This window comes from Impatiens glandulifera, chromosome 1 (assembly GCF_907164915.1).
Source record: "Impatiens glandulifera chromosome 1, dImpGla2.1, whole genome shotgun sequence".
Classification (NCBI taxonomy): domain Eukaryota; kingdom Viridiplantae; phylum Streptophyta; class Magnoliopsida; order Ericales; family Balsaminaceae; genus Impatiens; species Impatiens glandulifera.
This window is the reverse complement of record NC_061862.1, coordinates 160,251,928-160,324,016: the sequence shown is the minus strand read 5'-3', so window position 1 is coordinate 160,324,016 and position 72,089 is coordinate 160,251,928. Positions and strand designations below refer to the sequence as shown.

General features: G+C 25.0%; 7 protein-coding genes across 7 annotated transcripts; 5 read left to right on the top strand and 2 right to left on the bottom strand.

Annotated features, from left to right (window-relative positions):
- The first annotated feature begins 29,608 nt into the window (after nt 1-29,608).
- On the top strand, nt 29,609-33,020 carry LOC124920485 (phospholipase D alpha 1). The gene is made up of 4 exons (XM_047460981.1): nt 29,609-29,739; nt 30,009-30,115; nt 30,400-32,305; nt 32,388-33,020. The coding sequence occupies exons 2-4, from the start codon at nt 30,017-30,019 to the stop codon at nt 32,819-32,821; spliced, it is 2,439 nt and encodes an 812-aa protein (XP_047316937.1). The 5' UTR covers nt 29,609-29,739; nt 30,009-30,016; the 3' UTR covers nt 32,822-33,020.
- Nucleotides 33,021-34,086: 1,066 nt separating this feature from the next.
- Nucleotides 34,087-34,485, top strand: LOC124913654. Its single transcript, XM_047454067.1, has one exon. The coding sequence runs from the start codon at nt 34,087-34,089 to the stop codon at nt 34,483-34,485; it is 399 nt and encodes a 132-aa protein (XP_047310023.1).
- An 8,666-nt stretch (nt 34,486-43,151) lies between these two features.
- LOC124918696 (cucumber peeling cupredoxin-like) lies at nt 43,152-43,950 on the top strand. Its single transcript, XM_047458734.1, has 2 exons — nt 43,152-43,396; nt 43,480-43,950. Exons 1-2 carry the CDS (start codon nt 43,222-43,224, stop codon nt 43,872-43,874), a joined length of 570 nt encoding a protein of 189 aa, XP_047314690.1. The 5' UTR covers nt 43,152-43,221; the 3' UTR covers nt 43,875-43,950.
- Nucleotides 43,951-48,176: 4,226 nt separating this feature from the next.
- On the top strand, nt 48,177-48,892 carry LOC124918695 (cucumber peeling cupredoxin-like). The gene is made up of 2 exons (XM_047458733.1): nt 48,177-48,412; nt 48,495-48,892. Exons 1-2 carry the CDS (start codon nt 48,238-48,240, stop codon nt 48,884-48,886), a joined length of 567 nt encoding a protein of 188 aa, XP_047314689.1. The 5' UTR covers nt 48,177-48,237; the 3' UTR covers nt 48,887-48,892.
- Nucleotides 48,893-55,639: 6,747 nt separating this feature from the next.
- LOC124913645 (pollen-specific leucine-rich repeat extensin-like protein 3) lies at nt 55,640-56,161 on the bottom strand. The gene has a single exon (XM_047454055.1). The coding sequence runs from the start codon at nt 56,159-56,161 to the stop codon at nt 55,640-55,642; it is 522 nt and encodes a 173-aa protein (XP_047310011.1).
- A 6,623-nt stretch (nt 56,162-62,784) lies between these two features.
- On the top strand, nt 62,785-63,542 carry LOC124918694 (cucumber peeling cupredoxin-like). Its single transcript, XM_047458732.1, has 2 exons — nt 62,785-62,987; nt 63,071-63,542. Exons 1-2 carry the CDS (start codon nt 62,813-62,815, stop codon nt 63,460-63,462), a joined length of 567 nt encoding a protein of 188 aa, XP_047314688.1. The 5' UTR covers nt 62,785-62,812; the 3' UTR covers nt 63,463-63,542.
- Nucleotides 63,543-70,421: 6,879 nt separating this feature from the next.
- Nucleotides 70,422-71,258, bottom strand: LOC124913635 (early nodulin-75-like). The gene has a single exon (XM_047454045.1). It carries the CDS (start codon nt 71,256-71,258, stop codon nt 70,422-70,424), a length of 837 nt encoding a protein of 278 aa, XP_047310001.1.
- Nucleotides 71,259-72,089: the final 831 nt, after the last annotated feature.

The window sequence follows — 72,089 nt, the reverse complement described above, 5'->3', positions numbered from 1 at the left end:
TTAAAGGCGGGTCAACCCACAATCCGACCAAAGTATCCAAATTAACCACAACTCTCGCCCCGGTAATCCGGACACTTTAAAAATTAAGCATCATTATATATATAGATGTGCTACCTATTTTTGATAAAGGAATATGAGGACTTGATTAATGATTATATATTATGTTTTTAGATCTCATTAATTAATTTTATTTTCTTAACCTATATATTATATTTTAATTAATTTGTTTCATATAATGAATAAAAACATGATAATTGGTGAACTATTTTGTGTTGTTTTTCTTTAAATATTTTTCTTTCAATTTTTGTAATGTTTTTGTCGTTAAGTTTAAACTACTCTTATTTATATCATTTTGCATGTGAACCATTTTAAAAAAATATAAAGAATAAAAACAAAACAAATAAGAAAACAAATAATTTTTGGAAGAAATTTGGAAGAAATAATAGTGTGGCACAATTTTATTGTCTCACAATTTTATTGTCTGAAAGATTAATAAAATTTCTATTTTTATTCTCTCTTATATTTTTTTTTTCATTTTTCTAGTCAATAACGTGAAAGGAAAGTAAATATTTGTTACTCCAATATAAAAATGACGACTAGGGTTGTTGTTTCCATTATTATATAATTTCAACGAGTCATTTATGGATATTATCAGGAAGGTCGTACATATCTAGTTTAACCTCATTTTTGCTCCACAAGGATCAAGATCAAACAAACAACGGTCCTGCACAATGTTAGAATTCTAGCTCTTCTAGAGTGGTATTTCACTAATTGTCAAATATAATTTCATTTTTAACCCTGAATAGGGTTTGTGTAGAGTATATATATACATGAACATTCTATAACCTAATGGGTCGTATCTCCGGCCCATTTAATCATATATAATAATAGAATATCAACTAATATAACATAGTCTAACACCCCTCCTCAAGTTGGAGCATGCAAATCATAGATGCCCAACTTGGATCTAAAATGGTCGAATAATTGTTTTCCAAGAGGCTTAGTGAGAATATCAGCCAATTGAGAAGTCGTAGGAGTATGGGAAGCAACAATAGTCATATCTTGGATATGATTCCGTAAGAAATATAAATCCACTTCAATGTGCTTGCTACGCTCATGAAACACTGGATTCTAAGCCATATGAAGAGCTGATTGATTGTCTGAGTACACATGCATACCCGATTGAGATACTCCAAGGAACACCATGACCCCTTGTAGCCACTTCAACTCACAAATCAAAGCTGCTAAAGATCGATACTCAGCCTCAGCGGAAGATAAGGCCACCGTTGGCTATTTCTTGGACTTCCAAGACATGAGAGAAGAGCCAAGAAACACTAACCACCTAGTAACCGATCTGCGAGACTTGGGACATGATGCCCAATCCGAATCGCATCATCCAGATAACCAAAGATCACAATCACTCCTCAAGAGTATACCCTGTCCTGGGGAATTCTTCAGATATCTCACAACCCGTAATGTTGTCTGATAGTGATCCTGTAATGGGTTATGCATAAACTAAGATAATATATGTACAGAGTAAGCTATATCAGGTCTTGTGAAAGACAAATATATCAATCTCCCCACCAACCGTCGATAGCTCTCCGGATCCTCCATCTGTACACTCACTAACTCCCCCAACTTATGATTCTGCTCCATAGGAAAACCAGCATGCTTAGCACCCAGAAAATAACACTCGGAAATAATATCTAGAACGTATTTCCGTTGACACAAAGAAATTCCCTCAACACTCCTAGCAACCTCAACCTCTAGAAAGTACTTCAGATCCCTCAAGTCCTTCATATGAAATCATGATGATAAATATTGCTTGAAGGGCTCTAGTGTCCCCAAATCACTCCCTGATACTATCATGTCATCCACATATATCAAGACATGTAAGACAACATAACTGCTCACAAAGGAAAATAAAGAATGATCCGAATGAGACTGAATAAAACCATAAGAAAGTAATGCAGTTGTCAGTTTGGCAAACCAACAACGAGACGCATGTTTCAGTCCATAGAGAGACTTACGCAGGCGACACACTTTGTTAGTATGCCGAACTCAAAACCTGGTGGTAGGCGCATGTATACTTCCTTTGTCAGATCACCATGGAGAAAGGCATTATGCACATCCATCTGGTGCAAGTGCCAACCCCGAACAACAACAACTGCAAGAAAAACCCAAACAGTACTCATTTTGACAACTAGAGCAAAAGTCTTAGAGTAGTCATTCCCCTCAAGCTGATGGTTGCCAAAGACAACCAGACGTGCCTTCAAGCGCTCAATTAACCCATCAGAATTGTGCTTGATCTTGTAGTCCTAGCGACTGCCCAATGCCTTCTTCCCTTGAGGTAAATCCTCCAAACTCCACGTTCCATTGTCCTTCAAGGCACGTATCTCACTCTGCATGGTTGCGCGCCATCCAGAATCACGAGAGGCCTGTCTGTAAGATTTAGGCTCAACGCCTATAGAAATGGCAGCCAAAAAATTCCAATGTCTCACAGAGAATAAATCATAACTCAAATGATGTGCAAGAAGATATCGAGTACCTGAGGAAGGGTAGGAGCCAGATGAATGATGTCGAAGGGGGGTAATATAATAAGTCAACCAGGAAGAAGGAGTCCGAGTCCTCATACATCTGCCCAACTGTGGCTGCTTGACGCTCGAATGCAGTTGTTCAACACAAGACTCGCTCACTTGCTGCACAACTGGCAAACCAGGCTCCTCAGTAGAGCCATGCGCATTAGTTTCCTTCACCGAATCCTGCGCACCAGCCTCTTCGCCCAAAGCCCTCTCTGGTTCATCAGACACCATGAACTCTCCTATCGAAACCTGGTCTGGTGTCTCCTCCACAACACTAATGGGAGGAACATAGATATGACAATCCACAGGGGAAAAAAGAAACTCATTTTCATAGAAAACAACATCACGAGACACAAAAACCTCCTTAGTTTTCCAATCCAATAACCTCCACCCCTTCTTATGAAGGGGATAACCCAAAAACACACACTTACGACTAGCAAACTTGTCACGACGAGAGTGTAAATCAAAGACATAAAAGAGACCCCCTTCGTTCACACGATGTTAATTAGATTATGTAATATTTTGAATGAAATTCTTCTTCTTTTTTATTTTTTTAATTGATCCAGTATTTTGAATGAAATTCTATATTTATTTAATCACAATAGTTAATTTGTTATACATCCTTTTTACTCTTGGAATACAATTTCCTATTTAACTTATTTCCATTTTAATTCCATTCAAAAGCATAACTAATCCTAAGGCATACTTTATTTTTTGTGATAAGAAGAGAAATTTAGATAAATACAATTCATGAAATATACAGTCATTAGTTAAAAAATATACAGTCATTAGTAAGGGAATTTGGTGAGGGAATGACTTGACATAATCTTATTCGCTTAAAAAAATCAAATAATTTCTCTATTTTCTCTCTTTCCTCTCACCTTTACATTTTCCAACAAATGGAGGTGATGCCAAGTCATTCACTCACCAAATTCCTTCACCAAATTACATCTCTCTATCACTCCTCTTTGTAAATATACACTCATCTGAAATAAAGAAAATAAATATTTAATCATGCACTTATTAGTAGCAGATGAATAGATTTATTATTATCATATATTTTTTAATTAAAGAAGAATTAACATGACACTCCATAATTATGGTCCCTACTTAAATATAAAGTGATTTTAGATGAAATTAAACCCGTGACATTTTGATTTTTAATTCAGTTCTTATCATTGAACTACTTTGATCGGATAACTTATCATATTTTTTTATAATTTAAAATTTAACGCATATTCATACAGTAATTTTAAAATTTTATAAGTTATAATTGATATATGTATAATGAAAACTTTAACTATTGGGTTTTTATTTGGTTCGGTTTAAATTATTTAATAATTTAAACTAATTAAATATTAATTTTCTTCCATTTTATCTATTAAATAATTTAATTTATTAATTAAATTATTAAAATATCATATACTTTAAATTATTATTTTTATTTTATTATTATATATTAATATCATTTAATTATTTTTCTCAAAAACAATTCCACATTTTTTAAATTATCATAAATAATTACAATTTTTCTCTCTTCAAGTTTTAAATAAACCCAAATCCAAACCAGGCCTTACAATTTTAAAAGTTTGGTCCCAACTCCCAACTACTATTAGAATGATATTTTCAATGAAAGCTGACTAATCAGAAATCTAGGCAAGAGTTAGGCCCAATGAGACTTTTGGGAAATTTCAGGAGATAATAATTGTTCAGCTCACTAGGCCTAGATTAATGTATTTCGACCTGGACTTTGCACTGGTCCACTCAAAAATTGTTTTCCTTAATCTGTGAGAAAAACAATTTTTTATTTATTCTTTCTCAAAATTAAAAATATAAATAAATTCAAATAACCATATGGATAATTAATTTCAGTCTGAAGAATCTTTAATTTCCTTTTCACCCCAAAGCTTTTATATTATTAGATGATTTGTTTGATATTTTTGTATGATGAATTTGTATAACTTATTTTAAATTTTGTCATGACCTAAATTTAATTAATTATTATATTTTTCAGATTTTACTACTATAAAGAAATAGATCAATAAAAAATATTTATCCTCTAAGAAAGAATATTTTTCAACTCCAAATATTGAGATATGAGATTAGAAAAGACTTATGTAAACTGTATACATGTAATAAAACATTTATATTAATAACATTGATTATTTCTTATTTTAATAATAATAAGTTGTAAATACTTGTATTTATAGACAAATTAAAGAATTCGAGATGAGTGGGTTAAATTTTTTTTTGAGGGTGAACTTAAAATAATAACGAGAAAATTATAGATAAAATAAGAGTGAATAAAGATAAATTTTATATTTTTTTAAATTAGATAAATAAAATAGTGTATTAAATTAACAAATTAAAAAAATTATAAAGTAATATCACATTTTTACCCTAAAAAAAAATCAAATAGCCCCTACATAGATTTGTCTCTGTCCCGTAATTATGTTTGGAACACCAATAACTTCAAATTTAAGTTTAAACATATTATTATATTTGTTAATATATATACAATTAAAATATTTTCAAACATTATTTTACATTTAGTCCTAGTATCTGTTCATATTGAAAAGTAAATAAACAGTTGACATTATTATTAGTTGAGAATGGGTATATCGGCAAGAGAATAATTAATTTCACATTTGTCCGGGGTCGAGACGGGATACCATTATTTAATATAATATTTAAATTTTAAATAATTTAAATAAATAAATAATTATATTAAAAAATAAAATTAATATATTTTACTAATAAATATTAATTAATTTATAAATATATCTCATCTAAATTAAATATTTTAAAGGAATTTATTCAATTATTTTTTTATATAAATTAACTCTAAATTTTCTTTCTAAATAAATATACTAATCAATTTGAATTAATATTTTTTTATTAGTTTAATAAAATAAAATAAAATAAAATAAAATAAAAATATTATAATATAATTTTAAAAAATAAACATTATAATCACTATCAATATATAAATAAAATATATTAATTTGGAAAGTTGAACATCAAATCAAGTTAGTTTAGGACCATCCATATATAAATATATTTGTTATCAAATTAGAGGGATACCGTGCGCAAACTCATTTAACTATTTAACTAGCGGAAGAAAATAATTATTATAAAATCCAACATGTAAAATTATATTAATATACTGTTGTATCTATTGTACCATTTATACATAATTTATATAACTTAAATATTTTATCAAACAAATACGTATATAATTATTATTTTAATTTTAATTTTTTTTTTCTGAACTAGGTCTTGAGAGCAATAAGCATATGTTTCATTTTCATTAACGAAAATTAGGATAGCTTATAAAATGGAAAGCATACCCAAATTAGTTTTTTACCTCATTTGGTCATACAAGAGTTATTTAAAAAAAACACAGATAAACCCAATAACCCTTTCATCAAACAACAGATAAACCCAATAACCCTTTCATCAAACAAGCAAATAATTTGTAAAAGAAATTTGGATGAAGAAATAATAAAATTTCCCTTTTTACTTTTTCTCTTTTACTTTTTTTCTTTCTCTAGTCAATAATGTGATGACTTTTTTTTTTTTTTTTTTTTTTCAATTCATGAATAGAAAAAAAAGAAAAGTAAATATTTGTTAGTCCATATATAAAAATGGGACGAGGGCTGATGTTTCCATTATTATATAATTTTAACTGAGTTATTTATGGATATTATCATAAAGAAAGGTCGATCTAACTTATCCCTATTTTTGTTTCACAAGGATCATGATCAAACAAACACCGGTCCTGCACAATGTTAAATTCTAACTCTTCTAGAGTGGTATCTCACTAATGGATCGGCCCCGGAAGGGTTTATTCCCTTTCTTATCTCCTCCCCAAATCCAAACATTGAACTATTGTTACGATGAGATCCACAACTAATAAACAGAAGATCACCAAAAGAATAAAATTCATCTTATCTAGCAAACCTGGTGAATCAATTCCTGACGATGAAAAATAAACCCACTATTTTATAGACTTAGACCTTGTATACCACTTTAAAATTGTTAATATATATTGTTTGTTTTGTTATATTGTTATAATGATATTGTTTATTGCCACAAGTCATGATGATTTGATCTATTGTTCAGATATCACTCAATCATTATGTTCAAATTTAATGCTCAATCATTATGTTCAAATTTAACGAGATAAAAATACCACTTCAAACTCTCTAGCACAAAAGTTTGCAATTAGATGATCATTTAGTTGATAGGATCCATTCATGTTTTACCCATATTTTCTATTCATCTCCCAAAGTTTTCACTTTTTCATTCACTTTCTCAATCTATTAATATTTCTTTCTCTTCACTAAAATAAAATGCATTAAAAAATAAATCAGACTTATTATAAAGTTTATTAAAATAAATATATTTTATCATAACAATACATTATATACATTTAAATAAAATATATTATATAAACATTAAAATTGTCAAATTTATTACCAAATTTATTAAAATAAAATACATATTTTATTAAAATAATGCATTATATACATATTAAAATTAAGATAAGTTAACTTAGTCAAAATTATTAAAATAAAATATATTTTTTTATTTGATTGTTTTTGTTTAATAAGTTTTTTAATAACGTTTGAATTCTATTTTAATATTTTATTTATTTTATTATATTGTTTATGTAATATATTTTATTTTAATATTTATATACTGTAATTTATTTTAATATATAATATTTAAATTAATTTTTTATTTTAATTGTTTAGTGAGAAAAAATGGATAGATTGAGAATGTGAAAAAAAAAAGTGTGTAATTCGAAAACACAATGGAAAATATGATTTCATCCTAGTTTTTAGAAGTTCTATTTTGAATATTACAAAAGTTTGAGCATTGAGAAAATACACTAGCTAAGGAATTTATTTTTACAGGTTATATTTAGGCATTTAGTTCCCTTGGTCCATTCTTTAACATTGTTTGATAGTACTACTTAGGATGACAATGGGTATTCGAGAGTCAGATTCAGATATTTTAAACCGGATTCGGGTGGGTAGGAGAAGAAGATACACAATTGGGTACGGGGTGGGTAGGAGAAGAAGATACACAATTGGGTACGGGGTCAGTGATGGGGATTGTATACTAAAAATATATATTTTTATTAAAACTTAATGTGTTCAAATTATTCGTCATTACAAATAAATCATTTAAGTTAGTCTTTCCACACTCTACTCCAAATTTTATCATAAATACAATCCACTCTATTCTTAAAAAAATTATATTACAAAACAAAATATTTTTTTCATATATATTTTAATATTAAAATATGACATCCTTTCATATTTAATCTTTTAACTTATTATTAACTTTTATTTTATTTTATTTTTCACTTTAGTTTATCTTCTCAATATCTACCAAATAAACATGTAGGTAATGTTTTTATTTATATTTTTAATATTTAGATATTACTAATTTTAAAATATTTATATTTTTTTCCTTCAAACTATATAATCTCATAATTAGATTTTAATCGGGTAATAGGTACCCGTCGGGGATCGGGCACCTGACGAATCGGGAATGAGATAGAAGTAAAAGATACCTGTCGGGTTCAGGGTTGGGATCAGATAGTAAAATCTAAATCGAATTCAGGGATTAGTACGTCATGTCATGTAGGGTATAAGTTGTCATCTCTACTTTATTAATGTTTTTTCCTATTAACTTTTTTTATTTATTTATTAAGAAGTCAGAATTCATAACTTTGTTTTATATTGGGTTAAGCTAAGAATAAATTTCAATAAGATAAATAACCAAAATTGCAGTGCCATAAATTTAACTTAATAGTCCATTCAAAAACAATTGTGTCTATATATATATATATTATAAAAAAAAAGTCATAATTAAAAGTTATCAACGCACGTGGAATACGGTACTAATTATATATATTATTTGGGTTAGATTTATTATTGTATGGTTAGTAGTATAAAAAAAAAATAGTATGACGAGTAAATAATTATTTTATTCTTATATATATAAATTATATTTTTAATATTTATTTTATTATTTATATTAAAATTATATGGTTTACATTATTTTATATATAACTTCTTATGATTTAACTTATATAATTATATAAATAAAACTTATTTATATATTAATTAATATTTAATATTTATTTTTAAATTTGAGGTATTATTAAAAATATTTGTATAATTGAAAAATATTAATTATTTATTTAAAATAAAATATTAATAATATTAATAATTTTATAAAAAATAATATTTGTAATTAAATAGTATAATTATAAATTAGTTTCAAAAATAATTTATATAGATATAAGTTGTATTAATAATAATAATATCACTAATTTATGTAATTAATTCTAAATATCATTTATTAATAATGTAATTAAAATTTTATTTTATAAATTAATTGTATATATGATTATTATTTTTTAATTAACATTATTAGTTTTTTAAAATAATTATTACATTTTATTAGATATAAAATTATTACATTTAATTTTTTGTAATATAATTTTTGTTTACAAAGATAAAAATTTAAAAATCATATAAAATAAGTAATTAAATATTAATTATTATTATTTAAATTATAAAATTAAACCTAGTTAAATATAAATAATATTATAATTTTTTATTATTATATTTTAAAATATAATAAAGAAATTATAATTTTAATAATTATATAAAGTTAGAGGGTTAAAGAGGAATTAAATTTTATAAATGTTTATATACTTTTGTAACAAGTTGAAATAGGTACAAGATTATATCTCATTCAATGTATAAATTATACTTAAATATTAAATATTAATATATATATAAAAACCAACCAACCAAACAACCAATTTAATTTATTATATATACAATTATACAATATCTACAGTTTTATCCCTCATGCCAAACATAGCTTAGAAACAATTTTTTAATAAACCAAAATCTCAAATATATAAATGAATAGTAGTAAGGACCTTAAAAAATGTAATAAATTATTTGAGGAAGCAATAAAAGGAACCACATGATATATGTAATAAAAAAATTAGGATATTATGGATTTTTTATATTTATTTTATAAATTATTTCTTTATCATGTACTTGCTTAGTTAAAATTAATAAGTTATTGTTAAATTAATTATTATTAATATTTTAAAATATAATTTAATCTTTGAGTAAGTTAACTATTACGATCATATCTTAGTATTTCAATCATATTTAATTTCGGAAGTTTATTTAAACATGTTAATTGTTAGTGCTTGTATACTTATTTTTCTTAGAGAGGTAATATATGTTAGGTCAATGGTAAGAATAGGGTTGAATCTTGTTCTTTAATTTAATGATGTGAAGGTGTACTTCCTCAACCATAGCACAAGGGAATATGAACGGATTCAAAAATACGAGTTTTGTGGGTTTGAATAAAAAAAATTAGGTGAGCTTAAAAAATAATAAAAAAATTATTGATAAAACGAGAAAATAAAAGTAAGTTTTGTAGATAAAAAAAGAATAATGTATTAAATTTTAAAAAATAAGAAATTAAGGGGTGATATCACATTTATACGAAGGTTCATAAATTTTGACACGGTTGTACCTTACAAGAGACCAAAAGACAAAGTTTTGGATTTGAGGCGTGATGTTGAATCATATATTGAATGGAGGTGAGATCCTCTGCTATCAAAAATTCTTTGTTCCCCCTCTGTGAGAAGGGCATGATGATAATTAAATTTCATTAATAAAGTTTAATTACCATCATGTCCCTACCTATGAGAGGGAAAAGGGGAACAAAGAACTTTTGGTAACAGAGAATCTCACCTCATATTGGATGTGGATCATTAACCAATAATTATAAGGAGTTATAATTAATAAATGTTACTTACCTTAAACCCAAAAGACTTAAAAGCACTTGCAAACGTACTTAGGATTTATTTGTATTAAGGATCTTAAGATTATTTTTATTCATAATGAACAATAAATAGAATAAAATGTGCATTTACTTATTTATAAATTCTTTAATTATAAATATTTTCCAATTTTTTAAACATAAACTATTTACATGTTATTTAAATTTTGTAAAATATTGTTTTAAATTAAATTTTCTTTAAGTTCAATTGGTGAGAAAATTACGTTCTGAAAACTTATAAATATTGAGAGTAATATTATAGAATAAAAGAAAATGGGATTATGAGTACCACTTCAAATATTTATGTTATTAAGATTATAATTATTAATGTGAGAAATGGACATACTCACATTATTTTCTATGTGCATTGACTAAGAGATAAAATAACAAGTGAATAAATGGAAGATAAATTTGGAGCGTTGAAAATGGAGTCAGAGTCGTTGTATTTACAGTAGAAAATTTAAGTTTATCTTTACCTCTATTTTAGTATAGAATAAAATAATTGTTATTTTCTGTGCAAATGATTCAAAGAGTAGTTGACTCTTTGGGTTGGATCTCAAAATAATTTTTTTTTCGCTTTCTAAATAATTAATTTAGAGTTCGAAAGTGTATAACATTGATTTCAATTTATTTATTTATTTAAATACCTTAATTAATTTGAGATAAAATGAATTTATCTCAAATTATTTATTTTGGTCTTAACTTAATTTACTTTAATTGAGATTAATTATCATAATAATTATTTAAATTAGTTATTTTGATTTGAAATTAATTTTAATTAGCTAGTTTGAATTTATATATTTAATATTGTTAATTAATGTTTATAAATTAATGAGGTGTAATTTTTGTGCTTATAATCTAGTTATATATTTTTTATTAACTGTTTTATATAAATTATGTTGAAATTTTATGAAGTTATTAATTTTTTGTTAATATAAAATATGTAAATTGTTTGTTTTAAATAATAATGTAATAACATTTATTTATAAATTATTATTTTTATATAGTTTATTAATTTAAAAAAATTAACTTCAGTGTTTTATAAAAATAATTATTTTATTTTATCAATTTATTTTTTTATAAAATTTGTTTTAATAAGATTATAATATATTAATTTATAAACTTTAATTATATAATATTAATATTACTTTTTATTTATTTTATATTTATATAAAATATTCTTATAATATTATGTTTTTTTTTTAAAAATTTTATCAACTTTTTATTATATATTTTGTTTTTATTTTTTTTAAATATTGTTTTTTGTTATAATTGTTTTCAAACCTAATAATATATTATTATTTTATTTTTTCCACAATTATAAAATTTACTAAATTATAATTAATTTTTATATGAAATTAAAATAAAAAGTTAAATTTTATAAAAATAAAATAAAATAATTTTTACTCTTTTTTAAAATAAAAATGATTATTTAAAATTAAAATTTAAAAATCAATATTTTTTTATTAATTTATAAATTATTCAAATTTTTATTTGTATAAATAATTTTAATTAAGTTAAATAACGAGATTTAAATAATAAGTAAATAATTTTAATTTATGATATAATTTTTATATTAAATTTTAATTATTTACTAAATTATATTATAATTATTATTTATTTTTATTATTTTATTTTATTTTTTATTAATTTTATTTTTTATTAATTTTATTATATAAATATATATATATTAAGTTTTATATTACAAATAGTTTTTAAATATATATTTAATATATTATATAAATATAAATAATTAAAATAAAGTTAGTTTATTCTAAAAACAACAAAGGTAAAATGAAATCATGAATAAGAAATAATAGAAAATAAATGTAAATTTATTTATTATATATATATATATATAATACAAAATTACTTATTTTATTAATAAATATAAAATTACAAATTAATTTTATTTCCTTTAAATAATATATTTTATTCATATTAACACAATAAATAAATTTTTAAATGTTGCCTAATATATTTAAAATTTGTTTACAATTTATACATAATAAATATAATTTTTTATTTTATTTTAATAAAATTGTTTTTTTATTTTTTTATTTTTTTAAAAAATTATATATTTTTTTATTATGAATTTATAAATTATTTAAACTTTTATTTGTGTATGTATTTTTTATTTAGTTAAGTAAGTAGATTTAAATAATTAATAAATCATTTTAATTTAGGATATTATTTTTATATTGAAATTTAATTTAGTTAATAAATTAAATTATTTATTTATTTTATTTTATTATATATATATATATTAATAATATATATATATATATTATAGTTTTATATTAAAATTTAAGAATTATTTTAAAAAAATTATATATTTTTATATATTATAAAAATCTAAATAATTAATTTAAAGTTAATATTTCAATCATATTTTTATTTTCATAAAAATAAAATATATTATATTGCAAAATTAAATATATTTTAATTGTACAATATAATATATTAAATATAAAAAATAGTAGGTTTATATTTAATTGTACAATATAATATATTCTATTTATATAAAAATTAAAAAATTAAGAAATAAAAAATACATTAATAATTTGTTTTTAAAATAAATAAATATAATCTTATTTAACAAAAATTTATCTATTTCATAAATAAATATAAAATTACATATCTAAGATTAATTTTTATTATATAATATATTTTATTTATTTTAACACAAAAAATAAACAAAATTTTAAATTTACCAACATATTTAAAGATTGTTTATACTTTATATTAAATATAAATTTTGATTTTTTTATATGAAAACTCATAACTCATGTACCTATATTTCAGTTACTTTTATAATGAAAAGTTTTATACTCAATCAAATAGTAATTTTAGACCCGTATTATTTTACTTACTAACTTTGATTAAATAAAAAATATAATTCTTTTATACAGAAAAGTGATTTAAATTATAAAGTGACTGGAAACATATATATTAATCTATTGGTACATTACTCATTCTTTAAGTCAGTTAGTGCATTGTACAATTTCCTTAAGTTACTAAGAGCCGTTTTATTTTTGGTTATTTAAGATTTATTAAAAAAATATTTGTATATTATTTTAATTATTATAATATTTTTAGTTTTAAATTTTAAAATTTTAAATAAAATTATTGTTTTATTTTGATTAATAAATTTTGTGATTAAATAACTGAAAAAATAAGATATAATTCAAGAATTTTTAGTACAAAAAAATCAACATCAAACCAAAGCTCCATGTCTTACATTGATCCATGTTGTTATTGTGATTTATTAGTTAAACATATCTTACATTGAAAGGTGTTGGGATCATATTATTATGACTTGTTTGAATTTGGTAATGTTTTTAACAAAAAGTTAAAAATAAAAATTGTATGCAAATTACTCAAAAGTTGGTTTATTATAAGGTTACTAAAGCTCAAAAACACATACAAACCCTTATAACAAAAAAAATCCACGCTTACTTTCCAAATTCAACATGGAGTTGTCCATGGATTTGATCAACCTAAATTGCTTATTATGTATTTTAATCAATTGATAATAAAAAACTATTTTCAATTTGAGTGGTAACACAAAAAGTTGTATACATCAATAATATTATCCGTGTGTATGATAAAAGTAATTCATTCGTCGACTCGTCGTTAAAATTTAAACGGGCATAAAAACTAAAGAGAGAGTTGAGAGTAGTGGCTAGCTAGACTTGATTAAATGAGTACAAAAATTTTGATAAAAAAATCATTTTGATGAAAAATATATGTATCCTACTAGTGGGAATCAATTGATGTCACAATAAATAACAAAGTTCATTAATAAAAGTCATTTTCCATAGTTACTTTTCACAACTACCAAATAACATATACACATCAATCCTATGTAGATAATTTTGTGGTCGATTCATATATTTACTTTATTATTTTTAAAAATAATGTGGCTACTTTTTTATTATTATAAAGGAATGTGGGCACTTGATTAATGATTATATATATATATATTTATATAATATATCTTCATATGTTTTTAGATCAATCATTAATTAATTTTATTTTCTTAACCTACATTATATTTTAATTAATGATAATGTTTGAGTGAACTAAAAGATTTCTTACAAGTTTTTGTTTCATAAGAAAATAAAGAATAAAGACAAAACCAATAATACAAAAAATCACAACATTGAACCATTGTTATAACATAGTCCCACACATAATAAGTCCAGACTGATGTATTAAAAACAATTATATATATATAAATATTATAGTTAAAATTTGACAGTATTCTCTAATTTTAATTTTTTTTAATACAATTCATTATTTTATTATCTAATTATTAAAAAAACAAGAAAATTTATCTTTATTTACTCATTTTATCTAAAATTTTCTCGTTATTTATTTAAGTTCACCCTAAATTTTTTTAAGTCCACCCCATCACCAAATTCTGGGACCAAATTCTGGGTCCGTCTCTGATAAGTCGAAGTTAATGAAAATCATTCAGCTAGGTAGTAAACTGGATCAATCAATTAACGATGATGTCAAAACCAAAATAAAAAATGAAAAGGACAAGACAAAAACCAAACTCTAAAAAAAACGTTGTCAATTTCACATTGAGAAATTAAAAGCTATGGAGATTTCAAAAGAAAATTTCCCGGCAAAATTTTCTAACGAAAAAAATCTTGAAATTCTTCTCCGAGAACGTGCACATCATTTTACTCAACAATACTAACAAATCAGAAATTCAATCGCATCACCGGAAAAGTAAGAAAAGTCATTCGTTGATTGAAACACCATCGACACGGTCGATATAGCACAATCGACAACACAATCGGCACGAGCGACACTATCGACAACGCCACAGAATCCTCGATCGGATCATTCACAAGCGCTGCTAGGGTTTCAATCGTACTGATCGTGCATCGCTGTAAGCGCTGTTGTTTTCCAATTCTCTCAAAGCGTCTGCTAGCGATTGCCGCTTATTGTAGCCACGCCTAGAAACATATAGTCATTTTTGGTTGTCACTGCAATTGTCGTAAGTCCCTTTTGGTTGCTCTCGGTCGCTCCCTTCGTCACTTAGAGCGATCTTTCTCGGTCGATCTCAAAAACTGTGGTCGCAATCTCGGTCATTCATAGCCAACTATGGTCGCACTCTCGATGGACTAGCTATCTTAGTCGACATCTTGGTCGACATTAGGAAACATTCTTGATTTTCTGTAGTGTAGAAATTCACTATTCTACAGATATTACCTATACTACTGATTTCTTGTCTATTGCTTCGCTAATTAGGAATCTATCTACTTTTGTCACTTTGAATCAACATCAGGAAACATGAAGGCTTCTACAGTAAGGAATCTCTCTTTTTTGTCATCCATTGGCTCAAGCCTGGCCAATTCTCTCAAAAAGGCACCTAAGGTATCGAATTTCTACTCCACTCACCCAAAGAAAGTCCAGGATGCAGATAACCAAAAGGAAGGAAATAGGGCGCATACCCCATTATCACTCATACAAACAAAGAAATACTGGCTAAAGAAGGAAATGGTGGCAGCCCTGAATTCGTGAGCAAGAGCAACAATGTCAACTCTGGAAAAACTTCATGTATGCCTTCTTCCACTATGTCTTCGATAATTCTATTAAGATAAATGTCAATGGAGAAGAGCAAAAATGAATTTGTTGCTGATTATTTTGGGAATCAAAATCAATTCAAGAAAACGGGTAAGTCACGGGGAAACAAGGAGAGCAAAATAAAACAGAGGGGAGCAACAAGGAGAAGGAAAGCACATAGAAACAAAAGGAAAATAATGTTGGTCTGGATGAAATCTGGGTTGGAAACAAAGATCCGAATAATGCAGGAAACAAGAAAGTAGAGGAAATAGGGGAAACCCAAAAGAAAGTAAAAGGAAAATGGAGGGTGAGTTTTAATGAGATGGCAAACCTCAAAGGGTAGAGAAGCCATATTACAAGGATTTTGATGCAAGCTAAGAATGAGGAAATGATTCTCAACAAAGAAATGGCTCATCAAATCATTGTTCAGTTAAACATGCACTACCTTCAAGATTGTAACCTACTAAAGAAATAGGAGTATGTCATTATTTTTAGTTGGTCAGTCAACACAATGAAAGAGTTGACAAAATATACCAAGACAAATGTTTATACTTTGAAGAATAACCCAAATTGGCAGGATGATCAAATTTGGAAGAAGAATCCAGAGACAAAGTAGGGCCAAAACATAGCAAAGGAAAGTGAAAGCAAAATCCCCAAAAATGGAAAAAATGTCCTAGGTGCGTTCAAAGCAAAGGTGGAAAAACTGAAAAATCCCTTTGAGTTCAAGCTACCATCTAACGTGGAAGAAAAATGTGTTCGATCATTGGAACATGTGATAGTGGGTAACTATATCGGAAAAGTACTTGTCACTTTTGAAGACAATAAGGAAGAACTCATGAAGCGATGGGGAAAAGTAGGTCTAATGAAGGTCAACTCTAATAGTCACGACATATATTTCCTAAAATTCAATCAAGAGGCCAATCTTAAGAAATTCTAGAGCCGGGACATACGCGTGTGGGGAAAGAATGCATTAAGCTCGGAAAATGGAAGGAGGGTACGAGCTATGACAATATTCCAAAAGAATTAGTTGAAATCTGGTTCAAACTATGAAATATTCCTCCCCACATGTACAACGCGGAAGATTAAGCCATTTCGCTAGCCTTCTCGGAAACCCGTTATACATGGACAAAATCACTAAGGAAAGAAAAAATCTCACATGCGCTAGGATGAGCGTTTATACACTATGAATGACGACAGTACAAATGCATGAACTACAATACCTTTAAACATTCTATAGTGAGATGCCCTAAATCAATGACCAACCAAAAAGAAAACCAGGAACAACAAAAGCATAATGGAGAAGTCAAGCAACAAAAAGTTACTAGTGCAAATAAAATAATGGTAGAAAAAATAGTAGCAAAAGAAAGCGATGCTAAAGAAAAAACAGTTCAAAACACAAATGAAGGAACAAAAGGAAATCAAACACATAAAGAGGAAAGAAATAAAGGAAAGGAAAATGTGGAAGGAAAGCCGAAGCACAAAAGGAAACAAAAAATGCAGACAGTTGCTATGAATGACCGAGAGTGTTAGAATTCATTGTTCTGCAGATATTACCTATACTAATTTCTTTTCTGTTACTTTGTTAATTAGGAATCCGTCTACTTTTGTCACTTAATAAGGATGTTGATGCAAACTAAGAATGGGGAAATGATTCTCAACAAAGAATGGGCTCAGCAAATCATTGTTCAGCTAAACCTGCACTACCTCCAAGATTGGAATCTACTAAAGAAATAAGAGTTTATTGTTTGTTGGTCGGTCAACATAATGAAAGAGTTGACAAAATTTATCAAGACAAAAGTTATACTCTGAAAAATAACCCAAATTGGCAGGTTGACCAATTTTGGAAAAAGAATCTAGAGACAAAGTAGGGACAAAACATAGCAAAGGAAAGTGAAAGCAAAATGCCAAAAAAGAGACAGATTTTCCTAGGTGCGTTAAAAGTAAAGGTGGAAAAACTAGAAAATCCCTTTGAGTTCAAGCTACCATCTGATGTGGAAGAAAAATGTTTTCGATCATGGGAATATGTGATAGTGGGTAACTATATCGGGAAAGTACCTATCACTTTTGAAGTCACCAAGGAAGAACTCATGAAGTAATGAGGAAAAACAGGTCTGTTGGAGGTCACCTTCAATAGTCACGGCATGTATTTCCTGAAATTTCAAGAGTTAGAATGAGAATAAATTGTCTCTTGTACTCAGTCAGAGATATTCAAGAAAGAAAATGCATATCTATTTTGAGGAGTATTCTAGAAGGAGTCAGAATTCTGAATCTGATCAATAATATATATTTTTAATGAACACTGATACAAATAGTTGGGATATTGTTATGAATGGAAAGTTCGTGGCAGGAAAAGCATGGGAGATCATTAGAAAAATGAGGTGGTGGTCAATTGACATAAAATAGTCTGGTCTTCAAAGGTTATACCTCGACGCCAATTCATCATTTGACTGACATTCAGGAAAAGATTGACGACAATAGACAGAATTAAGAGTATATGAATATTCTATATGTCAATTGCTCAATCTGTACAGTAAAAGAGGAAAGTATTGACCACCTATTTGGGAAGTGCGCGTTTGTATCCAAGTTATTGATCAATTTTTCTCAGAACATGAATATAAGTAACTTTCCATGTACATGGAACGATATCATAGAGCTTGTAAAAGAAAAGAAATAAGCACAATAACTTCTACGCGGATTTTTCAAATGCTTCTTTGGAGCCCTAGTCTACTATACACGGAGAGAAAGAAATATAATAATTCATAGCACAAATAAGAGAATATAAGAAAAAGTTTAGGATGATAACGTTCTCATACATACATGGAAGGAAATTTTGATTTATGAAGACAATTGGAAGCTCAGTCAAAGGTGGAATATCTCCTATAAAATCATTACAAGGAAAGGAATGTTCAAATAGTTCTTGTTTGATGCTAATTTAATTGTTTGTTGTTTTGTAATTCAGTTATTCGAAACTCAATTGTTGTTTTCAAAAAATTATAGTCTGTCTAAATTTGTTTTTTAAACTCATTTCCCTCTTTTGAGAGTTTTTTTAATAAGATAGTATTAAGTCGTTTTCAAAAAAACAAAACAAAACTCTCATATTGAACATGCTCATGGAGACTTTCTCACGATTAACTACCACAAGTTATTGGAATAAATCGGCCAAAAACTAATGTAACAATAACCATAATTCGCAACAAACCGATTGTTGAAAACATATTTCAAAGGTAAAAAAATAGGCAACCAAATGAAACCTCACACCTGTATAACTTTCTCCTCGTCTCGCTTCAAGTGCGCACACACAAGTTAATTAGATTATGTGATATTTTAAAGGGAAATTCACTTGGGCGACCTTCTAATTATTTTGATCGCTCACTTTTAGCCCTCAAATTAATTTTTGAAACAAATCGGCCCTTCAACTTTTAAAAATGTCACCAATGACCCTTCCGTTAACTTTTTAGTTAAACGTAACGAGTTAAACTTAAAATATTATTTTTTTTATATATTATATTTAATCATTATTTTTATATTTATATATATATATATATATATATATATATATCTTTTATCATTAATTTTTATATTTATATAATTATTAAATCTCTTTTATATATACATAATATATATATATATATTATTTATTTTTATCCATACATATCTATTATATCATTTCTTTGGGGAAGAGGAAGAAGAAAACCACAATTTTGGCCGTGGTTACGGAGTGAGTTATGATTGAGATGAGATTTCATTGTTACGCGTTGTAGAACACAGAATTGAGGATAGATAAAAATAAATAATATATATATATATTATCGGTATATAAAAGAGATTTAATATTTATATAAATATAAAAGATAATAATAAAGTATATATATAATATTATATATATAAGTTATTTAATAATTATATATATATATATAAAATAATGATTAAAGATAATATATATATAAAAAATTATTTTAAGCTTAACCCGTTATGTTTAACTAAAAAGTTAACGGAAGAGTCATTGGTGACCTTTTAAAAGCTGAAGAGCCGATTTGTTTCAAAAATTAATTTGAGGGCTAAAAGTGAGCGATCAGAATAATTAGAAGATCGCCCAAGTAGTTTGCCCTATTTTAGAGGGAAATTTGATGAAATGGTCCTAATAAGAGGCCTAATTCCAAAAAAGGCCCACGTTTGATAAAGTTGGCAAAAAGGGCATTTTTGCCCTGTGAAATGACCGCAATACCCCCGATAACCCATTTATTGTTGAAGTGCGAGAATTACATATGCAAAAATTATGTAATTCTCACACATCAACATGCGAGCATTGCATAATTCTCGTATATGTGATTCTCGTACATCAACTACACGATTCTCGCACTTCGTGTAATGCTCGCACATCTGAGTATATATTGAGATTCAGACATTTGTAAAATATATGAAAACGGATAGGGTTTCATATCGATCTACAATAGACTACGAAAGAACAATCTCCAATGGAGGATGCGATCGCGATGCATTCATCTCTGGATATCTTCGCATCGCAACAGAGAGATTTGTCAATTACTCTACGGCTCTTCTAGAGGCAGAGGACGCGATTCCTAAGATGCCTCCATGCGATTACTCACTGCCTCCCTATAATGGTCCATCCACCGCTCAAATCTTATCGAAACGCCGCCAGTTCCTCAACCCTTTCGTCTTTCATATGTATAAGGATCATGTAAGAGTTTACATATTTCGATTTCATTCATTATATATGTATTTCGGTGATGGTTATTCAATGTAGCATCTGAATGAACGATGTTTCTCTCATTAAATGTCCTGTTAAGAGGTGATATTAATTCAGTTTTAATTTACTGAAGAATTTGGGATGAAACAAGGTTGATATTCAATCTTCTTCGCCTCTAGATGTCTCTGTTTGTAATTGATTTTGTGATTTCCTGTAGATAAATTTGGTAGATGGAAAGATGCAGTACTTGTTTGATGAGGATGGACGTTGATATCTAGATGCGTTTGGGGGAATTGCAACGGTTAGCTGTGGCCATTGTCATCCAGATGTGCTTGATGTTGTTGTTAGCCAAATGAAGTGGTTGCAACATTCTACTGTACTCTATTTGCATCTTGCTATCACCGATTTTGCTGAGGCTTTGGTATCAAAGCTACCTGGTGATCTTAAGGTTAGCTTTTCATTGATTTAGATAATCAGTTCTGTGATGATAGTTCTTTGATGATGATTTATAGGATTCTGTTTTAACTTTGATTTGTTTTTCTAGGTTGCTTTCTTCACTAATTCTGGTACAGAGGCCCATGAACTGACTTTGATGATGGCCCGGCTATTCTCAGGCTGCAATGACATTATCTCTATTAGAAATGGTTATCATGGAAATACAGCTGCGACGATGGGAGCAACTGCACAGTCATGTTATAAATTCAATGTTGTCCAGGTAAGTTTATTTGTTGTGCCTACTGCTTCTTTGAATTTGAACTAAAGAGTTTTGAATTTGATCTAGAGGAGTTTTCAATTGACGATCAGTTACAAGTTCAACTCCAATTGGGTCTCCCATCTCATGATTGATTATCTTCAAATTAAACCATATTTTTAAAGATTTAATGTCATTTTCAATGTTAGAAACTAGAAATTAGGATGGTTTATTTGACTTGATAGGTTAGCTAGTTAGTTGTTTTTATTTAATCAGGTGGATGAATGATTAATAATCATGAATTTATTTAATTTGGTTTTGATTTAAGGATGGGATGAAGTTAACTTTTTTTAAGGTTAATTGTTGTGGTTTCGGTTTTTTTTATGTTTAGTGAAATATGGATTAAACATATTGAGTATGGACTAATAATATATATGTTATTTTTACAGGATATTTAGAAAGGAGATAGGGCAGGTTTATCACATCATCTAGTGACAAATTATGATATATTTTTTTATATACCATAGAAAACAATTATTAATACCATTGTTTATTTTGATTCATTGATTATAATAAATAAATATATTTACAATTATCAATAGAGGTTGAAAAGACCAGTCATTATCGGTAACGGTTTTAGAAAACCGTTACAGATATCATATCCTATTTGTAACGGTTATTTAGAAAACCGTTACAGATACGAGTAGAGAAGATGAGAAGACGTTTCATTATCTGTAACGGTTTTCTAGATAACCGTTACAAATAGGATATTAGTAACGGTTCTAAAAATATTCTACACTAAAACGTTTATATGAGACTGTATTTGTAAAGGTTATATAGAAAACCGTTACAGATACGCATAGAGAAGATGAAAAGACGGCTTATTATCTTTAACGGTTTTTAGAAACCGTTACTGATATTATATTAGTAACGGTTTTCTTTGAAAGTCGTTACTGATATCCTTTAATAAAACGTTAAGGGAGGCCTTATCTGTAACGGTTTATAATGTATTCATAATAGTAACGGTTTATTAAAACCGTTACTGATAAAAAATATTAATAAGGGCGTTCGAACGCCATTACTAGAATTCGTTACAAAAGACTTTTTTTTTAGTGCAAGTTATTTTTGTTTAGTATGTTTTTGTTAGTTTGATCAAAGTTGAATTAGTTAACAATTTATATATTTTAATAACATGATGAAATAAAACTTTAAATTCATAATAATAATAATCAGTAATTATAAGTTGTGCAATTTAAAAGAATTCCAAAATTTCAATTCGTCCACAATAAGAAGCTCAAATGGACAATTCGATCATATCAACTTCATTTCTAATAAATCAATAATAATAATAATTTAAAATTATTTTGTCGGTCAAAATTATATCAGCCAAATATATTAGGCTGAATATATAATTATTCTAATAAATTTTATAGATATAGATGTTTTCTCTTTTATTGTTTTAAAAAAAATATAAGGTGTTCTTGATATTATTAATACTAGAACTCATGAGCTAAAATTTGTGATAGGCTTGAATGTTTGGTTGTGATACTCCATGAGACACATATGTCAAAATGCAGATGAGTTGAAAACATACGTCGGAAATTATGGTCACCAAAATTTGGTTTATTCACTTTCTACAAAATGCGAGAAATATACAAAATGCGATAAATATATCAAATGCGAGAAATACATCAAATGCGAGAAATATATCAAATGCGAGAAATATATCAAATGCGAGAAATATATCAAATGCGAGAAATATATCAAATGCGAGAAATATATCATTCACGCATTTTCATCTAAAACGCGTTAATTAACTCACGCTTTTTAGATGAAAATACGTGAATGCCATTTCTCGTAATTGAGCGATAAAACAGACGCGCGACGGGTATTACAGACTTTTCGCAGTGCAAAAAAAGGTTCATTTTGCAAACATTATTAGACACGAGTCTTTTTTAGAATTAAAACTATTAGTAGGGCCATTTCATCAAATTTCTCATTTTAAATGATTTTTTTTATCGATCCATTATTTTGAATGAAATTCTATATTTATTTAATCTAAGTTTAATTTGTTATATATCCATTTTACTCTTGGAATACAATTACCTATTTAACTAGTTTCCAATTTAATTCCATTAATAATAATAACTAATGCTAAGGCATTTTAGATAAGAAGACAAAACTAGATAAATACAAGTCATGAAATATATAGTCATTAATTCAACTAGCATTTAACCCGTGCATTTGCACGAGTAATAATATAAAAAATCGTAAAAAAAATTACGAATAACATTTTTAATTATATTTTTGACCGTTTTAAGTTTATGGGTAGGTCAACCCACAATGACCCAAATATTCATTACTCAACATCATTATATATTAGTTATTTAAAAAGTTGAACTTATATTAATATTAAAACGTCCCGCGTTTATCAAATTTGGTGTTGAATTTAAAATATAAAGTCTTTGTAGCCTAGTTGGTTAAAGAGTTGTACTTATTTTGTTAGGTTGCAAGTTCGAAACATACCTTTAGCATTTTTTATTTTATTTTTAACCGTTTTAAATTTAAAAACGGGTCAACCCACAATCCGACCCTAAGTATCCAAATTAACCACAACTCTCGACCCCGCAATCCGGACACTTTAAAAATTAAGCATCATTATATATATATATAGATAAATAACTTGTTTCCATAACTTGTTTTTTCTTTATTTTTGTGTTTGCTTTGGCTTACCATATTTTTTTAATTTAAAATTTTAATAAGAATTCATATAGTAATTTTCAGTTTAGAGGGTTGATGACCCAAATATTTATCAGTTATAAATGATAGATGTATAATGAAAAATATAACTCTTTTTTTTTAATTAAAACTCGTTATCAAATATTAATTTTCATATCTTTCATATATTACATCATTCAATTTATTCATCAAATTATTAAAATACCGTATACTTTAAATTATTATTTATTTTATTCTATTATTATATATAAATATTATTTTAAGTATTTGTACCAAAAAAATTCATATCCTTAAAATCATCACAAATAATTACAAATTTTCTCTCTTCAAGTTTAAAAAAAAAAACAAATACAAATAAAACCTTGTGATTTTAAAAACGTTCGATCTCAAGTAAGGATATTAAAATCTCGAGTTAACTCTTAAAATCTTACGATTTTACGATTTCACATAAGGTTAACGAGTCTGATTTTAAGTAAACTCTTACGCTTTTAAATTTAAGATAATAAGATTTTACGATTTTACAAGTTTATAAAATTTCGATTTTAAGATTTTATACGATTTTACATTTAGAAAAACATATTATATTTAAAAAATAAAAATAAAATTATTATTGATTCGAAATAAATAAATTAATATAATTAATTTTATAAGTATATTTTTTTAATTAATTTTATATTTAAATATATAAAAAGTTTTAATTGGTAAGTATAAAATACTTTATTATGTATATAAATAATAATAATAATAATATATAACTATTATTTTTTCAAATTAAACTCTTACGATTTAATCTAAATTCTAGATTTTACGAGTTTACAACCGAGTAATGATTTTCTGTAAACTATCCATTCTGATTGTGTTAGTCTCAAGTGTCAATTATTATTGGAATGAATTTTTCAATGAAAACTAACTAATCGGTATTTAGGAAAGAGTTAGGCCCAATGAGAATTTTGAGAAATTTCATATAATAATTTTTTGCAAATTGTTTTTCCACCCCTCCCATATTTTCATCTCCGTCCCACTCCTTAATTAACTTAAAAATTACTTATTTATCCCTTTCATTTTTATATATTTATCTTTCTTATCTTATTTATTTTACCTATTTTATTTTATTTAATTATTAAGTTTTTTATCATTAAATATAATTAATTAATTTTTAATATTTTTTTCTATTTTATTTATTTAATTAAAAATACAAAATATTATTATTTTTATATTATAATTGTTTAAAATATACAAAATATTAAAATGTGTCTTGATTTAATAAAATATAAATATTTAATATTTTATTATATTAATTATATATATATATATTAAAATACTTATAAAAATAATAGTTGAATGATTCAATTTTTTTTATAAATAAAATTATCTATTAAATAATAATTTAATATTAAATATATTTTAAATAATTATAATATAAAAATAATAATATTTTGTATTTTTAATTAAATAAAAAAAGTAAAAAAAAACATATTAAAAATTAATTTATTATATTTAATAAAAAAATATTTAATAATTAAATAAAATAAAATAAGTAAAATAAATAAAATAAAAAAGATAAATATATAAAAGTGAAAGGGATAAATAAATAATTTTGAAGTGACTGTAAGTAGGAATATGGGAGAGGCACCTCCCTACTTGTTTTGCCCACTAGTCCTAAAATAATGTATTTCGACTGGACTCTACACTGGCCCAGTCATAAATTGTTTTCCTTAATCTGTGAGAAAAATAAATTTCTCAAATATTATTATTTATTCTTTCTCAAAATTTGTAAAAAAAATAATTTTCAAATAACCATATTATAGGATAATTAATTTCACTCTAAAGAATCTTTAATTTCCTTTTCACCCCAAACTTTGATGTTCTCGGTTGGTTGGAGAGAGTGAGAGTGCTTCTTGGGTTAATGTATTGATATCTAGATGATTTATTTTATAATTTTTAAGATGTATTTGTATATCTTATTATAATTTTTTTCATTACTTAAATTTAATTAAAAAAAAAAATCAGTTTTTTACTACTATAAAGAAATAGGTCAATAAAAAAATATTTATAATATTTTTCAACATGAAGGATTGAGATCTGAGATGAGAAAAGGAATATTTATTTTAATAACATTAATTCTTTCTTATTAAATAATAATAAGTTGGAATCTCTTCCACAACTCAAGTTGGGTTTAGTTTGAAAAAATAATTTGGATGTACTTACAAAACTAATCAAAATTATGAATAAAAACAAAAGTAAAATTTATCTTTTTTTTAAATTTGATAAAATATAGTGTATTAAAATAAAATCTAAGAAATTAGAGAATATTTTCACATTTTTACCTTAAAAAAGAAATAAAAAAAAATCGATACTACAGTGAAATTGAGTTTGAACGAATAAATATTATTAAATTTATTATTATATATTTAAATAAAAATTATGAGTAGTGATAGGTAGAGAATTTGAGAGAAGCAATGAAGGAACTACATCATTATTGACTAACTAAAAAATGATAAAGGGCAAAGAGAGAAAAAAAAATTATTAATTTTTCAGCCAACATAATTCCTTCACCCAAATTTCTTTTCACAATTATTTCTCTAAAAATATTTTTAAAAACATTATTTCATTTTAAATGAAAATCTCATAAAATATTTGAAAATTAAAAATTAAATTAATTAATTTTTTTAATCCAAATCTCATATAATAATCATAAGTTCGAGTATTTCCTTCTGATTATTTAAAAATAAATAAAATAAAAATTGTAAGATAAAAATATTTTAATTAATTAATAAGTAGACCAATTACATTTAATCCTAATATATGTTCACATTCAAATGTACAATAAACAGTTGACATTAATACTAGTTGAGAATTGGTATGTCGGCAAAGACTTATTAATTTCACGTTTGTCTCTCTCCGTCATTATTTTAACCATCCGTGATTGTAGTATTGGCTATAAATACAGGATGACCGTTAACTATTTAACGGTGTCTTTTTATTCATTATTAAGATAAATAAATATGGATAAAGTTATGGGGATCTGCGCTTCTATTCTAATGTTTAATTCTTCTTAAGACCGAAATTAGTCCTTCATCTTTTCTCTCTTTTTTGTGATAGTCCTCAGAATTCCATAACTTATAATTTAAACCTTAATCTCTTATTTCTTTCATGTATTCTCTTCCTCACATTTTATAGATTAACATAATAATAATAATAATATGTGATAGATTGGGAGAATTAAAATATAATTCTAAAGTCAAAATTATGACTATCTTTTTTTTTTCTTTTTTTTTAGATCTTAGAAGATTTTATAAATATTTAAATTTCCATTTGAAATGGTTATTGTTGTCAGAAATTATGTTAATTTTTATTTCTTAATAATTCATATATTAAAAAATAAATTGATCAACCATTGAAGTTATTTAATAAGTTTCATTAACTTTTGTAATAGAATTCGATTTTCTTAGTGCACCTTAGTTAACATCTTTAAGGATAATGCTTTCAAGAAATTCGATAAACATTTAGAATTTTAAAATTATTAGAGTTACACTTTAAAGATGTAATTTATCACAAAACCATATTAATATGAAGTTGTCATCTCTATACGACTATATATGTATTTTTTAAGTGAGAATCGAACTCATAATTTTTAGTCTTTTATGAATCACTCTTGTCATTATTTGAGATAACTAGATAACTTATTGATTAATCATAATTTATTTTCTCATCCAAATATCATTAATAAATATTCTCCAATTAATAACACTTCACCCCAAAAACACAAGTTTGGATGAACTCTTAACCAAATGTTTAGTCTAAAGAAAATATTTTTATCAGATTACCTATAATCGTTGTCTCGCTAATTTTTTATTATTACAATGTGATTTTTTCGTTGATCCTCAATTCACTCACGATGTCAACAAGTCTAAAAGTGAAACTCAACTTTGGAGACTTATATTAGTAATAATGTTTGATTCATAGGCCTCTTTTCAAATAGCAAAAAAATAATAAGTTTGTAAAATAATGTTCTTAACTTTTCGGTCCAATTGAGTTTTCTTTTTAATCACAAATAAAATTGATCTAAATGTTTTAAAAGTCTCAAAATATTTCTCAAAATGTTGCAATGAAATAATTTGGTCATTTAATTAACCTGCCATTCAAACCATCATACTTAATTATGATCAAAGAAATCCAACTTCCTTCAATTGTAAAACTATTTAGATAACAAAAATCTAGCTTCCTTCACTCTGTACACTACTTAGATAACAAAACAGTAGACATTTATTTTTTTAAGAATTTTATAAATATTTAGATACAAATCCCAAGTTTATTTATTAATTATTTTTTTTTTAAAAAGTCCATATATACTAAAAATAAAATAAAAATCATTTAAACACAACAATAAACACATGAAATGATACCAAAAAAAATAAGGAAAACGGCACTCAATAAGCTATCGAGCTTGTAAATCCCTGAAAAAAATGATTAACTCCCCCGATAGACTCTACTGGTTTATTTGAATAAATTTCAAAAAATGTCATAATAATTGTATTATGAATATACGCATCAGACGACTACGATTATTGAAAGTTCGATGATTTCTCTCCAACCAAATAGTCCACCAAAAAACAATTAGGATGATAACCCAAATATTAGGTCTGTTATATCAGTCGAATCAATTCAAACTTTCCAACAACTATCCAAAGACTCAGGTATTATCCAATGAATCCCAGTAAATACTATCACTATCGACAATAAAAAAGTAAGTGAGTTATTGATTCAACCTCTTCGAGAGACATATAACAACGACTAGCCATAATACAATATTTTTTAATGCACATCTCATCCATTAGAATTCTATCATGAATAACGATTCATCCAAAAAACGAGATCTTTGATGAAATCTTTGACTCCCAAGTTTTTTCTAACAAAAATTATATGAAATCATCTTAACGAACAACTTAAAACAATGCCCCACATAGAAATTATCCATATCTTGTTAACACATAACATTTTGTTCAGACAGTGATATTTGTTTGCGTTCTACAAAAACTACAACTCTATTATAGAACGAAGTGTCCATAATGTTTAATCTCCTTATATATCTAATTCAGCTAACGAAACCATTAGATCGAAGATCAAAATATTTTAAACATTTCTACATATAACAATAAAAACAAATTTATAATATAATGTAACTAAACTTTTAAAATTACACCAAATATTATCCCAAAATTTAATAAAAACCATATTAACACTCAAAATTATAAAATATTTGCAAGTCATCAATATAATGGTAGTTATGATTATTATAAGACTATTGAGTCCCAATTTGAACATAAACAAAATAGATGTTCTAAATTGAATGTTTCATTAAAGTCAATAATCTAATTTGTTATTATTATAGCTCAAAGGAAAATAAATCATCCATAAATGGCGAGATCTTCTTCCTCTGCTTTGTAGTGCATCCATTGAAGGATCTAGTTTCACATATTTCTCGGTTCTCAAATCTCAACCATTCCTTGGACCACGCAAACTATTTGATCCATTTCCTGGTTAGTCTTCAATTCTCATTTACTTCTCACTTCATTCATCACTGTAGTAGATCTTTCGTTTACTCTGTTTCCGCTCAGTTTTCATCACGATATTCATGGATTAGATAGTTAATTGTGATAAGGATCAGTTAAATTACTATTGTTATCAATGTCAAACTCGATCTAGATTCAACTATCGCTTCGTCTTCCAATTATCTACTGTTTGTTTGAGTTTTGACTATGATTTGACCGGGAAATTATGATCTGATGTAACTTATATGTGTTTGTAGGCTAGACGATGGCACAGTTTTCACTTCATGGAACTCTTCATGTCACGATCTTCGAAGTTGACCGGCTCAAATCCGGTGGAGGAGGAGGAGGAAATTTCTTCTCCAAGGTATTTGATTCATATGTTTTGAATCAGTAAATGATTCACACAATTACTGATCTGGGTTTCTAAAATGTATCATATATCTGCTTGGATTACCAGAAGTTAGAAATACAATGGATAATATCATCTTACTTCTGTTGATTTCTAATCTTCTTGATGGGTTTTTGTAGATTATGGATAATATCATCTTACTTGTGTTGATTTCTAATCTTCTTGATGGGTTTTTGTAGATTATGGATAATATCATCTTACTTGTGTTGATTTCTAATCTTCTTGATGGGTTTTTGTAGATTATGGATAATATTGAAGAAACTGTTGGTATTGGAGATGGAACACCAAAAATCTATGCAACTATTGATCTAGAAAGGGCAAGAGTTGGAAGGACAAAACTCATAGAAAATGAACCCAACAATCCAGTATGGAACGAGTCTTTTCACATCTACTGTGCTCATATGGCTTCAAATGTGATATTTACAGTCAAAGATGATAACCCAATTGGAGCAACTTTAATCGGAAGAGCATATTTGCCTGTTGAAGAACTCTTGAATGGTGATGAAGTTGACAGATGGGTTGAGATCTTAGACGAAGATAAGAACCCTGTACAAGCTGAATCCAAGATCCATGTGAAATTACAGTTTTTCGATGTTACCCGTGATCGTAATTGGTCTCGTGGGATTAAAAGTTCTAAATTCCCTGGTGTTCCTTACACTTTTTTTCCACAAAGAACTGGTTGTCGGGTATCTTTGTTTCAGGATGCTCATGTTCCTGAAAACTTTATACCCCAAATCCCTTTAGCTTCCGGTCAAGATTACCAGCCACACCGATGTTGGGAAGATGTATTTGATGCTATTAGTAACGCGAAACATTTGATCTACATTACTGGTTGGTCTGTGTATGCTGAAATCACCTTGATAAGGGATTCAAGGAGGCAGAAACCGGGAGGAGACATTACTCTTGGTGATCTTCTTAAGAAGAAGGCGAGTGAAGGTGTTAGAGTTCTTATGCTCGTTTGGGATGATCGAACCTCTGTCGGTTTACTAAAGAAAGACGGGTTAATGGCTACTCATGATGAAGAAACAGAGCAATACTTTCAAAACACAGACGTTCATTGCGTGTTGTGTCCTCGTAATCCAGATGATGGAGGGAGCACGATTCAAAATCTTCAAATCTCGACCATGTTTACCCATCATCAGAAAATCATTGTAGTTGATCATGAACTGCCTTCCCCAGAGGGATCATCAGACAGGAGGAGGATTGTTAGTTTCGTGGGTGGTATTGATCTTTGCGATGGAAGATACGACACACCTTTCCATTCGCTTTTCCGAACGTTGGATACAGCCCATCATGATGATTTCCATCAACCCAACTTCACAGGAGCCTCTATCACGAAAGGTGGACCGAGGGAGCCGTGGCATGATATCCACTCGAAGCTTGAAGGCCCGATTGCTTGGGATGTCTTGTTCAATTTTGAACAAAGGTGGAGAAAGCAAGGAGGGAAAGATATATTGGTTAACTTGAGAGAGCTCGAGGATATTATCATTACCCCTTCTCCTGTTACGTTCCCTGACGATCATGATACGTGGAATGTTCAATTATTCAGATCGATCGACGGTGGAGCTGCTTTCGGGTTTCCAGACTCGTCAGAAGATGCAGCCAAAGCTGGACTTGTGAGCGGGAAGGAAAATATAATCGACAGAAGCATTCAGGATGCTTATATACATGCAATCCGACGAGCCAAGGATTTCATTTACATCGAGAATCAGTATTTCTTAGGAAGTTCGTTTGGCTGGCAATACGATGATATTAAGGTTGAGGATATCGGGGCAATGCACCTTATTCCTAAGGAACTATCTTTGAAGATTATTAGCAAAATCGAGGCTGGGGAGAGATTTACGGTGTATATCGTGGTGCCAATGTGGCCTGAAGGGCTACCTGAAAGTGGTTCAGTTCAGGCTATATTGGATTGGCAGAGGAGAACTATGGAAATGATGTATAAAGATGTGGTTCAAGCTTTACAAGCCAAGGGTCTTGAAGAAGATCCTAGGGAGTATTTGACGTTTTTCTGCCTTGGTAATCGCGAGTTGAAGAAGAGCGGCGAATATGAACCTGCAGAACAACCTGATCCTGATTCGGACTATATTAGAGCTCAGGAGGCTAGGCGTTTCATGATATATGTTCACGCAAAAATGATGATTGGTGAGTTAGTTCAAGTGTCACGAATTGAATTTTGTCTTAAAATAAATTATGCTTTGATTACCAATTTCTTTATTCTATATAGTTGATGATGAGTACATAATCATTGGATCTGCTAACATCAACCAAAGATCAATGGATGGGGCGAGGGACTCAGAGATTGCGATGGGAGCTTATCAACCGTTCCATTTGGCTGCAAGAGGAGCGGCTCGGGGTCAGATTCATGGTTTTCGTTTGGGACTATGGTACGAGCATTTGGGCATGCTGGATGAACTATTTCTAAAGCCAGAGAGCGTTGAGTGTATCAAGAAGGTGAACCAGGCTGCTGACAAGTATTGGGATTTGTACTCGAGTGAGGAACTTGAACGCGATCTTCCGGGCCATTTGCTTCGTTACCCGATTGGTGTATCGAGCGAAGGTGAGGTCACGGAACTTCCAGGATTCGAGAATTTTCCCGATACGAAGGCGAGGGTTTTGGGTGGAAAAGTTGACTATATGCCTCCAATTCTCACAACCTAAGCTAATTATAATAATTTACTGCCCCTCAACAAATAAATGGCTTACCTTTGATTTTTATCTATTATTGTTTTGTGCCAAGTGAAGTTAACAAGAACTACTGCCTTTGTTATACGATGTTAGACTCACTTTTAATTAAGGAACATCATGTTTTGTTTTGTTTTGTTTATTTATGGAATGTGTACTAGTATGTTTCTTTTGATTACAACTAGCACAGGTTTTTATTATAGTATTTTCTGGAAACTCTTCTTTTGTTTTATAATTTTAATCATTGAGAATATGTTATTTGAAAACAAATGATTTTATTATTAATTAAAGTAGGTATATGATGTGTTGATAGAGGAGGACGCCACAAGGACGGACAAGAAGAGGCGAGTTTTTTGTGATAGTAAACAAACCAGCTTGTTCAGTTTGGTTATTTAAATGAATAATTTGAATGTGTCTTGAATTATTGAAAATCTAAAGAATATTTTTTTTTTCATAATTTTCAATCTACTGACCACATCATTTCTCTGTCAATTGTCAAATTATTTTAGTCACTTATCATTTTAGAACCTAATTGATTTAGGCTGTTTTATATTCGGACTTAAACCTCGTTTTTTAACCTTTTGGTTAAACGCTCAAGGATTTAAAACCCAAATCCTTTTTTGGAGGACAAATACTTCTGATTTCTACCCTAGGTGCCAAAAAAGAATGAGAAAAAAGAAAAAAAAACCTAACCTTCTATACCACAAACAAAATAAAACTATATAGAAGTCTTATATTGTACTATTTTGGTATGATAATATAGAATAAGCAGTTTTTGGAACACTGATTTTTTTTTATTTGATTATCTTTTGTTAATTTATATCATTTAATTAATTAATATAACTTTTTTTTTAAAATTATTTTATACATCTTTTTACCCAAAAACATAAAATAAAAATTGATCAAATTTTACCTGAACAAATTGAGTTTGAATATTGTGAATTGAATTGAAAAAAACAAAAAACAAAAAAACTTGTGGCCATTGCAGATTCTAGTACCTCCACCACATCCACAAGTCTCCATCGGATTCACATGAATCTTTCTTTCTTTCTGGATTGCTCTTCTTCTTTTTCTTATGACCTCTCAATTACTCCAAATTAATATATATTGCTGGATAATTTCATCACAATTTTCCTATTAAATATGTTCTTTATAATTTTAATTAAACAATTATCCACTTTTAATCCCACCATATATATATTCAAGAACTTCCTCAATTGCCCATGTTCAATTACTGAATGATGTCTTCTTGTTCAATTTTCGGGTCCAACGTAGTCGCCTTAGCCACCGCCATGGTTGCACTTTCCGGCACCGTCATCTTCCTTGCCTTTTGCCGTGAAAATAACCAAATTCTAGGCACTGTCGATTCCCCACCTCAGAAGAACCAAACTCTTCGCTCTTGCTTATCTTCTTCTTCTTCAGCTGCAAAACAGAAGAAGAAAAAGAGGGTTCGATTCGCGGATGAAGACGATGATGATGGTGAGTACAGGAAAGGGAAACGAGAATCGGTTGAAAGAAGAATAAGAAGAAGAAGTTGCAGAGCCGAATTAATTAGTCGGGGGATGCAGGCAAATCGTGGGGCTCTATACAGCAGTATGATGAAAGATCGGGTGAATAGAATGCTGCTGATCCAAAATTAATAAGAATATGATCGAAAATACTCTGTTTTATTGGGTCTTCTTCACTTTTCTAATAATCTACGTTTGTTTGTATGTTTACTTAACTTTTCATGTGCATATTCTGCATAACATCGATCAAACTGATTAACGATCTTTTTGAAATTAAAATAAATTATATTCAATAACACATATTTTATCTTTATTTATTTGATTTTATAAATATATTTAGTATAAAGATAAAATATGTGTTATTTCATAAATATTAATATAATATATATTGAAATAACATAAATATTTTATCTTTATTTAATTTTATAAATATATTTTAAAATATTAAATATATTTTGTAATTTATTTAATATTATATTTTTTATATTAAGAAATCATATTTATATATATTAAAATTAATAATGTTATGATATTATTTAATTTATTTATAAATTTTCATTATAAATTTATGTTGTTAAAATATTAATTTTTATATATTTTATAAAATCCTAATCCTAATTATATTCTAACAAAAATATTATTTCAACTAATATACAAACAAAATTTATATTCTTAATTTTATATTAAAATAATTATTTTTGAATTTATTTGTTTTATTTTTTTATATAAATTCTTAACATATTAGTTTTAAATAAAAATAATAATAAAAATAAAAATAATTTTTATATTAATTTTTTAACAAAATAATCAATATGAAAATCATAATTATACAATGTCAATTATATTTATAATTTAATTTTATAAATTATTATTTTTTGTTTATAAAATATTTTGAAATATAAATAATATATTTTAAATTATTGAATTTTAGTATTACTTTGAACTAAAACAAAAACATTTTATTTATATATCATAATAATTATTTTTTCAGTTTTAAATTTTATTAATATGTATATTTGGTTCATTTTGTATCATTAAATTTAAAATTATTATATATTTTTATTAATTAAAATTTTATAGATTTATTTATTATAATAAAAAAAAAATACTTTAAAACATTCTATTTTTTAATTTTAGTTTTAAATCTTAATACATGTAAAAATATTTTATTAAAAAATTTCAAATATATATTATTATCTTTTTAAAATGGTATTTCTATATTTTATATTAAACAAAATTATATTTTAAATAATATAATAGTTAATTTTTAATTATGTTTTTAAACTATTAATTAATTTATAAAATTTATGTTATTAAAATATATATATTTTTTATATAATTAATAATTTTAATTATATTCTAACAAAAATGTTATTTTAACTAATTTAAAAATAAAATTTATATTCATAATTTTATGTTAAAACAATTATATTTCTAATTTATGTGTTTTATTTTTTTTGTATATAAATTCTAAATATTAGTTTCAAGTAAAAATTGTTATTATTATAATAATGTTTAATAATGTAAATATAAAAATATTATATTATTATTATTTAAATTTTTTTAACTTAATTATTTTATATTTTATTTATGTAAATTAATTTTGTTTATAAAAAAATTAAGTTTAATAATATCATTTGAACTATTAAATTTTAATTTTATTTGATATATATATATATATATATATATATATATATATATATATATATATATATATATATATATATATATATATATATATATATATATATATATATATATCAAATTATTTATTTTCTTAGTTTTACTTTTAATTAAATATATATTCTTAAAATAAAATTTAAAATTATTACATATTTTTAATAATTAAAAAATTATAGATATTTTATTATTATTTTAATAACATTTTACATTAAAAAAACACATTTCAATATAATAAAATAACTATTTATTTATATTATTTATAAAATTTTAATTATAAATTTTAAGTTGTTAAAATATTCATTTAAAATATTTTATATAATCCATTGATTTTTATTATATTTTAACTAATTAAAAAAACTTAATATTATTCTTTTTATATTAAAATAATTATAACATTATTTTATTTTTTAATATAAATTCTAACATATTTGTTTTATTTTTTTAATAATATTTAATAATTAAAATAATAAACAATTTTAAATATTTATTTTGTTTAACTTTTTTATTTAAATTTTAGATTAATGTGTATTTTTTTATAATCAAATTTTATAATTTTTTTTATGTAAAAATATTTATTTGTAATTTTTTAAAAATATATGATAATAGCATTTATCATTCCAATGTAAGAGACATTTCAATCTATATTTACAAGTTTAATGAATCTTTCAAAAACATATTATTAATATATTTTATAATTTTTAAAAATATTTTATTTTTATTCTTATATTCACCTAAATTAAATTTATATAAAAAATCACTAATTATATATTTTTAATTTGTTTTATATAACTAATAATTTTAATTATTTTCTAAAAAACAAAATATTATTTTAACTAATTTGTAAACAAAATTTATATTCTTAATTTTATATTAAAAGAATTATTTTTTAATTTATTTGTTTTATTTTTTTTATATAAATTCTTAACATATTAGTTTTAAATAAAAATAATAATAAAAATAAAAAGAATTTTTATATTAATTTTTTAACAAAATAATCAACATGGATATCTAATATGAAAATCATAATTATACAAGCTTTGTCAATTATATTTATAATTTAATTTTATTAATTTTTTTTGTTTATAAAATATTTTGAAATATAAATAATATATTTTAAATTATTGAATTTTAGTATTACTTGAACTAAAACAAAACTATTTTATTTATATATCATAATAATTATTTTTTCAGTTTTAAATTTTATTAATATGTATATTTGGTTTATTTTATATCATTAAAGTTAAAATTATTATATATTTTTATTAATTAAAAATTTATAGATTTATTTATTATAATTTAAAAAAAAATTACTTTAAAACATTCTATTTTTTATTTTAGTTTTAAATAAATCTTAATACATGTAAAAATATTTTATTAAAAAATTTCAAATATATATTATTATCTTTTTAAAATGGTATTTCTATATTTTATATTAAACAAAATTATATTTTAAATAATATAATAGTTAATTTTTAATTATGTTTTTAAACTATTAATTAATTTATAAAATTTATGTTATTAAAATATATTTTTTATTTTTTTTATATAATTAATAATTTTAATTATATTCTAACAAAAATATTATTTTAACTAATTTCAAAATAAAATTTATATTCATAAATTTATGTTAAAACAATTATATTTCTAATTTATGTGTTTTATTTTTTTTTTATATAAATTCTAAATATTAGTTTCAAGTAAAAATTGTTATTATTATAGTAATGTTTAATAATGTAAATATAAAAATATTATATTATTATTATTTAAATTTTTTGAACTTAATTATTTTATATTTTATATATGTAAATTAATTTTGTTTATAAAAAAATTAAGTTTAATAATATCATTTTAAATATTAAATTTTAATTTTATTTGATATATATATATATATATATATCAAATTATTTATTTTCTTAGTTTTACTTTTAATTAAATATATATTCTTAAGATAAAATTTAAAATTATTATATATTTTTAATAATTAAAAAATTATAGATATTTTATTATTATTTTAATAACATTTTAAATTAAAAAAACACATTTCAATATAATAAAATAACTATTTATTTATATTATTATAAAATTTTAATTATAAATTTTAAGTTGTTAAAATATTCATTTCAAATATTTTATATAATCCATTGATTTTTATTATATTTTAACTAATTAAAAAAACTTAATATTATTCTTTTTATATTAAAATAATTATATCATTATTTTTCATTTATGTATTTTATTTTTTAATATAAATTCTAACATATTTGTTTTATTTTTTTAATAATATTTAATAATTAAAATAATAAACAATTTTAAATATTTATTTTGTTTAACTTTTTTATTTACATTTTAGATTAATGTGTATTTTTTTATAATCAAATTTTATAATTTTTTTTATGTAAAAAATATTTAATTGTAATTTTTTAAAAATATATGATAATAGCATTTAGCATTACAATGTATACAATGTAAGAGACATTGAATCTATATTTACAAGTTTTAATGAATCTTTCAAAAACATATTATTAATATATTTTATAATTTTTAAAAATATTTTATTTATATTCTTATATTCAACTAAATTAAATTTATATAAAAAATCAATAATTATATATTTTTAATTTGTTTTATATAACTAATAATTTTAATTATTTTCTAAAAAACAAAATATTATTTTAATTAATTTTATATTAAAAGAATTATTTTTTTAATTTATTTGTTTTATTTTTTTTTTATATAAATTCTTAACATATTAGTTTTAAATAAAAATAATAATAAAATTAAAAAGAATTTTTATATTAATTTTTTAACAAAATAATCAACATAGAATGGATATCTAATATGAAAATCATAATTATACAAGCTTTGTCAATTATATTTATAATTTAATTTTATTAATTATTATTTTTTTGTTTATAAAATATTTTGAAATATAAATAATATATTTTAAATTATTGAATTTTAGTATTACTTGAACTAAAACAAAAACATTTTATTTATATATCATAATAATTATTTTTTCAGTTTTAAATTTTATTAATATGTATATTTGGTTCATTTTATATCATTAAATTTAAAATTATTATATATTTTTATTAATTAAAAATTTATAGATTTATTTATTATAATTTAAAAAAAAAATTACTTTAAAACATTCTATTTTTTAATTTTAGTTTTAAATCTTAATACATGTAAAAATATTTTATTAAAAAATTTCAAATACATATTATTATCTTTTTAAAATGGTATTTCTATATTTTAAATTAAACAAAATTATATTTTAAATAATATAATAATTAATTTTTAATTATGTTTTTAAACTATTAATTAATTTATAAAATTTATGTTATTAAAATATATTTTTTATTTTTTTTTATATAATTAATAATTTTAATTATATTCTAACAAAAATGTTATTTTAACTAATTTCAAAATAAAATTAATGTTCATAATTTTATGTTAAAACAATTATATTTCTACTTTATGTGTTTTATTTTTTTTGTATATAAATTCTAAATATTAGTTTCAAGTAAAAATTGTTATTATTATAGTAATGTTTAATAATGTAAATATAAAAATATTATATTATTATTATTTAAATTTTTTGAACTTAATTATTTTATATTATATTTATGTAAATTAGCAACATTTCACCCCGGTAACTAGTAGTTTTGGAAATAATCTTAATCTTTTAAATTCAAATAAAATAATAATATTTTAATGGAAAAGGAAAAAAGATTATTCAAGTTAAACATTTTTTTCCTTTTTTATTTTATTCTCATTGATAATTAATCTCTGATTGTACTCACAAAATTTAAAAATAAACAAAATTAGAAATATTTGTATTTCTTATTTTATAAAAATAATTTAATTAAATATTTTAACTTTTCATAATCTCAAATTAAATAAATTTAAGATTTGAAATTAAATAATATTTACATTGATTATTTGAGACTATATTTAATTAAATGACTAATTCATAAACTACCATTGTTTAATGAAATTATTAACTTAGAGTATTATTATTTATACTATTTTAAAATATAAATACCAATGATATTTTTGATTAGTTTTATACTATTAACTTTAACTTTTCATTAAATTAAAAGAAAAAAAAAACAATGTATCAGTCGATTCCACCAATTTGGATCCTCTATTACCAATATCTCCCTGTGCAAAACCGTAATAATTATATTTTTTAAATTACGATTTTGTCCCTAGAGATGTAATTTCAATTCCTTCATGACATTGGAATGTTGTTTTCTTGAAATGGTAAAGTAACGGTTTGTTTATTTTTAGTTATATTTTTTACTTTTATTATAAAAATTAATACACATTAAAATCAAATAAGAATTATATATCAGAAATTAATTAGTAAATAATTAAAGATAACGTCTATAAAATCAAAATTAATAATTAATAATCTATATATAAAATTGCATATACAATTTATAAAAATAAAACTTCTATTAAAAAAATCCAAAAATTATACAATTTGATGAAGATTTCACCAAAAATGAACTTATTTGAGTTTTTAAACGATGACAATTGAAGTAGAGAAACCGAGCGAACCAATGAAACGGTGTCGGAAAAATTTCTAACAAAGATTCTAAATGGCAATTACAATTATCTTTAGTCGATGATTGGTAATTAAGTAACAACATAAAATGTCATACCAAATAAAAATGTACTATCTACATGTACGGCCAAAATAATTAGATGAGAATAAAAACAGCCAATATTCGACGAAGGGGAAGTAGTTCATACAACTCAATAAATAACCACCAACACAATCGAAGGGTATGAACAACAAACGATCCACCAACGGTTGGAATTATTATTTAGACTATAAAAATTCGAAACAAAAAAAACGATCCGGCTAAATAGAATGACAGACCGAACAAAGTACAACATCAACTCAAATTTGAATGAAGGAAAGAAAAACAAAGCACCTTCTGATGCTAAAAAATCGCCAAAAAAAAATTGATCTTTTAACTTCTATAGAGTTTATATATCTTAAATAAATAAATAAATAAATAAATATATATATATATATATATATATATATATAATAAATAAACAAAAAAATATATTTAATATTCAATTTAAAAAAAGAAATGTTAGTAATGGGACTTCAAAATATGCATCATCAACTCTTTATAAACTTAGTGATGATATGTAAAAGTTTCAAACCTTTGGAAAATTATGCTTCTTAGTTTTTAATTTTTTTAAGTTGTCTTTCAAACCATACATATATTGCATAGTATAGGGTGGACTCTGATAATTGGGAGACAACAGTACTGATAATCATTTCAATAATTCACATAGCCAATATGATTTATATTCGAACTGTCGTCCCATTGTCTTATTTATTTATATTCTTAAAACTAAATTAATTTCGAACATGAATTTCTTTTTGTGGCAAAGTTTTTAACTTCAAAATCGGAGCAAACAAAGTGCTTCAAGTGACCTCGATCTTATGACAATGTTGGATGTAAATTTCATTTGACCCATTTTTGCAATAAAATGTCGAATTATATGATTTCATTAGTCGTATTATTCTAGAGGATTTTTTGGAAACATAAAATTCAAGTTTAATTCAACAAGTCTTAGTAATTCTTTTATAAGAAATAGTTTTTTCAGAAAATAAAATAATAATACTCAATTGTTTTAAAATTTATATAGTTTGATCATAGTCATAAGGTAGGTAACACAATCTTCAAATCAGGGACCACAAGTGGATTGAGTTATAGAAAAAAAATGCAATTTGACAAAGTTGCTTCTTTTGATATTTTTGATTTTTTTTTGTCTTTTGGTTTCTAGTATTTAGAATATATTCTTTTCATTTTTTATGGTAACATTTAGATATATATATATGTTATATTGTGACCTTGTTTTGAGGTTGTATAATAATATATAGATCTGATTTAATTCAACACTTTTGCACCACAATTTGGAAGGAAGAACTTTACGGATTAATACATACATATTCAGTACCAACTTTAATTAACGATATTATCGCAATTGCTCAAATTAATTAACTAATTATTAATATAAATAAATATTAATATTTTATTTGTAACAACCATCATTTTTTTTCAAAGGTAACCGACAAGTCAACCAACACCGTAACCAGTATTTGGGTCTTTTCAAAATCATTGAAGAAAATAATATTTTTTTAACATGTTAAAAAAATATATTAGTCAATTTCTTGTTAGGAATGAAGTTATTTAAAATAACAGTATAAAAAAATAAATGATGATTAATGATAATTTTAAGTAGTTAAAAAATTTGATAAAAAATTTAAAAAGTATTAGTATAAAATAATAAATAATAATTTAAAATAATAAATATTAATATTTTGATTAATGAATTAAGTGATATAATAATTATATAATAAGTGAAATAATATTTGATTAATTTGAGTTATTTAAAAAGATTAAGCCGAATAATGCAAAATTTAAAAAACTTTTATATATTTATTTGAATACAAAATACAAATATTTTATAGTTTGTTGTCTAATTATGATTTTATTTTTAAACGTTATCTTTTTAAATGATATGTTAAAAAAAATGATAAAAAATATTTTTATTTAAATGGGTGTCATAGGTTTAAAATATGTTATTTTTTTTCAAGAGTTAGAAATATAATTTATTTATTTCTATGAATATAAGAAGGTAGCCTAACATTTTCATATTTTCATTAATAAGATTTTTACTTTTATTTAAAGTTAGAATAAAATATATTATATTTGTTCCCTTAAAAACTACTGTTACCATTAGCTTGAACTATCTTCATGAAATTTTGATTATCTAATTTTGTATTTTCACTTTTAAACAATGACTCTAAATGAAATTGATATTTTTAGTTTATAATAAATACATAAAGTTACACTATTTTCTTTTTTGAGTTGATAAAAATAAAATAAAAGATTAGATGTAAAGGTGGTGGAGAAATTGAATTCAACAGCTTACAACTTTGAATGGGTCATATTCATACACCCATGAAAAATTCCAAATTATATTAACGCGTTACACAGGAAAGATCGATGTCTAATAAATTAAATTAAAAAAAGGTGTATAAATAGCCTAGTTTCATCCAACACAACCACAAACACAAACATAACATATTTGTAATCATTCAATTTGCAAAGAGTTAATTAAAGAGATTAGACATATATATACAAAATGACAAGATTATCTGCAATAGTCGTTTTTGTTGTAGCAACTGCTATTTTTCATTCCGCAGCGGCACAAACATCTCACATTGTCGGAGATGGTTTCGGTTGGAACGTGCCGACTGCTACTACCCTCTACCCTACATGGGCTACCGGAAAGACTTTCACTGTTGGAGACACCCTTGGTAATTATCTCATTTATTTATTTTTCTTCTAAAACAGGTGCAATCTTATTATTCGACTAATGTTATTTATACGGCGAATGCAGTTTTTAACTTTATGGCTGGTCGACATGACGTGGTTCAAGTACCCAAGACCTCATACGATGACTGTTCCGACGACAATGCTATTGGCAACGTAATCACCGTGAGCCCCGCAAACGTAAGACTAAACACTAGTGGTGAAGTTTATTTCATTTGCAACGTAGGCACGCACTGCAACAGTGGACAAAAGCTTACCATAACTGTCTCTCCGGCTACAACCGCTCCCACTACACCGACCACCCCCGGTTCTCCTCCGACCACCACCGGTTCTCCTCCTCCTCCTCCGGTCGTTACAACTACCCCAATGGTGCCACCTCCTTCTCCTAGCTCCTCAACCGCAGTCTTTGCTAGCGGATTTCTCACTTTATTGGCCATCTTTGTAGGCTGCTACTTGCATTAGATAAGATAAAAATTACTTTCATATGCTTTATTGAGTTTTTGAATTTTTAGTTTATCCGTTTTGGCTTGTATACTATATATTTAATAAAAATTTACATTCATTTTTACATTATTTCTATGTGCAATATTTAAATGATATATATATATATATCAGAAATATTATTTAAGCAAACTCATTAAATCAAGAAATTTGTTAAAATTTAAAGGAACAATGATTAATAAGAAGATTTAATTAAGGTTTGCCAATACAATAGAGTCCTAAATTAAATGCTCATGAAGTCACAATAGGAGGGGTGCTGAAAGTGTCCTAATATATTTTTAATTAAGAATAACTAATACAACACTACATAATAATGTTATTTCATTTCTATTAAAACGCGATTTTTACTGAGAATTGAACTTGTGACATTTTTAACCTCTTAAGTAAGACGGTTTTTTGTACTATGATACTTGATGCCTACCAATTTTATAAATTTGTAGTTAGAAATTTGATGCAGACTATAGTCAAGAAAATGAAAATAATCTAGTTAGTAATACCTAATTATTCACTCATTATTGCAAGATGAGCTACCAACTATTATCTCTAGCTAGTCTAATTAAGTCCCTGACTTATAATCAATAGAATGAAAACTAATTAATTTAATTAATGAATACTAAAATTAAATAATACAGTTAGTTAACTCTTAAGAATTTACTTAAATAAATTTGTTAAATAATATTTAGAAATAAAATATATTATTATTTTATTTATGTAATTGTATACAGATGCATACGTGCATTACCATAAGACCATAACACTGATATATATGTTGAATTACTGTAGACCGACCCTTACAATTGGGAGTCAACCTTATAATCATTTCAATAATTCACCTAGCCAATATGATTTTTATTCAAAATGTCGGATACACTGTCTAATTTATTTATATTCTTAAAATTAAATTAACGATTAACATTTTTTTGTGTGAAAACTCTAACAAAAACGGTGGTGAAATTTACTTTGTTTGAAAATAGGTGACACGGTCGGCATGCCTGTTTTGGCCCCTTCAACCACCCCAAGTCCACACGTTACTCCTCACCAAACTCTAGCCCGGATGCAGCTTGTGCTCCAAAATCGGCTAGGGTTCCCTCTGGATCCCCTAGGCTAGAGTTGTCGCCACCAGACTCTTTGCTAGTGGCTTCCTCACTTTGTTTGCTACTTCCATTAGATAAAAATTAAATAAATTTTGGTGTTTATTATTATTTGATCCATTTTGTTGTATTTTATGAGACATGCATTATAATTATTTACTTAGGTCATATCTTTGCAATAAAATGTCGAATGAGATCGATTTCTTTAGTTGATATTTAAGAATTAGTTGTAGTATTCTAGATGATTTGTGAATCTAATCATACCTCAGGGCATGTATCCAGAAACATAAAATTCAGGTTTAATTCAACAAGTCTAGTGGTTTTTTTTATAATAAATAGTTTTTCAAAAAATAAAATAATAGTTCTCAATTGTTGTAAATTTATATAGTTTGATCATAGTCATAAGAAATGAACAATTATAAAGTCTGAGTGACTAAGCTCTTACTTTAATTTAATTGAAAACCATCAGGTAGGTAACACAATCTTCAAATCGAGGATCACAAGTGGATTTAGTTAGGGAAAAAAAATGCAATTTGACAAAGTTTTGATTTTTTGGTTTATAGTATTTCTAATTTGTGTACTTGTGTTTTTTTTTAAAAGGTCGATTTATATTAAAAATGAAAAAAAAAAATCGTTTAAACCCTGCGACAAAGCATGACATATGACATGAAAATAACAAATAAAAAAAAACAATACTTAATAAGTTATCAAGCTCGTAAATCATCGAAAATAACGATTAACTCTCCGACACTCTACTGCCTTTCCTGAACGAATATCAGAAAACATCATCATAATAGTATTATGAATGATACGCATCGAACAACTACGATTATTGAAAAATTCAACGTTTTCTCTCCAACCTGATAGTATCCCAAAGAATAATTAGGATTGTAATCTCAAATATATAGGTATGGACGGATCCAGGAACTCATATTTGGGTGGGCTTAAATTTTGTATAATAAATTATATATTAAAAGAAGACGTTATATTATAATATTTATATAAGATGAACTCTAACGTATTTTAAAACATAAAATTCATCTATATATATATTCTTAGATAAATCGCGTACAATATAGAGTATCAAAGAGTCGGCAAAAAAATAATCCTTTATTTTTTTGCGACGTTCCGTCTTCACATTTTCATTATTAAAAATGTTTTCTCCGTAATAGTAGAAATTGTAGTATTAAAACTAAATAAATGATTTATTAAAAAAATTATATTAAAATTAAAAAATATATATATAAAAAAGTTAAATGATGTTAACATTAAATTTTTTCAAAATTGTTATATTTAAATCAAAATAATAAAATCAAATTAGTTATAAACATAATAAAATTAACTAGATATTAAAGAAGAAAAAAATGATGAGATTTTATCTATTTTAGGAATTAGAATAATAAATATAAAAAATTAAATAAAATTAATTAAATAATTTAAAATTAGTATAATATTAAATTAGTGAAATAAAATTTAATATTATATATATATATATATATGATTGTTGTAGGGTAGGGTAAAGTAAGGTAGGGTAAGGTAGGGGTTGACTTAAGCCCAACTTGGCCCTTTAGAGCATAATTCTCTGTATATCAGCAGTTTCAATCTAAATTTTCAGGAACGAGACTCGAAAATTATCCAATGAATTTCAATAATAATCCATAAAAACTTTAAATACTAATCACCCATCGAAAACTTAAAAATAGATGAGTTGTTGAATCAACTTCTTTTGATAAATACTTTTTTTTCTTAGTAAGATTTTTTTTTTGGAATAAAAATGAACTACATGACATTTCACAAGAATGACCCCGCTTATTTTCTTATTGAGATGAGTAGTTTTAGTATATTTTAAAAATATATTCTTTTCACTTTTTATGGTAACATATTGATAATGTTATCTTTTGATCTTGTTTTGAGATTGTATAAATATTCTCTATTTACAAATCTAATTTAATTTTTAACTAAGATGAGGAAAAAAAAACACTCAGTGTACCACAAATTGGAAGGAAGAACTCTACGGATTCATACATATACATTCACAACCAACTTTAATTAACGATCTTAAGCAATTGGTCAAATTAATTAATTATTTTATTTATATAAATATATAAAACTAATATTTTATTTGTAAAGAATCACTTTTTTTCAAAGGTACTGACCGACCAATCAACCAACACCGTAAATAGTATTTGGGGTCTAAAATTCAAGATTAGTTATTGACAAAAATAATATTTTTTTTGACATGTTAAAAAATATACTTGTCAATGCCTTATTAGGAATGGAGTTATTTGAAAAAGAAATTAAGGATGGGCGATGATTTTAAGTATGGGGATGATTTTATGTAGGTAAAAGTTTTTGATAATTTTTTTTTAAAAAGTATTAATATATAATAATAAATAATAATTTAAAATAAGGAATATTAATATTTTGATTAATAAATTAAGTTATATGATGAATTAGATAATGAATGAAATAATATTGGATTAATTTGAATTATTTAAATAATTTAAACCGAATAATACACAATTTTAAAACGTTTTCTATATTTATTTGAATACAAAATACTAAATTTTATAATTTTATATGTTGTCTAATTATGATTTTATTTTTAAAGTTATCTTATTTAAATTATATATTAAAAAAATCTAATATAAATATTTTTATTTAGATGCGTGTTAGAAACTTCGATTTTTTTTTTTCAAGAGTTAAAATATAATTTAGTTATTTTTAGCAATTTAAGAAGTTGGCTCGACAACCATAAATACTGTTTTAACTTTCATTTAAGATATTTTAAATAGAATTAAACCATGATATTTGATCTCTTAAAAACATTCTTACCCTTTAAACTACCTTAATAAAATTTTGATTATCTATTATATATTTTTACTTTTAAACAATGACTTTTAGAGAAAGATGATTTTAATTTATAGATACATGAAATTACAATATTTTCTTCCTTGAGTTGAAAAAAAAAACAATAAAAGAAAGAGATGTAAAGGTGGTAGAAAAATTGAATTCAACAACATACAACTTTGAATGGGTCATATTCATCCACCCATGGAAAATTCCAAATTTTATTATTAACGCGTTACATAGGAACGGTGCCTATTAAATAATAAAAAAAAGTGTATAAATAGCCCCATTAGTTTCATCAAACACAAATACAAACACAACATTTGTAATCATTCATTTTGCCAAAGAGTTAATTAAAGAGAGACTAGACATATATATACAAAATGGCAAGATTATCAGCAATAGTCGTTTTTGTAGTAGCCGCTGCTATTTTTCATTCCGCGGCGGCACAAACATCTCACATTGTCGGAGATGGATTCGGTTGGAACGTGCCGACTACTACTACCCTCTACCCTACATGGGCTACCGGAAAGACTTTCACCGTTGGAGACACCCTTGGTAATTAACTCATTTATTTATTTTCTTCTAAAATGCGTGTAATCTTATTATTCGACTAATGTTATTTATACGGCGAATGCAGTTTTTAACTTTATGGCTGGTCGACATGACGTGGTTCAAGTACCCAAGGCCTCATACGATGACTGTTCCGACGACAATGCTATTGGCAACGTAATCACTGTGAGCCCCGCAAACGTAAGACTAAACACTAGTGGTGAAGTTTATTTCATTTGCAACGTAGGCACACACTGCAACGGTGGACAAAAGCTTACCATAACTGTCTCCCCGGCTACAACCGCTCCCACTACACCGACCACCCCCGGTTCTCCTCCGACCACCACCGGTTCTCCTCCTCCTCCTCCGGTCGTTACAACTACCCCAATGGTGCCGCCTCCTTCTCCTAGCTCCTCAACCGCAATCTTTGCTAGCGGATTTCTCACTTTATTGGCCATCTTTGTAGGCTACTTGTATTAGATAAGATAAAAATTACTTAAGTTTTGAATTTTTAGTTTCTCGGTTTTGTCTTGTATTATTCTTGGTTCCTATATATTTAATAAAAATTTACATTCTTTTTTACAATATATCTAATGCAATTAAATGATATATATTTGAAATATTATTTAAGCAAACTCATTAAATCAAGAAATTTGTTTTAAAAACCTCAATTAATAATTAATATAAAATGATCATTACCTAAGATTCAATTAAGGTTTTTATACCAGAGAATCAAAATTAAAAGCTCATAAAGTCACAATGGGAGTGGAACTAGGATGACAATAATACGGTTCGGAACGAAAAATGTATTTACCATACCATTTCATTTTTATTTCAAGAAATTTTTTAATACCATCCCCGTCCCGTTTTGTTCGATTTCGAGTAATCTCCACGAGACACCGTTAATAAAATATTTTTAAAAAATGTATAAAATAATATTAAATAAACGAAATTTTTAATATAATATATATTGAAATTTTATTATTATAAATAAATAAATTTATAATTTTTATAAAATATAGTGAATACATAAATATATTTGTGATTTAATATATTTAATAGTGTTCGGGGCATAATCAGGGCGGGGCGGAGTGGAGCGGGGACATAAATACCATCTCCGCCCATCTTTGTTCGGTTTCGAAGAAAAACCATCCCAAACGAGACAATTCTGTTTTATTTTTGCGAGACGGTTTTAAATTATCATCCTTAAATGAAAGTGTGTCAGAAAAATAGATGCATCTTATTTTTTAATTAAAAAAAATTAGTACAACACCCCTATTTATAATACCGTAAGGTAGTGTTTGTTATGTAGTATTAGACTGTATATATAAGATAATAATTCAAATAGTATATTTGATTAAGTGTTTGGTTGTAATTTTTATATAAATAGTGTTTAAAGGTTATATAATTTATATATCAAACTAGGTACAAATCTGTACCTAGTCAAACCATTATAAAATTTTGTTTCCTTACTCTTACTCTTTCTCCCTCTAGTTCCTCATTTTTATTTTTCATATTATATTTAAATTTATTTTTATATTTAAATCTGTTATATTTTAATTTATTTTATATTTTAGTTTTATACTTTATAATTTTATTTTGAATAGGTTGATCTAATGTACATTGATTATTGATTATTGATTGATAGACAAGTATCTTCTATTTTACGAGGATTGGTGTATTGTATTTTAAAAAGATCGAGTTAATGATATAGAGTATGAAAATGTTGGAAAAGAGCCTACATCAAGGTTAGCTCATGCAAGAACTAATGATGTAGAAAAAGAAAAACCGGATAAGAAAAATAAATAATTTGTATTTGGCATGTTATGTTAAATACACTTTTTTTTAATTATACTTTGCTAAATTTATTAACTTTGTTATTAAAGAAAATAATATATGGTGTCAATTTTATTAATTATGTGAGTAGTGTGAGCAACTTGGTTGTTAATCATTTTATTTTATCAACTATAGATATATTTTTGAATGAGCTAAAAGAAAATTATTTATTCCTATAATCATGATTTAATATAGTGGTAAGAAATTTAATTCTTAAAATGAGATCTAAAGAGTTTAAGACTTTCCCACGAACAAATAAGTAAAAAAACTATAGGTGAAAAGCAAAGTTTCAATATTGAACCTGAAAACATCATTTTATAACATAACACAAAATGTGTTCATAAATTTATGGTAACATTATTTTATAACATAACACAAGATGTGTTCACAAATTTATAGTAACATTATTTTACAACCTAACACAAAATGTGTTCACAAATTATAAGCATTACAAGCAATAATAAGAAAAACACATTAATAAAGAGAAATAAAAAAAATTAAGTAAATATTAATTTAACAATTAAATTAAATTTATATAAATATAAAGGGGCAAAAATGTTTTTTACATTTTATACAATATTTTATACTACCAAACCAAACAAAAAATTATAAAATCTATACAATTTATAACCCTCTTATACTTTCAATCAAATGCAAATAACATATATAACTTATACCTCTTAATACCCTTTATAACTTATAATCCATACAATTAATACCTATATAACTAATACCATATAACAAACGCTACCTAAGTGAAAATTAAACTCTCGTAATATTTGTATATCTTAGATCAACTATTTACACTAATACCGTGAAAATAAAAATAATCTCTTTAAGAATATCTAATTATTCACTCCCTATTTACAGTATCACAATTCAAGTTGAGTTACCAACTATTATATAAGTATAATTAAGTCCCTGACATATAATCAACATAATTTTGGAATTTAAAATACAGCCTTCAGAATCACTTGACACTTAATTAACTCTTTAACAAATTTACTTAATTCCTATAACTGTTATTATTTTATTTATATGTAATCATATTTAAGTATAATCATATATTATATATTATTTTCCTTTTAGGCTTATTTTTTTAATAAAGCTCAAACGTAAACAAGTCAAATACTTTTAAGCCCAAACATAAACAAGTCTAAAAAGCTTTTAAGCTGAGCGCTTTGGTTCATGAGTTCTAGTCGTGGACGTAGGACCTCCATTATAGTGAATCTAAGAAACTCAAGTCGTAATAGATCGAGAAAGACCCTATTTCATTTATACTTTTAAAAAAATCGACAGAAAACATAGTTAGTACATGAAAATAAACTTGGATCTATTAGTTTTATTGATTTGTTAAGTAAAAGAAAGAACCACTAAAATCTTCAAACAGTAGGCAGTAAGACAATAAATAATACTAAAATCTTTCGACCACTACTTAAGATTATGAGAAATTGGATTAGCTAGCTAGTTTTAAAAAAATTGACTTAAATCACACCAGAAGATCTAAATGGACTACCTCCAATTTCAAACAATTATAAACAAATAATAAACAAGGATTAGAAACTATTTTTAGAAACTTGAGAAAAGAAACAGACCTTCTGGTCAATATTTTTTAAATATATATTAATTCTTAATTTTATATTAAAAATATTATACTTTTTATTTTATTTTTATATAAATTGAAACATAATTATTTAAAAATCAAATTGTTATAGTTAAGAAACTTTTGTTTAATTATTTTTATTAAATATTATAAATTTGATTTTAATTTTAGTTTTTATTATTTACTTGTTTTATCAAAAAACAAACTTTAATTTTCATGTTAAAATATTTTATATTTTTGGTCTACAAATTGTTTTAATAAAAACATAATTTCATTTTTACAAAACAAATATTAATAACTTATTTTTATTAGAAAGCTATTATTATTTTTTAAGCAATATTTTGTCTTAATAATTTTTAAATAAATATTTTAATAATTTTGAATATCAAAATATTATATTACAAAAATTATATTTTAATCTATTTCATTATTTTAATACATATCTTTTTATGAAAACAATAATTTATTTATATAAGAAATTATTAATTTTTATAAAGTTTTTTAAATATTATATTTTATTTAAATATTTCTTTATTAATTATTTTTAATAAAATTAACTTTCATCATTTTGAAAAATGTCTTAAATTTCACATATATTATTAAGGCAATTATTTAATTTGATACATCTCAGCATAAGTTTAATTTTTTTAAGCTCATTAGTTTTTAAGGTTTTATTTTATTTAGTTAATATTTGTAAGCGTCCAAGATCTAACTAAAATAATTAACTACTTTATTAACTAATTTTAGGAGCACACTGCTAGCAGATATCCAAAATTTTTGTAGTTATAAAACTTTTATGACACTCTGGAAAATAAGTATTTTACTTAATGTGTTTCGAAAATTTTTAATTTTTTTTTTTTATAGATGTCAAAATTTTTTGTATGAACATGCTGAATTAATTTCATCATTTTTGAAGATATAGATTTTAAAATATAAGCTATCAAAGATAGATAGTTAATTTTTCATACGAGCCTTAAAAATAATGATTATTTTTGTTTGTTAAAGTAAACATAATAATATTTTTCAATTTTTTTAAAGTGATTTAGAAGCCTCAATCCATTAAATTTCATTTGGTGTAAACATGAACCAAACAAGACTAGAAATTTTGTAATTTTTGAAATTGGACCTAAGTGAAGTTTGAGGGTCGATATGAACGTAGGTGAATAGTCCAGAGGTTGAAAGAATTTTATTTTATGAATATAAATTAAAATTAAAATGTTTGAGGTCAAATTTGAATATTGAAAATGTCTGTGGATCCAATTGATGGAAGACAGAGTTAAAGGGACTGAAATATTTTAATTTATTTGAATTATCATGTTAAAATTCAAAATAATGAAGCCGAAATTGACAAGAATGGTGAAGAGTCAAAATGAACCATGACAAAAAGTTCAAATGGTTAAAGTCTTTTGTCAATGAAAAACTTGTAAATAAATCGAAAATGTCAATGGTCTAATTTCGGAGATCGACCGCGACGGAGACTTCTTCTTCCTCGAGTAGTGACACAAATACTGACCGCACCTCGACTAGACTTCAGCTAGGAGACCTGCGGAGTCTTCCTTGTCTATGAGTTTGAAGGTTGATTAAATACATTTGCACCACAAATTGGAAGGAAGAACTTTATGGATTCACACATACATTCACTACCAACTCTATTTAACAATCTTAGGCAATTGGTCAAATTAAATAATTATTTTATTTATATAAATAAATAAATATATATTAATATTTTATTTGTAACAACAATCACTATTTGTAAAGGTACTGACCAGGGAAGTCAATCAACACCGTAATCAGTATTTGGGTCAAAATCATTGACGGAAATATATATTTTTTTTATTAATAAGTTAAAAAAAAATATTAGCCAATTTTGACTATTTGAATACATATTACAAATCTTTTATATAGTTTTATATGTTGTCTAATTAAGTTTTTGTTTTTAAAGGTTATTTTATTTAACTAGCGTGCATTGAGAATATATATAAAATAATATTTATTTATAAATATTTTAGATAAAATTAATATTATTTAAAATTTAATTAATTTTAATTAGTTTTAATTTGTAAAAATTAAGTTTAATCTTAAACTTAATATTAACATATAATTTATCTCTTCGACACCCAATTAATCACTTTGACCCTCATCTTGTAACTTACATTTTTCATATGCATTTTTATCCCTTCGGGAAACCACCTAGCAATCTTAGTCGACCTCAATTGATGACACACCTTTTATATCTCGTCAAACTCAACCGTTAATCCTCCAATTGACCCTCATCTTGTGACTCATACTTTTTTCATATGTCTCTAACCCTCGACAAACCACTCACCAATCTTAGTTAACCTCTCTTAAAAATCTTAGTTAACCTCTCTTAAAAAGATAAATTTATTTTTAACTATTTTTTTCAATATAATAATTTCTTTTTATTTAAATATATCACAAATTAAATTTTAAATAAATTGTTATATATATAATATATAATTTTTAAAAATGGTATATATATATATATATATATATATATATATATAATACACCATTATAAAAATAATTAATACAAATAGAATTATTAATATATATATATATATATATATATATATTTAAATATTTATTAGTAAATTATATAGGAGAATACTTATTATGTTGAAATAGTTAAATTAATTTTTTATTTTTAAAATTAATTAATTCTTGAATAGTTAACTATTAAAGATAAAAATGAAAAATAAATATTTTTTTATATAGTTTTAAAAAATGTTATATATATATATATATTCTATTAATGAACCCTTATTATTTTAATATAATTAAATTAAATTTTTATTTTTAAAATTTATTAAATTGTTAATGTTATACATTTCATTTATTAATAATAAAATTCTCATTCGATTCACACGGATAATAATAATAATAATAATAATAATAATAATATGTATTCAACATTTAAATTTTGTTGCTAATAATAAATTAGTGAACTACCTTAATGTAAAATAGTTTTTTTTAAGGATATTAAAATATTTCGAATTAAATTTCATTCAAAGAGTCTTGTCTAAGTCATCAAAATGTTTGAGATTAGATTTCACTAAAAATTCTTAAGTTAAAAGAATAAAATTATTTTCTTTAATAACAAACATATTTTAAACAAATCCCTAAACCAAAAAGATGGTTCCAAATTCAAAACAATATACAGTATAAGGATAAAATTTGAATTGATCATTAGGGTGATTTTCAGCTAATTAAACTTGGGAAATTTGAATTAGTTGGCTTTTGATAAATTAAGACTGGAATGTCTAATATTGAGTAGCTTAAAAAAACTGAAGGTTATACACTAGGTAGCCTTATAAAAGATGGAAGACTAAATTGTGTTTGTTGAAAATGAAACAACTCATCTAGTGTGAGTTTATTTGAAAATAAATGATTAGGGAATTATGAATTTGACTTCAATAAAAGGAACAAAATGACAACATTAGAATGAAAATCATAATTTGATATCTTAAACAAGGTAAAACTTTATTTAGTATATTATTAAATTGTTAATTAATTAATTAATTTAAAATTATTAATTAGTTTTAATAGTGGTTAATTATTTTTTTAATTAAAATTAATAATGAAATTTTGTATAAAGGGAGAGATGTAATTATTTTAATAATAAAACACTTTCAATTCAATTATTTTTCAAAAGTTTAACATCAATAAACCATATTTCCTTCTTAATGTGCCATACATAGATAATTAAAGTACTAAAGTAAAGTTACTATTAGATAGATCTCTCATTTGCTAACTTAACCGGCCTAAGTTGACTTTTAGTAAATAGATGGTGGTGATGGCATAGGCTTCTCTGTAAGTGGCGGTGGAGGCGATGAATGTGGTGTTTTAGGCGATTTATGGGAAGGTGGTTTCACATCAACCGGTGGTGATGGCATAGGCTTCTTTGTGGGTGGCGGTGGAGGCGATGGATGTGGTGTCTTAGGCGATTTATGGGAAGGTGGTTTCACATCAACCGGTGGTGATGGCATAGGCTTCTCTGTGGGTGGTGGAGGAGGCGATGAATGTGGTGTCTTAGGCGATTTATGGGGAGGTGGTTTCACATCAACTGGTGGTTTCCCTTCTTTTGGTGGTGATGGCATAGGTTTCTCTGTGGGTGGTGGTGGAGGCGATGGATGTGGTGTCTTAGGCGATTTATAGGGAGGTGGTTTCCCCTCAACTGGCGGCGATGAATGGTGCGGAGCTGGCATAGGCTTTTGTACGGGCCTACCGCTGACATTGGTGGAGAGAATAATTACCACCAATGATAGGATCAGAAAGAGATTAAAAACAGACTTCATGGTATACTACTCTTAATTTACTATATTGTGCATAAAAACACTCTCTTATATAGAGAAAAATAAAAATCATATTTTACAACCATACAAGACTTATAGGTAAGATTTTAAGAATTTATTTGTATTTGATAAATCCATGGTTTAAGTGATGACATGAAATTTTAAAAAGTATATAAAGAAGTTTGACAAATCACCTGATAATGAATCTAAATAAATGAAGTTATACCCGTAAATCAATCAGACTATATATATATATTTAATACTTTTTAAAAGAAAGTGAAAGATTAAGAAAGATAAAATTTAATACTTTTTTAAAGAAAGTAAAAGGGAGAGAAAAGTGGGGAAAGAAAGATATTTTTTTTTTTTAAAATTTAAGCTATGGACCCCATGGATTTATATATATATATATATAGAGAAATGATTAGGTGAGGGAATTTGGTAAGGGAATTTGGTGAGGGAATGATGTGGCATAATTTTATTCGCTGAAAAAATCAAATAATTTCTCTCTTTTCTCTTTTTCCTCCTACTCTTACATTTTCAACCAATGAAGGTGATGCCACGTCATTCCCTCACCAAATTCCCTCACTCTATCACTCCTCATATATATATGAGATGAGATCTTATTATTTTATATTTAAAATTTAGTATTTACAAATTAATAAATAATTTTAATTTTATTAATTTATACGATTTTATATTAAAAAAAGTTAATTTATATTTATAAATTAATCAAACTATATATTTAAAATAATAAAATTTTATAAATTATAAATAATTTTGATTTAAGATTTTATATAATTTCACATTAAAAAGAGTTAATTTATATTCATAAAATAAATAAATATATTTATTTATTTAAATAAATATAGTATTTGTATAGTACCATTATTTGTAATTATTTTTTAATTAATTTTATATTTAATATATATTTTTTAAAATTGTTAATGTATATACTCAATGTATATATATATATATAATAAAATATAATTAAATAAATAAATAGGAGTTAGAAAATGTTTTTATTATTTGTTAAATCTATATGTATTTTTTAAAATATAAAATATATTAATAATATAGTTATTTTTTAAATAAATATTGTATATTTTGTTTAAGGTTCAAGTCTTTCAAAATTGTATATGAAAAATATTATATTTATCTATTAACTTGATTAGTTAAATTGGATAAACAAAAAAGTTTAACAAGTTATTCTAAATTATAAAAATCGTGTAATTAATATATATTTAATATTTTAATTTAATTAAAGTAAAAAATATCAATAAAATATAGTTTTCTTTTGTTAAATGTGTTTTGAGTATATCAATAAGTTTTAAGTAACGTTGATTAGAAGAAAGTGAAAAAAAGTTGAAAGTATACTAGTTTTAACTAAATTGTTCATTCATAAATTTATTTTTTAAACTTAGTTAAAATTCTATTTTACTCTTTAGAATTTTTTTTTTTATGTTTCAAATATTTATTGAAATTAATACTTCCTCTCATTTTCTAATAATTGTGTTTAGAAAAAATTCACCATTTGTCATATTCTTGAGGCATGTATATATTTGCGGTTATTATACCTTTCACTTTTTTACAATTCTATTCGGACCCAATGCATCATTTGTCATTTTTATAGGCATGTCTAGTACTTGCAATTATTTTAAAATGTCACAAGAGAGAAGATTTGGTCAGTAGATTTTTCTCTAGTTTAATGTGTTATTACGGCATGCATCGTGATATATCGATAAAAAATTGGGCTATATTTGATGGTTCATGTCTAAAAACTTTTGAAGGGCATAACTCAAGTGTTTACTGGGTATCTTATCAATTGAGGAACTCAACTTGTATCTTATGGTAATTTGACAGTATATATCTATCAGGTTTAATTCGTTTTTTTTGGGATCTTTCCCGACATGCCTTTATAAAATGTTGTGTGCCGACGATAATGATTTATTAAATCTTTTCACAATAAAAACTAATAATGCATTGCAACTTTACATCGACACAAAGAGAATATTGTGAATCTGCTAGGTTTCTTCACATTACTTATTGTATATCCTATTATATAATTGACTTATTTTATTCATTGTAGAAAACTATAACAAATAATTATTTACATGCTCTAGTACGATGGATGTGTTTGATTTTGTTCATTTTATCTATATTATAGATAATCTGATATTGTAATCCCGAAAAAACTTTTGTATAAAAATTTTGCGGAAAAACTCGAAATTCGAGAATTTGAACATGATTTACGTTTTAAGAACTTTATTTTTAAATAGAACATTATCTTAAAATATTTTTAATTGTCCTAACAGAATTTTAAAATTAATAAAAACAATTAATTTCGGGTTTGAGTGAAGTGAAGAAGTGAGACATTATTTTGAAGAGTCTAATATACCTTTAAATTATGTTGCTTGAAAACAGACTAATTTTAAGATAGTCCTTCACCAACTAATAATAGATTAGTTAACTCATTAAGGTAGTAAAGATATCAAAATATTTCGGATTGAATTCCATTCATAAAAGGTGTCTTGCCTAAGTTATCAAAATGTATGAGATTAGATTCCACTAAAAACTCTTTAAGTTAAAAAAATAAAACAATTTTCTTTAATAACAAACATAATTTAAGCAAATTCCTAAACCAACTGTTGATTCCAAATTCAAAACAATATATAAGGATAAATTTTGAATGGATCATTAGGGTGGTAGCTAATTAAACTTAGGACATTGGGATTAGTTGGGTTTTAATAAATTGAGATTGGAATGTCTAATATTTAGTAGCTTAAAAAAATGGAAGGTCTACATTGGGTAGCCTTAAAAAAATGGAAGACTAAATTGGGCTTGCTAAAAATGAAATGGCTCATATGGTGTGAGGGGAATTAAGAATTTGACTTCAATAAAAGAGGATAAAATGATAGCATTATGACATTGACTTTTCTGTGGGTGGCGGTGGAGGCGATGGATATGGTGTTTTAGGCAATTTATGGGGAGGTGGTTTCACATCAAATGGTTTCCTTCTTCTTCTGGCGGTAATGACATAGGTTTCTCTGTGGATGGTGGTGTCTTAGTATTCAAATAAAAAAAATATAAAACACTCATTTCACATATTATTTACTTCGATAAAATAATTTATCTTATCACATATTTTTTCCAAATGAACATTTTATCTCGTGACCTTACACTTTCACTTTGGTCAATCAAATATTTAATTTAGGGACGTTTGGTTCAAATAAGAGAATCGAAATAAGAATGAGATTGATAGATATGTGGGATGAGAATGAATATGATTTATAGAAGTGTAGTGTTTGGTTATGAGTATTAATCATTCCCAATCTCATTGATATTGATAGTTTTGAATATTTACATTCCATTAATAATGTTTAGATTTATTAGAGATAAATTATTAATATTATTTTGTAATTGAATTAGATTAATATTTTTTATTATTATATTTTATTTAATTAAAAATATATAATATTATTATTTTTATATTATAATTGTTTAAAATATTGAGATGTGTCCTAATATAATAAAATATAAACATTTAATATTTTATTATATTAATTATATATATATATATATATATATATTATTATGAGTATATATAAAAAATAGTTGAATATTAAATTTTATTTATTTATAATATATCAAAATATTATATATTAATAATTAATCAAATTAAATATAATATTTTACTTAATAATATATATTATAATATTGCATAATATTTTTAATAACATTTTTTATTAAAATATTTTATATTTAACTTTTTAAATATTTTTTAAAAATTTATTTTATATAAAATTGTCATTTTATTTTTAAGTTTTTATATTTTAATTGATTTATTATAATTTTATTATTAATATAAAATATATAAATTAATTATATAAAAATAATTTTATTATTATTAGTTATTATAATTATAATAAAAAAATTTATTTTATTTTATTCATTATATTTTATTTTAAATAATTTCTCAATATTATTTAAATAATTGAAATAATTTAATTTAATAAATAAATTTAAAAAATTATTATTATTTTAATTATAAAAGAACATCTAGTATAATTATAAAAGAAAAAATATATATAATATTATAAATATAATTATGAGAGAACGTGAGAGAGTGGACATCATGGGAGAAAAAATTCATTACAAGGGAATGAGATTTATTCTTCCCAATTTAGAGATGAATGATATTTATTCCTCCCAATTTAGAGAGAAATTGATGATTCCTGTATCCGTAAATCAAATCATCAACAAAACACTTCATCTTATATTTTTTAACATTTAATATTATGACATCACACTTGAATCAATCAAATATTTAATTCATATTTTTTTAACCACTTTCAATCAATATCGGTTTATTATCTCTCGACAAACTACATGTCAATCACACTTGGTTAAAAGGTTGTACTTATTTTGTTAGGTTGCAAATTGGAAACATACATATAGCATTTTTATTTTTAAACATTTGAAGTTTATGGGCGGGTCTACCCCCAATCCGACACAAGTATCCATTTATTCTCACATATATATCCAAATTAACTATAGCTCTCGACACGGCAATCCGGACACTTTGAAAATTAAACATCATTATATATATATATATATATATATATTAGTTAATTAAAAAGTTGAACTTATATTGTTAAAATATCTCACGTTTATCAAATTTGGTGTTGAATTTAAAATATAAAGTCTTATTAGCCTAGTTGGTTAAAAGGTTGCACTTGTTTTGTTATGTTGCAAGTTTGAAATATACATATAGCATTTTTTATTTTATTTTTAACTGTTTGAAGTTTATGAGCGGGTCAACCCATAATCCGACCCAAGTATCTATTTACTCTCACGTATATATATATCCAAATTAACCACATCACTCGACCCGGAAATTCGTACACTTTGAAAATTAAGCATCATATTATATATATATATATATTTAAAAAATTGAACTTATACAATTAAAACGTCTCACGTTCATCAAATTTGGTGTTGATTTTTAAAATATAAAGTCTTATTAACCTAGTTGGTTAAAGGGTTGTACTTGTTTTGTTAGGTTACAAGTTCGAAACATACATATAGTATTTTTAATTTTATTTTTAATCGTTTGAAGTTTATGGGTAAGTTCACCCACAATTCGACCCAAATATTTATTTACTCTCACATATATATCCAAATTAACCACATTTCACCACACGACAATAAATCAAATATTTGATTGATATTTTTTAACCTTTTTAATTGATACCGGGCTATTATATATCCTTCGACAAACCACGTGTCATTCACACTTGGTTAAAGGGTTGTACTTATTTTGTTAGGTTGTAAGTTCGAAACATACATATATCATTTTTTTAACCGTTTGAAGTTTATGGGCGGATCAACCCATAATTCGACCCAAAAATCCATTTACTCTCACATATATATTCAAATTAATCACGGCTCTCGACCCGGCAATCCGAACACATTGAAAATTAAGGATCATTAATTATACATATATATATATTAGTTAGTTAAAATGATGAATTTATATTGTTAAAATATTATACGTTCATCAAATTTGGTGTTAAATTTAAAATATTAAGTCTTATTAGCCTAGTTGGTTAAAAGGTTATAAGTGTTTTGTTAGGTCGTAAGTTCGAAACATACATATAGCATTTTTAATTTTATTTTTAACCGTTTGAAGTTTATGAGCGGGTCAACCCACAATCCGACCTTAGTATCCATTTATTCTCTCATATATATTCAAATTAATCACAACTCTCAACCCGACAATCCGAACACTTTGAAAATTAAGTCTTATTTTTAACTGTTTGAAGTTTATGAGCGGACACTTTGAAAATTAAACATCATTATATATATATATATATATATATATATATATATATATATATATATATATATATATATATATATATTAGTTAATTAAAAAGTTGAACTTATATTGTTAAAATATCTCACGTTTATCAAATTTGGTGTTGAATTTAAAATATAAAGTCTTATTAGCCTAGTTGGTTAAAAGGTTGCACTTGTTTTGTTATGTTGCAAGTTTGAAATATACATATAGCATTTTTTATTTTATTTTTAACTGTTTGAAGTTTATGAGCGGGTCAACCCATAATCCGACCCAAGTATCTATTTACTCTCACGTATATATATATCCAAATTAACCACATCACTCGACCCAGAAATTCGGACACTTTGAAAATTAAGCATCATATTATATATTAGTTAGTTATAAAGTTAAACTTTTATTGTTAAAATTATGTTATAAGTTCGAAACATACCTATAATATTTTTATTTTTATTTTAACCGTATTATATATATATATATATTTGATATTTTTAGTTTATGTTTATAATAAATACATAAAGTTAAACTATTTTCTTTTTTGAGTTGAAAAAAAAATAGAAGAAAGAGATGTAAAGGTGGTGGAAAAATTGAATTCAACAACATACAACTTTGAATGGGTCATATTCATCCACCCATGGAAAATTCCAAATTTTATTAACGCGTTAGGTGCCTATTAAATTTAAAAAAGAATATATAAATAGCCCATTAGTTTCATCAAACACAAACAAAATCATAACATTTGTAATCATCCATATTGCCAAAGAGATAAGTAAAGAGAGAATAGACATATATACAAAATGGCAAGATTATCAACAATAGTCGTTTTTGTTGTAGCAGCTGCTATTATTCATTCCGCGGCGGCACAAACATCTCACATTGTCGGAGATGGATTTGGTTGGAACGTGCCGACTACTACTACCCTCTACCCTACATGGGCTTCCGGCAAGACTTTCACCGTTGGAGACACCCTTGGTAATTAACTCATTTATTTATTTTTCTTATAAAACGCGTGTAATCTTATTATTCGACTAATGTTATTTATACGACGAATGCAGTTTTTAACTTTATGGCTGGTCGACATGATGTGGTTCAAGTACCCAAGGCCTCATACGATGACTGTTCCGACGACAATGCTATTGGCAACGTAATCACCGTGAGCCCCGCAAACGTAAGACTAAACACTAGTGGTGAAGTTTATTTCATTTGCAACGTAGGCACACACTGCAACGGTGGACAAAAGCTTACCATAACTGTCTCCCCGGCTACAACCGCTCCCACTACACCGACCATCCCCGGTTCTCCTCCGACCACCACCGGTTCTCCTCCTCCTCCGGTCGTTACAACTACCCCAATGGTGCCGCCTCCTTCTCCTAGCTCCTCAACCGCAGTCTTTGCTAGCGGATTTCTCACTTTATTGGCCATCTTTGTAGGCTGCTACTTGCATTAGATAAGATAAAAATTACTTCCATATGCTTTATTGAGTTTTTGAATTTTTAGTTTATCGGTTTTGGCTTGTATACTATATATTTAATAAAAATTGACATTCATTTTTATATTATTTCTATGTGCACTTAAATGATAGATATATATATCTCAAATATTATTTAATTAATAAACTCATTTAAATCAAGAAATTTGTTTTAAAAACCCACATTAAAAATTAAAAGAAAAATGATCACAACGGGAAGGGTGCCAGAAAATTAAGTGTATATTATTTTTTTAATTAAAAAAATACTAGTATAACAATCCTAAGTGATGACTTTTACTTTCATTAAAAAGGTTTTTTTTTTTAATTTTTTTTATCAGAATTGAACTCGTGATATTTTAATGTCTTGGATCAAATATTTACACTATCATACCGTAATACTGTAACGAGTTTAGTAAAAATTGAACTCGTGATATTTTAATGTCTTATATCGATACAATTGTAGTTAGAAATTTGAGAAAATGAAAATAATCTCTTTAGGAATATCTAATTATTCACTCACTATTTACCATATCACAATTCAAGTTGAGTTACCAACTATTATATCTCTTATAAAATGAAAATAAAACCTTCAAAATTACTTAACACTTAATTAACTCTCTAACAAATTTACTTAAATCCTTTAACAATATTTAGAAATAACATATCTTATTATTTTATTTATACGTAATCATATCTAAGTATAATCATATATTATATATTATTTTCTTTTTAGGCCAACATCATTATTTTTTTTTAATAAAGCTCAAAGGTAAACAAGTCAAATACTTTTACCCCAAACATATATAAGCCTAAAAAGCTTTTAAGCAGGGCGCTTTGGTTCATGAGTTCTAGTCGGGGACGTAGGACCTCCATTATATTGAATATAAGAAACTCAAGTCGCAATATATCGAGAAAGACCCTATTTTGTTTACTTTTTAAAAAACGATAGCCAACATAGTTAGTACATGAAAATAAACTTGGATCTATTAGTTTGTTAAGCAAAAGAAATAACCGCTAAAATCTTCCAACAGTAGCCCGTAAGACAATAGTCTTTCGACCTCTACTTGGTTTTACTTTGAAAAAAACTGAACTTAAGATTATGCGAAATTGGATTAGAAGATCTAAATGGACAATCTCCAATTTCAAACAACATAAACAAATAATAAACAAGGATTAGAAACTATTTTTAGAAAATTGAGAAAAGAAATCAGACCTTCTGGTCAATATTTTTAAATATATATTAATTCTTAATTTTAGATTAAAATAATTATACTTTTTATTTTATTTTTATATAAATTGAAACATAGTTATTTAAAAATTAAATTGTTATAGATAAGAAACTTTTATAGAATTATTTTTATTAAATCTTTGTAGGCTACTTGTATTTGATAAGATAAAAATTACTTAAGTTTTGAATTTTTAGTTTCTCGGTTTTGTCTTGTATTATTCTTGGTTCCTATATATTTAATAAAAATTTACATTCTTTTTTACCATATATCTAATGCAATTAAATGATATATATTTGAAATATTATTTAAGCAAACTCATTAAATCAAGAAATTTATTTTAAAAACCTCCATTAATAATTAATATAAAATCTTCAATACCGAAGATTCAAATAAGGTTTGTCCATACAAGAGAATCAAATTATCCAACTTAATTAAAAGCTCATAAAGTCACAATTGAAGTGGAAACAGAGATGACAATGAGACAGTTCAGGGCGGATAATATATTTACCATTTCCATTTCATTTTTATTTTAAGGAATTTTTTAATACCATCCCCGTCCTGTTTGGTTTTAATCGATTTCGGGTAATTCCCACGAGACACCGTTAATAAAATATTTTTTAAAAAATGTATAAAATAATATTAAATAAACGAATTTTTTAATATAATATAAATTATAATATATTGAAATTTTATTATTATAAATAAATAAATTTATAATTTTTATAAAATATAGTGAATACATAAATATATTTGTAATTTAATATATTTAATAGTGTTCGGGCATAATCAGGGCGGAGCGGGGGACATAAATACCATCCCCGCCCATCTTTGTTCGGTTTCGAGGAAAAACCATCCCAAACGAGACAATTCTGTTTGATTTTTGCGAGACGGTTTCAAATTATCATTCTTAAATGAAAGGGTATCAGAAAAATAGATGCATATTATTTTTTAATTAAAAAAATTAGTACAACACCCCTATTTATGATACCGTAAGTGAAAATTAAACTCGTAATATTAATATCTCTTCGTAATATTGGTATCTCTTAGATCAACTATTTCCACTGATACCGTGAAAATAAAAATAATTTCTTTAAGAATATCTAATTATTCACTCACTATTTACAGTATCACAATTAAGTTGAGTTACCAACTATTATATAAGTATAATTAAGTCCCTGACATATAATCAACATAATTTTGGAATTAAAAATACAGCCTTCAGAATCACTTGACACTTAATTAACTCTTTAACAAATTTACTTAATTCCTACAACTGTTATTATTTTATTTATATATAATCATATTTAAGTATAATCATATATTATATATTATTTTCCTTTTAGGCTCATTATTATTTTTTAATAAAGCAAAAAACGTAAACAAGTCAATTACTTTTAAGCCCAAACATAAACAAGCCTAAAAAGCTTTTAAGCTGGGCGCTTTGGTTCATGAGTTCTAGTCGTCAACGTAGGACCTCCATTATAGTGAATTTAAGAAACTCAAGTCGTAATAGATCGAGAAAGACCCTATTTCGTTTATACTTTTAAAAAAATCAACAGAAAACATAGTTAGTACATGAAAATAAAATTGGATCTATTAGTTTTATTGGTTTGTTAAGTAAAAGAAAGAACCACTAAAATCTTCAAACAGTAGCCAGTAAGACAATAAATAATACTAAAATCTTTCGACCACTACTTAAGATTATGCGAAATTGGATTAGCTAGCTAGTTTTAAAAAAATTGACTTAAATCACACCAGAAGATCTAAATGGACTACCTCCAATTTCAAACAATTATAAACAAATAATAAACAAGGATTAGAAACTATTTTTAGAAACTTGAGAAAAGAAACAGACCTTCTGGTCAATATTTTTTAAATATATATTAATTCTTAATTTTATATTAAAAATATTATACTTTTTATTTTATTTTTATATAAATTGAAACATAATTATTTAAAAATCAAATTGTTATAGTTAAGAAACTTTTGTTTAATTATTTTTATTAAATATTTTAAATTTGATTTTAATTTTAGTTTTTATTATTTACTTGTTTTATCAAAAAAAACTTTAATTTTCATGTTAAAAAAATATTTTATTTTTTTGGTCTATAAATTGTTTTAATAAAAACATAATTTCTTTTTTACAAAACAAATATTAATAACTTATTTTTATTAGAAAGCTATTATTATTTTTTAAGCAATATTTTGTCTTAATAATTTTTAAATAAATATTTTAATAATTTTGAATATCAAAATATTATATTACAAAAATTATATTTTAATCTATTTCATTATTTTAATACATAACTTTTTATGAAAATAATAATTTATTTATATAAGAAATTATTAATTTTTATAAAGTTTTTTAAATATTATATTTTATTTAAATATTTCTTTATTAATTATTTTTAATAAAATTAACTTTCATCATTTTGAAAAATGTCTTAAATTTCACATATATTATTAAGGCAATTATTTAATTTGATACATCTCAAAATAAGTTTAATTTTTTTAAGCTCATTAATTTTTAAGGTTTTATTTTATTTAGTTAATATTTGTAAGCGTCCAATATCTAACTAAAATAATTAACTACTCTATTAACTAATTTTAGGAACACACTGCTAGTTGTGTTTGAAATTTTTGAAGTTATAAAACTTTGGTTATGACACTCTCGAAAATAATTGTTTTTCTGAATGTGTCTCGAATTTTTTTTTTTTTTTTTTTTTAGATGTCAAAAATATTTGTATGAACATGCTGAATTAATTTCATCATTTTTTAAGATATAGATTTTAAAATATAAGTTATCAAAGATAGAGAGTTTTTCAAACAAGCCTTAAAAATAATGATTTTTTTTGTTTGTTAAAGTAAACATAATAATATTTTTCAATTTTTTTAAAGTGATTTAGAAGCCTCAATCCATTAAAATTCATTTGGTGTAAACCTGAAACAAACAAGACTAGAAATTTTGTAATTTTTGAAATGGACCTAAGTGAAGTTTGAGGGTCGATATGAACGTAGGTGAATAGTCGAGGGGTTGAAAGAATTTTATTTTATGAATATAAATTAAAATTAAAATGTTTGAGGTCAAATTTGAATATTGAAAATGTCTGTGGATCCAATTGATGGAAGACAGAGTTAAAGGGACTGAAATATTTTAATTTATTTGAATTATCATGTTAAAATTCAAAATAATGAAGCCGAAATTGACAAGAATGATGAAGAGTCAAAATGAACCATGACAAAAAGTTCAAATGGTTAAAGTCTTTTGTCAATGAAAAACTTGTAAATAAATCGAAAATGTCAATGGTCTAATTTCGGAGATCGGCCGCGACGGAGACTTCTTCTTCCTCGAGTAGTGACACAAATACTGACCGCACCTCGACTAGACTTCAGCTAGGCGACCTCCGGAGTCTTCCTTGTCTATGAGTTTGAAGGTTGATTAAATACTTTTGCACCACAAATTGGAAGGAAGAACTTTATGGATTCACACATACATTCACTACCAACTCTATTTAACAATCTTAGGCAATTGGTCAAATTAAATAATTATTTTATTTAATAAATAAATAAATATATATTAATATTTTATTTGTAACAACAATCACTATTTGTAAAGGTACTGACCAGGGAAGTCAATCAACACCGTAATCAGTATTTGGGTCAAAATCATTGACGGAAATATATATTTTTTTTTATTAATAAGTTTAAAAAAAATATTAGCCAATTTTGACTATTTGAATACATATTACAAATCTTTTATATAGTTTTATATGTTGTCTAATTAAGTTTTTGTTTTTAAAGGTTATTTTATTTAACTAGCGTGCATTGTGCATTGAGAATATATATAAAATAATATTTATTTATAAATATTTTAGATAAAATTAATATTATTTAAAATTTAATTAATTTTAATTAGTTTTAATTTGTAAAAATTAAGTTTAATCTTAAACTTAATATTAACATATAATTTATCTCTTCGACACCCAATTAATCACTCAATTGACCCTCTCTCATATTGTAACTTACATTTTTCATATGCATTTTTATCCCTTCGGCAAACCACCTAGCAATCTTAGTCGATCTCAATTGATGACACACCTTTTATATCTCGTCAAACTCAACCGCTAATCCTCCAATTGACCCTCATCTTGTGACTCATACTTTTTTCATATGTCTCTAACCCTCGACAAACCACTCACCAATCTTAGTTAATCTCTCTTAAAAATCTTAGTTAACCTCTCTTAAAAATATAAATTTATTTTTAACTATTTTTTTAAGTATAATAATTTCTTTTTATTTAAATATATCACAAATTAAATTTTAAATAAATTGTTATATATATAATATATAATTTTTAAAAATGGTATATATATATATATATATATATATATATATATATATATATATATATATATATATATATATATATATATATATATATATATATATATATATATATAATACAGCATTATAAAAATAATTAATACAAATAGAATTATTAATATATATATATATATTTAAATATTTATTAGTAAATTATATAGGAGAATACTTATTATGTTGAAATAGTTAAATTAATTTTTTATTTTTAAAATTAATTAATTCTTGAATAGTTAACTATTAAAGATAAAAATGAAAAATAAATATTTTTTTATATAGTTTTAAAAAATGTTATATATATATATATATATATTCTATTAATGAACCTTTATTATTTTAATATAATTAAATTAAAATTTTATTTTTAAAATTTATTAAATTGTTAATGTTATACATTTCATTTATTAATAATAAAATTCTCATTCGATTCACACGGATAAAAATAATAATAATAATATGTATTCAACATTTAAATTTTGTTGCTAATAATAAATTAGTGAACTACCTTAATGTAAAATAGTTTTTTTTAAGGATATCAAAATGTTTCGAATTAAATCTCATTCAAAGAGTCTTGTCTAAGTCATCAAAATGTTTGAGATTAGATTTTACTAAAAATTCTTAAGTTAAAAGAATAAAATTATTTTCTTTAATAACAAACATATTTTAAACAAATCCCTAAACCAAAAGATGGTTCCAAATTCAAAACAATATACAGTATAAGGATAAAATTTGAATTGATCATTAGGGTGATTTTCAGCTAATTAAACTTGGGAAATTTGAATTAGTTGGCTTTTGATAAATTAAGACTGGAATGTCTAATATTGAGTAGCTTAAAAAAAACTGAAGGTTATACACTAGGTAGCCTTATAAAAGATGGAAGACTAAATTGTGTTTGTTGAAAATGAAACAACTCATCTAGTGTGAGTTTATTTGAAAATAAATGATTAGGGAATTATGAATTTGACTTCAATAAAAGGAACAAAATGACAACATTAGAATGAAAATCATAATTTGATATTTTAAACAAGGTGAAACTTTATTCAGTATATTATTAAATTTTTAATTAATTAATTAATTTAAAATTATTAATTAGTTTTAATAGTTGTTAGTTATTTTTTTAATTAAAGTTAATAATGAAATTTTGTATAAAGGGAGAGACGTAATTATTTCAATAATAAAACACTTTCAATTCAATTATTTTTTAAAAGTTTAACATCAATAAACCATATTTCCTTCTTAATGTGCCGTACATAGATAATTAAAGTACTAAAATAAAGTTACTATTAGATAGATCTCTCATTTGCTAACTTAACCGGCCTAAGTTGACTTTTAGTAAATAGATGGTGGTGATGGCATAGGCTTCTCTGTAAGTGGCGGTGGAGGCGATGGATGTGGTGTCTTAGGCGATTTATGGGAAGGTGGTTTCACATCAACCGGTGGTGATGGCATAGGCTTCTCTGTGGGTGGCGATGGAGGCGATGGATGTGGTGTCTTAGGCGATTTATGAGAAGGTGGTTTCACATCAACCGGTGGTGATGGCATAGGCTTCTCTGTGGGTGGCGGAGGAGGCGATGAATGTGGTGTCTTAGGCGATTTATGGGGAGGTGGTTTCACATCAACTGGTGGTTTCCCTTCTTTTGGTGGTGATGGCATAGATTTCTCTGTGGGTGGTGGTGGAGGCGATGAATGTGGTGTCTTAGGCGATTTATGGGAAGGTGGTTTCACATCAACCGGTGGTGATGGCATAGGCTTCTCTGTGGGTGGCGGTGGAGGCGATGGATGTGGTGTCTTAGGCGATTTATGGGAAGGTGGTTTCACATCAACCGGTGGTGATGGCATAGGCTTCTCTGTGGGTGGCGGAGGAGGCGATGAATGTGGTGTCTTAGGCGATTTATGGGGAGGTGGTTTCACATCAACTGGTGGTTTCCCTTCTTTTGGTGGTGATGGCATAGGTTTCTCTGTGGGTGGTGGTGGAGGCGATGAATGTGGTGTCTTAGGCGATTTATAGGGAGGTGATTTCACATCAACAGGTGGTTTCCCCTCAACTGGCGGTGATGAATGGTGCGGAGCTGGCATAGGCTTTTGTACGGGCCTACCGCTGACATTGGTGGAGAGAATAATTACCACCAATGATAGGATCAGTAAGAGATTAAAAACAGACTTCATGGTATACTACTCTTAATTTACTCCTTAAGAATACTCTCTTATATAGAGAAAAATAAAGATTATATTTTACAACCATACAAGACCTATAGGTAAGATTTTAAGAATTTGTTTGTATTTGATAAATCCATGGTTTAAGTGATGACATAATATTTTAAAAAGTATATAAAGAAGTTTGACAAATCACCTGATAATGAATCTAAATAAATGAAGTTATACCCGTAAATCAGACTATATATATATTTAATACTTTTTAAAAGAAAGTGAAAGATTAAGAAAGATAAAATTTAATACTTTTTTAAAGAAAGTAAAAGGGAGAGAAAAGTGGGGATAGAAATATATATATTTTTTTTTAAATTTAAGCTATGGACCCCATGGATTTATATATATATATATATATATATATATATATATATATATATATATATATATATATATATATATATATATATATATATATATATATATATATGAGATAAGATCTTATTATTTTATATTTAAAATTAAGTATTTATGAATTAATAAATAATTTTAATTTTATTAATTTATACGATTTTATATTAAAAAAAGTTAATTTATATTTATAAATTAATCAAACTATATATTTAAAATAATAAAATTTTATAAATTATAAATAATTTTGATTTAAGATTTTATACAATTTCACATTAAAAAGAGTTAATTTATATTTATAAAATAAATAAATATATTTATTTATTTAAATAAATATATTTATTTATTTAAATAAATATAGTGTTTGTATAGTACCATTACTTGTAATTATTTTTTAATTAATTTTATATTTAATATATATTTTTTAAAATTGTTAATGTA

Coding starts and splice junctions, on each gene's coding strand:
- LOC124920485 (XM_047460981.1), top strand. CDS start 30,017: ATGGCACAGTTTTCACTTCATGGAACTCTTCATGTCACGATCTTCGAA. Junction 30,116..30,399: donor GAGGAAATTTCTTCTCCAAG/GTATTTGATTCA, acceptor GGGTTTTTGTAG/ATTATGGATAATATTGAAGA. Junction 32,306..32,387: donor TCACGCAAAAATGATGATTG/GTGAGTTAGTTC, acceptor TATTCTATATAG/TTGATGATGAGTACATAATC.
- LOC124913635 (XM_047454045.1), bottom strand. CDS start 71,258: ATGAAGTCTGTTTTTAATCTCTTACTGATCCTATCATTGGTGGTAATT.
- LOC124918696 (XM_047458734.1), top strand. CDS start 43,222: ATGACAAGATTATCTGCAATAGTCGTTTTTGTTGTAGCAACTGCTATT. Junction 43,397..43,479: donor CACTGTTGGAGACACCCTTG/GTAATTATCTCA, acceptor CGGCGAATGCAG/TTTTTAACTTTATGGCTGGT.
- LOC124918695 (XM_047458733.1), top strand. CDS start 48,238: ATGGCAAGATTATCAGCAATAGTCGTTTTTGTAGTAGCCGCTGCTATT. Junction 48,413..48,494: donor CACCGTTGGAGACACCCTTG/GTAATTAACTCA, acceptor CGGCGAATGCAG/TTTTTAACTTTATGGCTGGT.
- LOC124913654 (XM_047454067.1), top strand. CDS start 34,087: ATGTCTTCTTGTTCAATTTTCGGGTCCAACGTAGTCGCCTTAGCCACC.
- LOC124918694 (XM_047458732.1), top strand. CDS start 62,813: ATGGCAAGATTATCAACAATAGTCGTTTTTGTTGTAGCAGCTGCTATT. Junction 62,988..63,070: donor CACCGTTGGAGACACCCTTG/GTAATTAACTCA, acceptor CGACGAATGCAG/TTTTTAACTTTATGGCTGGT.
- LOC124913645 (XM_047454055.1), bottom strand. CDS start 56,161: ATGAAGTCTGTTTTTAATCTCTTTCTGATCCTATCATTGGTGGTAATT.